General features: G+C 40.5%; 1 long non-coding RNA gene across 1 annotated transcript; it reads left to right on the plus strand.

Annotated features, from left to right (window-relative positions):
• The first annotated feature begins 44,031 nt into the window (after positions 1 to 44,031).
• LOC110472369 (uncharacterized) lies at positions 44,032 to 60,606 on the plus strand. The gene is made up of 4 exons (XR_002465716.2): positions 44,032 to 44,232; positions 47,273 to 47,392; positions 50,958 to 51,026; positions 60,459 to 60,606. It is a non-coding gene; the product is annotated as an uncharacterized LOC110472369 (long non-coding RNA).
• The last annotated feature ends 5,519 nt before the right edge of the window (positions 60,607 to 66,125 follow it).

Raw genomic sequence — 66,125 nt, forward strand, 5'->3', positions numbered from 1 at the left:
GCACCAGCATTTTTCAAGGGAGACCTCACGTGCCTTTCTTTGTTTACTTACAGTGGAATTATGGTTTACTTTCAGGTTTATGTGAGGAAGGAGCGAAACACTAAACTAATTACATTAGTCATATATTGAAATAAACACATTGCTCAATGATGCTGGAGGGATAAGGAAGAAGGAAGGAGGAATTTTGTAGAGCTGAGAAAGTCAGGAACCTGCTTTCAGTAAGGACTTCCTAGCAGCTCTGTACCTCTACTTTCTCCTTGATCACACCAGGAACCTCCTTCCTAAACCTGAGTTTTTATTTGGAAACTTGTGTTTTAAAACTCCAGCTCAACATGTATTTGAAATTATTTTCATCTATGATGAGACTCCAGGGTAGAGGACACTTTTCCTTTCATATAAGAAAGTGTTGACATAACAGCATGGATGTTTGGGAAGCTCTGACTCACTCTGCAGAGGATAATGGGTGGGACTTGGATTGAGACCAGAATCCTTTCATTGGAGAGGGTTTTCACTCAGTTTGCAGTCTTGGACAGCATGGTGAAAAGCTATTGATACCTCACTGTTCCAAAAGCCAATTTGCCTCTGGATGAAAGGCGACCTATCATATTAATGTATTCTCCCCATGTTCTCAAATGAGATCAAATCTAGCTTGGTCATAGGAGATATTTATTTCTAAATAATTTTTTGTATTTTGGATGTTTAGACCACTGTTGTCTTGAAAGTAGTGTGGTGTTTCTAAGCTGTCTTCACAAGGATTTTCTATTCCCTACATGCTGTTTCTAAGCTGTCTTCACAAGGATTTTCCATTCCCTACTCTCCCCCCACAGAAATCACTTCCTGATCTAAGTCCTCCTGTTGATAGTGTCCCTCCTTCATTTGCATTGACCTGGGGCAACAATTCTAGTGGTTTCATTACATGTGAGTAAGTGTGCCTGACAATTTGAATAAGCTCCCTGCACAGCAAACAGCCAGGGACACCAAAACCCTAGTTAAGGTTTTGTTAATTAAAAGTTTGGGCCTAAGGTTGGGTTCTGCTCCGAGCAGAATGATGGAGCAGATCCCATCTCTCTCTGTCTCTTTGGTCCATCACCAGTATCTACATTGCTGGAACCACTCAGAGTCAAGAAGTCTGACAGAAATGAGCTTCACCTGCTGTCAGGGTTGCAGCCAGTTGGCACAGCACTATCAGCTGCCCTTGGGTGAAAAACAACCAGCTCCAACCTGTTCTGGAAGGTTGCTCCCCCACTCCACTTCTGGCAGGTTGTTCTCTTCCTTTCTCTCTAAAAATGTCTTTTTCCTTTCAGTTACCTCTACTGATTTTAGGAGAACCTAGGCTTTTCACCTTTTCACAGCACATGTATTCTACAGAATAAGTGGCCTGACATCTCTAAATTCAGTTTTATCTCCATGCTGCTCTTGCAAGTTGCAGGTAAATTCAGCACAGGGATGCTGACAAGTGTTGCACTGATGAATGCTTATAACAGAAGAAGCAATAAATACTGGAGGAGGTACACAAGGAGTTGTATACCTTGCAGAAATTGTTTTACAAACATGAGCAGCCTCCATCTAACCACACAAAGAGAAGGACAAAACTGCCAGGAAAATTGTTTGTGTGCTAAACTGACTTCCACAAGCAACATATTCTAGGCAGGAGAACCTTGGTGAAACAATACATGAAGGAAGGGAAGTAAGCTGCAATTTATTCCATTAACAAAATGAGGGAGAAGTGGAGGTAGAAGATGCAAAAAGGTAATTTCAAGAGGAGAGTCTGCAAGGGAACTTAGTAAGGAAGGCTGTGAAAAGGGAACTTGGAAATAACTGATGAGATGCAAGTCCAACCTCCAGAGAAAAAAGGAAAGAGGTTTTGCTTATGGTCTTTGGAAATCAGGGCAGGTCAGAAGATTCTTTCAGGTGAAACAATAAATCTTGTGTGAATTAGGAGGATTGAAAACTGAAACTGGAAGGACTAATACATAGTAAAGTGTGATAGGGAAGGGAAAATGTGTTTGTACAATGAAGAAGAATTAAGAACAAATGGAAAGGACACAATATTTATTTAATATTTATACATAATATTTATTTGATTAATGCTCAATATTTATTCATTACTTTCTCACCTGACAAGCTGTAACAACTTCCCACCAGCTGGAAATCAAGAACTTAGATAAAAATGTAAAACAGTCTATGTAGAACTGTTTTTTCACACACAAAAACTCCAAAAACCTGTAATGGCATGGACCTTTAGATTTTTTTCTCTCTTTGGCACAAGTATCTCTTTGTAGCTGTGAACTAGTGAAAGATAAAAATAATATACTGCATAAAAAGCAACAGGTTCACTAAAATCACACCTAAGCTGCTGCAACTACTTTGGCTGGCAAACAGAATTCTCATTCAAATGGAAAAGCTATGATAGTTCCTTCTATTTAAAAATTAATTAGAAGTGTGCTTGGACAATCACAGCCTGTTGAGCTGGCATGTTTAATGAAATTGCAATACTTGATCTGTGTGCTACCACCTCTAAGCAGAAACAGAGTAAAAAGATTATTTATCTCCTGTGTGGATGTTTCACATGAAATAAATTTCTTCATACTGTGAAATCAGTAATATTTCAAACATTAGCTTTTGTTGTTCTGTCTGAAAAAAAAAAATCATTTTGGAGAATATTTCCCTAGAAAAATAGAGACAATTGGGAAGGAAAAACAAACAAATCAAGTCTGACACGTTATGCAATACAGATTCCCTTGGGTGTCAATAAACATGGCAAAGCCAGGGAGCTTTTTATGGATCAGAAGTCTAAAGAACAAAGTACAACACTGCACCTTGACAAAAAATGTCTCATAATGAAGAAACTAAATTAAATGTTTCCTCCAATGAGCCCCAGTAACCAAAGCAAACAAGGGAATAATAATGAGCCTTGGAAACATTACCCATGAAAGAAGATCATGTAGTTTCTTTGATGAAAATTGAAAATCACCCCAAATCAAACAAGCCTCTGCACATCGTCACACTGAGTTCTCACATTTTTGGCTGCAGGCACATTTCATATGTAACCTGGTTTGACAAGTTGTACTGGAAGAATGCCAGGGCTAGAAAATCTACCTCTTTCAAACTACACAACTGCTGTAAAGATTAACTTTTTTCTTTCTTTTTTTTTTTTTTTTAAATACTGAATGTTGAGGTCCTTCCTTTCCTGGACCATGCTTGAACACCCATCTCCAAAACTCTTTGTCCCAGAGGTGAACAGAGAATGATGAATGCCAAACTGTACATAAAACAAAACTTGACCTGGGCATCAAGCTCCAAAACTTACTTTGAAGACTGTGTTTTAGTTAAGGGCTGTCAGAATAAATTCTGCCTCTGCCATACTTTGTGCAGTCAGGTGAGTTCAGCAAAATTGTACAGGATGTATATAAGAGTTTGGTCTATTAGAGTTTTCTATTATCTAATCTCCTTCAGTTTTGGGTGTGATCAGTTTAGAGCAGATTAAATCCTGTGCCAGAAGATCCACAGAATCTCTGAATTCCTCAGGACAGGTTTTTTATTCCAGGTTACAAATATACCCTGTGCAGTAGGGAATAAACACCTGATTTCCTAGGAGAGGTTTTCCAAGAAGTTATAGTTCATGGAACATTTTGATTATTTGAATAATGATAATTATACAAATAAGCAATGCTGATGAGTGAGTGATGGACAGAGCAACACAGACTTTTAAACTACACTTAGTTTACTTTAACTGCCACCTCTGTTTTAATGAGTGTAATTTTGCTAAGGTTTGGCACATAGATAGTATTTCCCCCTTATTTTACTCTCAAGATTTTTATTTTGGGCTGCTTCTGATTACCCTTGAAATCACAGGACAAGGGGAAACGGCCTCAAGTTGTGCTAGAGTAGATGTAGTTTGGATATTAATAAAAATGTCTTCTCTGAAAGGGTGGTCAAGCATTGAAAGAGGCTGCTCAGGGAAGTAGATTATTGACCATACCTGAAGGGAGTTAGAAGATGTGGATGTGGCACCTGGGGCCATGGTTTAGTGCTGGGCTTCGTTAATGGTTGGATTCACTGATCTTAAAGGTCTTTTCCAATTTAACCAATGTTTTTATTCCATTTTCTGATAGCTGCTGAAGTTTGAAAGGAAGCAAGGAGATGTACACTAGAAAAGAGACCGTACTGAACTTGATTTTTCAGTGTTGTGGGGGACTTCAATAGAGACAAGAGGTGGCCAAAATTGAGTAAAAAATTCTGTGTAAAATGTTGATGTCTGGGAATGGTAAAGTCTCAGACAGACCCCTAGTTTCCACAGTTGATGTCAGATTTTGGTTTTGCCCATGATTGTGTCTCCTCCTTTAGAAGCCATTACCCTTCCCAAACAGCTTATAGGAAGACTGGATACCTCACACAGTCCTCTGTACTCCTGTCATGAACCTGACACATTAGAGATCAGGTACTTTGACACCTAAATTTTGGATCATTAAACCTTTTAGCAAGAAATTTTTAAACTTTGTTCTCCAGTTGTGGGACTGGGGAGCAGAGCTGTTTCTCAAGTCTCTGTGTCTGCAAGTCAAAACCATGTGAAAAATGCTGTTTTACAGCACACTGCACTTGAGGAAATGAGCATGAACATTGTATTTTACTTACATGTTCAGAGGAAGCTCTTCAGAGGTCTATGACTCTATCATAGGTAATTTCACCAAAACATCTCAGATTTCTTCAAGTCCAGCAGAATGTCTTCTCAATGAATGTGGAAAATTTAAGTGGATTCTGCATAGATGGTCTAGTACCAGAAATCTTGAAGAAGAGAGATTTTATCTGCTGGAGGAGACTAAGCAAGCAAAATAGCCCAGAAGCGCTCGGGAAAATATAGTGCTTAGAGAAAATTGTTTTGAAAGGGAGCACAGAAAAAATGAGACTAGAAATCATTCTGCAATGTCAGCTCCATGACTTTTCTGTGCCTTCTGCTTAACAATGTTCACTTGTAGAGTAGTAGATGTAGGGTGAGAAAAATGGGTTTCTTTGGAGAAATAGACAATGGTAACTGAATTGCTACCAAAAAAAAAAAAAAAAAAAAAAAATGAAAGGGGAAACAAGGAAGGAAAGAGAAGAGATTCTTTAGTGCCTGAGATTTGTGTAACATACACTTTTGTGAGGTTGGCAAGACTTGTGGGTGCCTGATTATAATTGCTAGGGGCCCTACAGGCACAAGCTCAAGCCAGGACTTACCCCTGTTAATCACAAAAGAGGTAAAAGGACAAACGTGGCACACAATTAAGGCAGGCTATTGGAGAAAATAAAACAGACAATAGGAAAATGCTCCTTTCCTCTTCATACCTCTTGGCAATGCATGGCACCACAGCAGGCAACAGTGAAAGATGTCCTAGAAAGGTTGCACCAGGTCAGCACGCACAAAAATGGGGCTGAGTTAAGAAATTATGGATGCAGGAGTCAAAAAATCCCATGCCAGAATGAGTATTAATCACAGGATTGAAGGTATTCAAACAGTTTTGGGAGATTGAAACAAGAGATTCATCTTCTAGGAATAGAGCTGACAGATGTGTCTGAAGGTTGGAGTACTCATAAAATCTAATAAATTATACGGGAAATGTAGGAAATCTGTCAGAACAAAACCCACAGAATAAGTAGGAATAGTGCAATATAAAAATGACTCAGTGCAAATTCCCAATCACCCAGTGCAAAACAACAACTAAGCAAGTTTAGTGCATCACAACAAAGTGTCTCTCCTGAAATGCCATGGTAAGGTTTACAGAATTAGCTTTTCAGCACATTAACTTGCATTCAAAGAGGGCCTGAATTTAGAGTACCAAGAGCTGTGAATCCAACGAAAACTTCACCACTGACTTTAGGGATGGCAGTGAGAGTTTTTCTCAGAAAGAAGAAATGGATCATGTGTCTTCCTTTAAAGCTGTAATCATCCCATCTCTGAATCGGCTGGCTGGAATCTGCTTCCAGTAAAGTCAGCAATGGAAGCCAAAATATCTAAGGAAAGATGAAGTCACCTACAAGTGAACAAAAACAGTGTCCTTAAAAAATAGTGCAGGATGAAGGATTTTTATTTTTCTGGCCAAGATACTCTTATTGACACAAAGGAAAAAGAATTTTAGCCAGGAAGATATAGGAGCTGTCCTGAAGTTATCAGAACCTAGAGTGCCCCATCTGGAGATGGGTGAGACCTTAGAAAGGTCCCCAGACTTGTAAATGGCATTAAAACTGGAGATCTAAACTCTCACAAGTGCTTGTAGGACTGTAAGCACTGTCAAAAGTGTACCCAAACCTTCAGTCTTCCAAACAAGCTAAATTGGTCTTGCAGATAAACATTACTGGTCAGCCTAAGTCTCAGGAAAGACAACTGGTTTTGTACATAAAATATATAAAAATAAAAGTACAGTGGTAAAATGGATCTGAAGCAGAGGAAAAACTTGAAAGGTTGCATCCAAAATCTAAGGCATTGCTCCTATTCCATCAACTCTGAAGAAAAGCTCAAATTACTAAATAGGATGCAACACTGGGAATTGGCTAGACCCAGATTCTACACACAAGTTTGCATAAACACAAGGAATTATGCTGAAATTTAGACTTCAGCATAAGTTTTTCTGAAAGAACTCTGGATTTGTGTAATAAGCCAGTTGTGTTCACAGAGGACATCTGGTATAATTTCATGTTTGGCATCTCAGTCTGTCTTTTCATATAAAAGTTCAATATTTATCATAGCTCATGCCACAATTTGTTTTTGAAGGAGAGGAAACTTCTCAATTCACTAGTGAGAAATAAAAAACTTGATTTCTAGGTGTAATAATTTAATTAGTGTGCAAGATTGGGAGAAAATCTAACATTTGCATGTTCTGATTTTGCAGTTCTGAAGCACCATGATCAAATTTTTTAAGAGATCAGTTCCAATGGTTTTTTTTCTGGGAAAAAAAACCAGCAATCGGTTCAAGAATTAATGACATTTCTATGGAGGAAACATTCAATGTTAGGGAGGTTTGGTTTAACGGTTCCTGAATAACTTGTGAAGGAAATGTTTATACAGGATTTTAGAAGAAAAGTAAAAGTGCAATGAAGGAAGATGGTTCACGGGAGAGAAGTGTTTGCCTATTAGAAGGCAAATCTGGAATAAATTCAGAGTCAAGAGAATCTGGCAGTGAGAACAGCAAGGAAACAAGGTATCTGCAAAGAGGAACTTTAATCTCTACAGGCTCTGGATCAAAATTAGCTGTAGCAATACATTTAGGAGTGGAAGACTTCACAGTGAGTTAATCCCAAAGTGTATAAAGTGTCTGTAAGACACAAAATAACACTAAAAGGATGAAAATATGAAGTGAGGAGAAGGTGACTCAAAAAGGGCAGGTCCCAATACTAAATAAATCATGGAAAGGTTCATGCAAAATGCAGATAAGCAGCAAGCCAGCAGGAATTTACCCCTTTTGAGAGGTGGATGAGCTATTTTGATAGCATTATCCCCAGAGAGGTTTCAAGTTTTAAAAGATCTGATTGCGGAGTCAGAACATTGTAAATAGAGTTTATTTAGATATCTTGGAGCATGATGTGTTTTCCTATGCCTGTTAGCACAATACAGAGGATTAGCCCAATTACAGCTCCTCTCACCTTTTTGCCCACAGGCAAGGGCAAAGAGAGAACATATGAAAGATAACTTAATATGTAAAAAACCAGAGTGCCTTTTTGTCAGTTCCATCTGGGTCCATTGTACCTGTATCAAATTTATATACACAAGGTGATACCTTGAGCTTTATCTCTGCAAATTATTATAAAATTCACACATAAACCTACTATATTCTGGTGCTGTTCTTGCTTTGTGCTGACCCAAGACTGGTTCAGCTGGAAGACAAGTAGAATAAAAAAAAACACCTTCAGTGAGATTTTGGTGAAATTTATAGCCAGAGAAAATTGTGTTACTAGGTAAAGAGATACAGTTCAAACTAAGAGTTGGGATTATGACACCACTAAAGGCAAAAATACAGAGGAAGAAAAACCATGGCAAACAGAGAAAATAGGAAAGATATATAAATAAACAATGCAGATGGTGCTGTGTCCTCCACAGAGGCAGAGAAGAGCTCATGAAATGGAGTGAGGCATCTGCCTATCTATGCATGGATGGAATAAATGGTCTGGAAAAGAAGTATCCAGACCAGATGTTAAATTCCTGAGAGAATAATTTGTCCATTGCTCCCTTCATGATGGGGAAAGGTTCTGTTTGGACTTGGGATTTTCATCACTGGTGTCTTCCACCTCTGTAGCAGTATCACCAGTGGTTTGCCAAGGACCAGGTTTTGGCAGTTTGTCGGGTTTGCTTTGAGGTATGACTTGGAAAGAAAGTGAAATTGTCACTCATGGCAAGTTCTACTAATGCCACACAAATGGTTTTCCTTTTTTGTCCCCTGGGCTTTTAGAGAAGGGAAAGTGAGGATGAGCACAATAAAATCAATTTGAACTCTGCCTCTAATTAAAGATTACAGATTAATGTTGACAAACCCATCCCTTGAATTATTTCAGAAGAGTTACCAGAGGTCAAAACAGTAATAGTCTCTGTATCACACCATGTCTTATCAGGGATTAATGTGCTCTCAAAGAAAAGTTCATAAAAGTCTCCTTTCATCCTGAGATTTGCTTCCTAATCAGTTTTAATCAGATGAACTTTCATAATTAGTGCCCTTAGCAGTTAGACATTTTCCCAAACAACATTGGGTCATTTGGCCTAATGTAGGATTTCCCTTGGTGCATGAAAAAAAGAAGCTTGCCACAGCAAAAATAGAATTTTACTTAGCAATTCAGAGGGAAGTTTTGTTCTGTAAAAGTAAAAACAGTGTCTGGGTAGTACCGGAAGATAATGTTGCATGTTTAATATAAAAGTCATCTATTCAGTGCTCTCAGGACTCTTTCAGAATAGATTTTGAAAATTTATCTATGTCCTAGGTAGGTCTTAAGGAATGACCTGTAAACGTAGATGTGACTCCACAGGATAAATAAAAAACACCAAGAGTTTTTGCATAGCATTCAGCCCAGGATTCCTGTGACCCACAAATAGGCATGATTAAGGGAGAAACATACATACACTGTGACTCAGAACTCAAGGTGGATTTCAGGAGCCACATGTAGCCACATGGAGCAGGCAGAGCCCTTCCAGACTCTCTGTATGCCACAAAATGCACCTACAAGAGCATTGCTCTGGAAATTATGAAGAGGCACCAATTTTATGTGAATCCAGTGAAGGTAAGCCTTTGAGAACACAATTTAAAGAATGAAGGTGGCTAATCCAGACACAGAATGTGCAGTGTCCAGCCAGATGCCTCTGTACCAAGAGATGCATTGCCAACACCGTGGGGTTAAACTCCCTTTTCATCTGCTGTATAACAGACTGGTGTTAGGGAGAGGGGCAGGCAACTCCATGCCCTGGGGAGAGTAATTTCATCTCTTCCCATCTCTGACATGCTCCTCAGTGTTGCTCACATCTATTTTCACAGGAAGTGGTTGGACAAAGGATGTGTCATTCCAGATGCATTTGCACATGAGTAACTGAACCCTGTGACCTTGACTGGCATCCTTAGAATTACTACTAATAAATAAGCCTGCATGTATTGCAAGACACAGTTTTTTACCCAAGCAAGCACATTTTTTTTGAGAAGCATGGGCTTTTCAGCATCTACTCCACAGTCTATTGCATGAGCAGCAGTCAGATAATTGAAAATATGTATTGCACTGTCATCAAAGTGCAAAATAACTTCCCTTTAATAGGTTTTAAAGTCTTTTGTAAAGTATTATCAACTCAAGGTAAGCCACAGTGACTGCAGCATGTGACTGACTCAAGTCTTTACAGCATGCCCTGTGTCTCATTCCACTTAACTCCTCTGATTCATTGCAATTTAGATCCTATTAGAACCAAAAAAAAAAAAAAAAAAAAAAAAAAAAAAAAAAAAACAAAACAGGCTCTGAGTCAGCCTGCCTGAACAGAACCATTTCCTCACTGCTGCTTCCCAAGAACTAGGAGGGTTTGATTCTAGAACAAAACCATAACCCAGTACCCAGAAAGGGAATGATCTTCACACTCAGCTTCCCCCAAAAAAAGTGGTTTTTAAGTGTGTATGTGCACACAGCACATATCCACATCCAAAAATGTACTCACAGATCAGAAATTAATCTGATATTAAAGCCAAAAGTAGTAGTTGCAATGTAAGAATGAGAGGTCCTTGAATGTTGCAAGTATCCATGGTCATCTGCCATGCTTCATGCTGGGTTAATGGTCCCTTCCTTCCTTCCTTCCTTCCTTCCTTCCTTCCTTCCTTCCTTCCTTCCTTCCTTCCTTCCTTCCTTCCTTCCTTCCTTCCTTCCTTCCTTCCTTCCTTCCTTCCTTCCTTCCTTCCTTCCTTCCTTCCTTCCTTCCTTCCTTCCCTCCCTCTCCTCCCTCCCTCCCTCTCCTCCCAAAAATACTTATCCCCAAACAGAAACAGATCGAATGCTGAGAAAGTGGTTTTGCTGTGCTGCACAGTCCACAGTACACAAGTTTCTGTGATGAGAAATGCTCATTTTAGTACTGCAGTGTGGCACATAGGGTCAGTAAGAAACATCTAGAATTTCCCAAATATATATATTTTTATATTGCTGTAATGATCCATGTTTTTAATAGCCCCCAAATGCTAATAGAAATGTCATTGCCTTACAACCCCTTCCAAAACTGTTATGAGATTGTATCTGATAGATTAATCCCCCCCTTCTAAGAATTTAAATAGAAATAAAACCTTTTCTTTTTATCTTTGTACCACCAAAGGGAACAGGACCACCAACATTTTTTTTGCCTTCTGGTCATCTGGAACCAGTGCAATTTGGTTTTTTTCCTTAATTTATTTCTCTTTCTCTTTTGTTGAAAACTGTTGGAGTATTACCACCAGCTTTTAAAAACTAATTTCACAATACAGGAAAGATAAAAATGCAAGATAAAAAATAATTTTAGAAAATTAACCCTACAAAAACCATAAAGTTCACAGCACAGGAACCCTCTTCATAATTACTTTCAGTGTATTTGAAAAAAATGTGTATTAAATTGTTTTAGTTTCTATCAAAATTTTGAAAACATCTATATAGTAACAGCAGCTCTTTGACCCAATAGTTAGGAATGTGCTGAAAGAGTCTTTAAAGGCAGCCAAATGGGAAAGTTTTCACAAAATGAGTTCCTAGTGAATTAACCAGGGAAGACCACATTTGCTTTAATAATCTGCAACACGGAGCTTGAAACCATCCTGCCAACAGAAAAAGGTCTTTGTGAAAAATATAAGTATGAATATATTATGAGAGAATACCTTAAAATTTTGAATTAATTTTTTTTAAACTATAAATGAATAGGAAATCTGGTGGCATGCTGACTTTAGGAACCCTAAAGATTTAAAACAGCAGAGAGCATCAATCTGGTTTTCTGTAGCTAGTAGTTTAAATATTTGTTGTCACTGCTGATTAACACATTATATTTTTAAAAATAGGTAAAAAATCCTACTGTGACCTGACTTGTACTCTCCACAAAATCAGTGGGTTTCGTGCTTTGAGATGTTATTGGTTGGAAAACACAAGTCTTCTGCAGTGCTTTGTGGTGTAACTATCCATAAAAAAAAAAAAAAAAAAAAAAAAAAAAGAAAAAAAAAAAAAAAAAAGAACAAAGAAAGCTGCATTTTCTTGTTTGTTAGTCCTATCCAAGGCACTTTTCTCACCTCTGTCCTATGCTGGAAATAATGACAGCTCATTCTGCCTTTGATGAGTGGAGAAAAGTGAATTGACACAGAGTGGTTTCACGGCTCTGATGAAACTTGTGTAACATGAGCAAATACCTGCAGCTTTTACAATGGAGTGCTGTGATTAAACCCATTGTTAGCAGTGGGTTTGTCTCCTCTGAGAAGCCAACCCTGCAGACTGTAACCCCTCGCTGGGTCTGGTGGCACACGGGCGTGCAGAGCCTTTGGTTATTGGCGCACTGATCCTGCGTTAACCAGGCCGGGAAATCCGCGTCACCCCAGGGCCATCACCTCCCAAGGGAGCACGGCTCCGGCCTCGCCAGCACCTGGAAATGAGGATCTGATGATTGGGAAGCTCCTCTGACCTAGGAGAGCACCTTCTCAGAGTGTCTGAACAGAGCGCGTTTGGATTTGTGGGGCACAATTTCACATGAAAACTTGAAGTTCTGGAAAGACTTTCTGTCAAATGCCCATTTCCTCTGTGGAGCACAGTGATTTTTGACATTGTTGATTCAGAAGGCTGTTTGCTATCACACTGGAAATCCAGGTTTTGTGTTTCTTCCCCTACCAAGGACATGTTATCTCTTTTCCTGATTCCTAGATTCATGATCCCTTTTTTTTCTTCCAAATGCCTGCTGTTTACAAGAGCTGAAGGGGAACGGAATGGCATCTAATCTTAACCCTGCATGTCCAATTTTCATTTATATTGTGGAAAAGGACTGTGACTTCGGCAAATGCAAACCATTGTCACAGGAACACAAAGCAGACATTGATTTCCAATGCCTGGTGTAAACCTGGAATAAGTTCACTCAAATGGAACGTTGTTAGGACAAGAACACTGGCACCTCAGTAAAAGTTTGCTGCAGGTTATACCCTAAAACACAGCCAGAAAAATGTTCTCATTACCTCTTGAGCTCTTAAGTAATCCAGAGGATACATAGGTAGAAATACTATTTAATTTATTTCCTATGCACACTGACAAATGCTGAGAACACCAAATTGTGTTTTTAAGCTTGGATCAATTTTTTTTTGCAGTTTAAAACACTTTAGTCTATAAAATTAAACTTGAGACACTTTTCTGCAGGAAAATTTTCTTTCCTATAAAGTCTTTGTTTCTATACTCTCAAACTTAAAGAGGAGCAAGTGGATCAAAAGTTTTAAAAATCCAACTATAAGATGAATAATTTTGTTTCAGGTCAAGCAAACTGTATGGGTTAATCAGAAGCATTTTTCTCTTGTTGCCATTAAGAAAAACAATAAAGTTTAGAGATATCCTCTTGCTGAATTCTAATTCAATGAGAAGGAGAGTGCTTTTTCCATGAAGTGCCAGGATGGTTCATAAAATTCAAAGAGGCATCCAAATTTCTCTCAATCCTTCTCCCAGAAACGGTCAAGGGGCATCTAGGCTGAGAAAAACTGAAAAAAAAAAAAAAAAAAGAAGAAGAAAGAAAAAAAATTGGTGAGAGGATCTTCAGAGGGGGAATACAATCTTTACCACGGCAGATTTGTGATTGTTGGGTGCTGTTGAAAGGGGTCACTTTGAAATCAGGCCAATGGGTGACTCAGACCCCCTTGGTGGGCATCACCATGGTAATTTAGTGGGTTTAGACACACTAATTATTCACTTTGAAAGGAATTTATTTGCAGGTTGGGACAGGACAGCTTCCAGTGTCAGTCCTGTTCTTAAAACCCAAAACAAAGCAATAACCAAGGTTTGCAAACAAGCTGTCTCTGGGGCTTTTTTCAACACGTACTTGTAAAAAGCAGCATTCCAAGGGCATCTCATTTTGACGTGGGGACCATGTTATATTTCTGAGTAAGGGGGGATGCCAAGGCTTTCTCAGAAGCTCTGGCAGGAGATAGAAGAAAAGCAGCATTTGTTATCTGTGCAGAAGGATTTCCACCACGTGGGAGGAACAGAGCTGCCATTGTCCTCCAGGCAGGAGGAGCATGCTGGACTGGCAGCAGAGTGTATCCAAAATGCAAGCCAACAGGAATGCCACCTTCCTTTGGCACCTGCCTCTGCAGGATGCTGCTGCTGCTGCCACATGGCCAAACACACACCTGTGTGTGTCCATCCAGCCTCCTCTGCTCTCCAGGCAGAGGGTGGGAAGGGAAACCTTGCGTGCCAGGCGGGTCGGAGCAGCCAGGCAGGCTGGCAGTGCCCCTCAGAGGGCTTCTCTCACCTGCCTGCCAGGCACCATAGCAACTTCCAGCCACAGCCTGCAAACAGCCACCCAGAACAGCCCTGTTTGTGCCCTGTTGCCATGGGCTGGGAGCTCCTGCGTGGTCGGAAGAGAGCGTGCGGCTGCACGCTGCCAGCCTCGGCTGCTGGGCACCACCGAGGGCACACACAGCCAGGGGCTGTCCCCACCCAGGGCATGGAGCCTGCACTGGAAAACCAACCCAGATCCTGAGGAAACCAACCAAATTTTGTTGCATTAGTCACCATAATGCAATTTATTATGCTAGCAAGTGAACAGCGTGCTTTTGGCTGTGTGAAATCTGGGTGTAAGAGGAGCACATTTAGGATTGGATTTTACCTTCAGAGCAGACCCACAGATGGTTTTGGCTGCAAGGTGCTCATGTGGGAGCAGTGATGCCTGCAAGATCCTGCTGCCTTCTCCACTCAGGCAAAACTTAAGAGTCATCTTTGCCTTTGTGTCTCATGAGGTCACTCACCTGTTGCTAACACCTGAGCACAATGCTGCCTTTTTAGGGACTAAGGGAACACACAGAGAGGTGTTACTAGCAGTCAGGTCAAGCATATCTGGTTCATCAGACTGAAGAGGAGAGAAAATATTTTTTAAGAATAAAATAAATCCATAAAAATAGCAGAGAGCATTTTAAAAACAGTGGCTCTAGTCTTTTGAGACAAGGTGTATGGGTCTGGGATTCTGGTTCTTCTCTGTGGTGCTCAGGCAAGTGGCAAAGATGAAAATGTAAAAAGCAACACATTTTGGTTTTAGGAACGAACCCTGGGAATGAATGTTACAGAAAGTTTTACTCCTCTTTACACTTCATAAGAAATCCCTGACCTAAGATTTCTGCATGTACTGACAATTACATCTTCAGTGAAAAGAACAGTTCATGAGGCTGTGATTAAATCCAGAACATCTTCCTGTCCATGCTGACATTTTAGGCCAGTACCAACTTGGAAGAAGGAGAACTTTCTGTTGAACCGCAATGGGTAAATGTAACCCATGTTTCTTTTTTTTTTTCTTTCTTTTTTAAATAAACCTGTGGTAAATGGGCAATGCTTTCCCTCAGGGAAATGTTCTCATCAGTTTGATTCATGGAAAGTTACTCATCTCTCTACCTCAAGGAAAGAATGTGTATTTAATTCCTGAGAATAGACTATTACATCACATGAGCAAAGATGGCTTAACAGGAGGCAAAGCTGTGAGAACTTCCAAAGGCACCAAAGTTTGCTATGCAATGAGATGCTCTTCAGATGAGTTTGTGTAACACCTATAGGAAACACTTCTCAATTACTGTATTACAAACATTCTTGTCCCATGAGATGACCTAATACCACTGGCCTTTTCCACTTCATATCTTGCTTGAAGTGCAAGTTACAGCAGATATTCTTGTGTTACTTAATTGTCATCACTTGCTTGAGTCATTCTATTATATTATTTGTGGTGTCCCATGAAAGTCCTGTAAAATGTGCTTGCACATCATTATTATGGGGACTGATCCTAAACTGGGAAAATGCCATGAGGCAAATGCTTACTAAATCATTGACCTCTGAGAAAAGCATGTTACAAATAGGCTAAGTGTACTTGGAAATATAACACAGATGAAGAAGAGCCACCTGAGCTTGTGTGCTCTGGTTATTGACAGAAAAAAATAGTATGACAGTAACTTTTCTGAGGTACAGGACAAATTATTTTGGTGAACAAAATTCACTGTGACTGAAGCCTTTTGATGTGGCTGAACTTTGTATTCACCTGACACTGCCTGCCCTTGCCTGATCTCAAATATGGATCAGAAAATCTTGCTGAAGAGTTGCCTGTAGTAGCAAGATAATTTCAAAATAATATAGTTTAAACATAAAGTGCGGTTTAGTTGTCTTCAAAGTGCATGGTTCCCTTTCTGAAAAAGAAAAAAAAGCTTAAACTGGATTTGCAGAAACCATATTTTCCCCTGACTCTCTGCAGCTTAGGAAAACTAAAACTACAGCTGTAAAGGCTAAAAGAATAATTAAAGTGTGGGATTAAGACTAGGAAATTGTTTGCCTTCCATTTTGCCTTATGCAGGGCAGTTTCTTAGTCTGAAGAATGAGAATAAATCTCTGCTGTGGCAGCAGCTCTCCTCTGTGGCTTCTAGGAAGTCATTTAGACACAAGCAGATCCAATAATTTAGTCTACTGCTCTTGGAGAAGGCAGGATGTTACTGGGAAGGTGGAGCCCTGTGGTAACAGGGTGCTGTGCTTGGCCTACGCAGCCTCGTGCTCACAGGCTGGGTTTGTGAGACTGAAAATAAAGTCATGGCAACACAGCCACTGGCACCTCTCCAACTCGCGGCTCACAGGAGCTCGAGTCTGTCCACACACGTCTGTGTTTTTTAGCAAGACCTTGCTTTTTCTGGACTGAGTGCTCATGGTGAACATCTGTGTTCCAGGTCCATAACTGACACATTTTAGTGCCATAAATCCAAATGTGATTTTCTTAAACTCCTTCTCCAGCTGTGGTCTCACCCTGGAGATGAGAGCCATAAAATCTCCTGGCTCCTAAAGATCTTCTTGGTGTGCTTCACACTTGAAAATACTGAGTTAAAAATTTCCTTTTCCATCCAAGTTGTAGAGCTGGACAAGTGGGTGCTCTCAGCACATTCCTACCCAAACAGCCCCTGCTCAGAGCAGTGCTTGTAACATCTTTTTCCTCCAGAGCTTCAATGGTTCATGGACTGGTTAGACAAACAGACTGCACACTTGATTAAAGACACAATGGTAACCAGAAAAGCAGCTTTCCTGTCCCTGTTTCATCTCATGGTTTGTCTTTTATAGCATTTATTGCAGTGGGGATGGATATGGAAAGGGGTTGATCAGGCAATGCAGAGGCAGCAGGAAGAGCATGGTATTGAACACGAGGTTTTCTTATCTTAGCTCAAAGTAAATAAAAAAAAAAAAGTGTCATAATATGATTTTTTAAAAAATAAAAATAATAAAAACAATTAAAAATATTTGACCTGAAGGGGAAAAAAAATATATGCTTAACTCAAAAAGCCCTTTAGATTCTCCACAGGAGGAGGGAAGACTTCCTCTGTAAAGCAGACTAATGGGGATTTAGTTGTGGCTGATGTGGATTCGGGAAACATCTCTTCTCTTCTCTTCTCTTCTCTTCTCTTCTCTTCTCTTCTCTTCTCTTCTCTTCTCTTCTCTTCTCTTCTCTTCTCTTCTCTTCTCTTCTCTTCTCTTCCCTTCCCTTCCCTTCCCTTCCCTTCCCTTCCCTTCCCTTCCCTTCCCTTCCCTTCCCTTCCCTTCCCTTCCCTTCCCTTCCCTTCCCTTCCCTTCCCTTCCCTTCCCTTCCCTTCCCTTCCCTTCCCTTCCCTTCCCTTCCCTTCCCTTCCCTGTATACTTTTCACTCATCTTAAGAAATTTCCAGCACAGTTAATCACCTCCTACCAATCTGCACTGCAGTGGAAGAGTGGCCCTTATCTTGGAAGGCAAGACATTAAGTAGAGAAATATGTTCTGCCCTCTCATGTCAGAATTGTCCCTGGGGTTTTTCCCTCCCTGTCAGATGGCAATGACAGCACCACCTTATCACACAAGGGTATGGTAAGGAAAGATGCTTGTTCTGTTATCTCTGTTATTACTGAATTCATAAAGAAGGAAGGAAAACTGACACCACAGGAAAGGCAATTCTGGTTGCAGATTCTTACGACAGTTTGCAATTTCCTCAAGAAGAACCTATCAGGAAAGGTGGCCTAATATGTGCTACAGTCTGAATAAAGAAAATATTATTTGGAGTTTCTTTCCTTCCCTGTACTGTCCATCTAAACATTATATAGTTTAATACAGCAGTAGAATCTGAAAAATATACAGAATCTGTTTGAAGAATATAAATTTGTTATGTTTCTTGTATCATTATTCTGATACTACTATTGTTATTGCAAAAAAAAGAGATAGATTTTCTTTTCCTTTTGTAACTTGGCAGAATAGTGGATAAATATTTATTGCATAACAAAGAAACCAAAGTTTCCAAAGATCTTTAAAATGAATTATTGCTGATGGAGTGTATGCTGCTCTACTGATTTGCATGTCCAAAAAAAAAATTCATTAAATGGATTTCATTCGTTTTTATGTTAACTTTATGTTACAGCTAAATAAAAAATATTTTCAACAGAGCTTCAGACTTCTCATTTCTCTTCTTTTATTCTGATCACATCACATTCTGCACACGCCATTGCTCATCTAAGCACAAACACTCCTGGGATGGTCAGATTCAAGCTGATTCAATTCTTGGTGAAGGAAAAAGAAAATCCAAGCTGGAAAGCACTCAGTAATATAAAATTAAACAAATAATACCTTGACATAGGAAAAATGAAATTCCTTCTTGACAAGATGTCATTGGGCTCTTGTTTTCCAACTAATATTAATGCTCTTAAATTACAATTTCTTGGTCCAAATATCAGACGAAGAATGCATTAGCTCCACATATGTGTGGATTCTGCTCTGAATACTAGGGACAGCTGGACTGACTTTGAGCTGGACTAATTGGATCTTGTGTGTGGTTTTATCTTTTCTCTTTCCAAATAATCATCTAAACCAAACCAGATCTGACTTTGGTAGGTGCATCCCCTGAACCATCTGCTGGTGGTAAAGATTTCTGAAAGGAGCCATGGGAATGAAACAAAGCCTGCCACCAGGAAGGAGCACTTAAAACTTGCAGAAAATCTTCATGTGTTGTCATTTATTATTAAGTCATAGCTATGGTAGTAGTTTTCCACCTCATTCCTTAAACTGCTAATAAATCACTGTAACTGTCTATCCCAGCAGTAAACTGCTTTCAGCAGTGGCCTAAGAAAGGATCTGTGACTCTTCTGGCACAAAAACAACAAACAAGTTATCCTGTTAGGAAAAAAAAAAGCAAAAAAAAAAAAAAGCCCTTTGTCTGGCGACAGGGGAAGCCCTACCCAAAAAGGAACAATATAATTAGATCTCTTATTATGGAGTGCTTGCATAACTCCACCGGTGAGTAAAGTTTTGAACAGGAAGGAAGGTGGCCTTTGGCTGCAGAAATGCAGGTAATAGCAACTGGCAGCCACTAGATCTGAATATTTGATGTTTGCTCCCAAAGAGAGCAGCAATGGCCCAGGTGCAATAAATGAGAACAGCTGGGCAGCGCTCCACATGCTGTTCTGCTCTACTTGTGAAAACCTACTGGAATTCAGTAATTTTGCATCTGTACAGGGCTTGAAGTTAAGGACAGTCTTAATGGAGACACCTTCTAAGAGATTTTTATTTTCTACAAGATTGTTTTGTGCACAGCAGATTTTTTTTTTTTTTAATATACAGCAAAGCCCTGTATTAACCTGCACTTAAATGAGGGGGATTACTCAAAAAAGGGGTAAATTTATGCCAATGTGTCTTCCAGTTGGTGTAACTGTGAATCCTCAAAATAAAAGAATAATGATATAGGCTGTCTAATTCTTGGCTTGTTTGAATTAGTGCTGTTGGTTTGGGGTTCTAGGCTGACTTTTTTCATGTCCAAAAATTGAGCTTTGTGTGCTTGAGCCTGTGGATGAAAGAGAAACCATGCCTGTTACTTTCCAGAAATACTTCTAGATTTACAATGTCTGAAGAAGGAAATTGAAATAAACAAAAAAAGTGCCATATCAAGGTATTATTCCCTTTGAAAGTGTTCTTCAGGCTCTCAGTGGAGCAGGTCTGTGTTCCCTATTAGTGCTTTTGTCCCTAATTTTTTATGCCAGCTGTTTGTCCAGATGAATGCACTTAGCAAATCCCAATGGAGACAAAATTAGCCATCTGCTGCAAATTCTTGATTTTCCTTGTGTTTTCATTGTGTGTGACAATTTAAAGGTCCTTCTAGAATCAAGGATTTTGATGTACATTTCCAGGATTGTCTCCTGTGATAAGATTCCAGGTAACTTATACATTAAAAAAAAACTCCAGGAAATGTAATGTTTCAGTGCTTTTTCATGCGGTAGCTATAATCCTAGAATAATTAAATGCTCCTTGAAGTTGGAAGCTTGCAAAAATGTTGCTATGCACCAGATGTAATTTCAGTTGTCTTCCTAGTCTCCATAGTTTGTCTTCTAAGGTGTAGTTTATTATGTTGTCTGCAATTTTTTTTTTTTCCACAACTAGATCCAGCTTAATGTGCCTGTAATTAGAGTGTTTGCCATTTAAAGGCTGGAATTAATATCCTGTGAAGAACAGCTGTGGACTTCAGGTTTGTTTAGTTTGAAGAAAAGGAGGTTGAGGGACAACTTCATGCATTTTTCTGTCTATGCTTATGAAAAGCAAGCCCAAAGATAAATATAGGACAGAAAATGGCCAGAACATCTCTTCAGAATCCCACAAGTGCAAGGAGCTGAGGTTTGCTGTTAATTGACCTGACACACACAACCAGGGACACCCTGGTTGTATTTGCCTTTGAACCAAAGGTCACAGCACAGAAACACCTGAGCAGGTTGTGCATAATCCAGTCCAGGCCAAGAAGCAGAATTGATGGGTTATTGCTGGTTTATCCCTGATTAATAAAACCTTACAAAACTGTGTGCAAGATGGTAAGCATGGCTAAAATCACTTCACGTGGGCATTGAGGAGCTGTAGTGAAAGATCTTCAGATAACTCAGATAAATAAATCCTGCTACTTCCTCAGAAGGCATAATTGTCCTAATAGTGTGACCATTCAAAAGATAAAACATCAGGGACTGAAACACTGAGGAGAGATATGAAGGATGCCATGAGCTAAATCCCCCAATTAAAAAGAAACAAGGCATTGATGGTCAGAACATTTGTCTCTTGAGAACAACCTATATAGTTAAATCAGTAATTGACTCTATAAAGTTCTGCTGTATTTGCATATAGAGAGAAGAATTTCCTAATTTTCTCTTTCACTAATTTAACATCCTTAAATTCACTTCTAAAATAAATACATTTTAAAATTATATGCATAATCCAAAGATCCAAAGCATGGATTTTTTTCCCCAAAATATTTGGAATTCCTGACTGTCTGTATGAAAGCCAATGGGAACTGTCTGATGTTTATCACCTGACACACTAAGTTACGTGTCATTGACCTGTGGAAGAAAACAGAATATATGGTGCAGAGGCTTTTTAAATTTGAGAACTACATTGTCTAAGCTAAGATCTCCAGCTTAAAATAACAAAATGGGCACAATATGGGGTTCAAAATGTTAATAAACACAAATTTAGAGGAAAAGTAAAGGTCACTGGCAAGCGGGGATGGCTCTCACATTAAAGACATGTTGAGAAGTGTGGACCATTTCTCAGAAAACACATCATCCCAAATCTGCTTCTGCCTCAAACTGGTGAACTTCAGCAGTACTGGACTATGTCTGCCACTCCCAGAATCCAGGCTGGTCACTTCCTCAATGGAAAAGTGGGGGATATGGTCAAAACCCAAAAACCAAACAATAACACTTAAATTCTGACACATCCCATCTGGAAGACCAAGAGGAGAGGCAGGGAAATAAAGACCAGCTCAAATTTGGCTCAAAAAGGAGGAGTTAATGTTTTGTTCCCGTTTGACTGGGATAAGAATTCCCTGGGCCTGAGTCACCTGGTTTAGGACATGGAATACATTTCGTTTGGAAATAGCTGCATTCGCAGGAAATATCTTTTGAGAAGTTTCCAGCAGCCTTCCTACCCTGTAGAAAACACAGCTGTAAATCTTCTAAGCCCCATTTTAATTTCCTTCCACCAGTTTTGGGTGCCCATGCATGGCTGCGGCTTCTCTTTGGTGCTCACAAGGCCCTAAAAGTCAACCTTTCATTTCTTTGAGAAAATTAAACAGCAGCACGGCAATGAAATTTTACATTTGTATGCAAAATGGGTTTTTTTAAGAAAAAAAGACAGCCACAACTTCATTTTACAGATGCTTGCACTACATTACAGATTATTTTAGGAATGTTGGAATCTGGCTTGTTAGTAATCTTCATATAAGCTGTTTGGCCCTATCAATACCTGCCACGAATGATCAGTCTCCTCATTTCAACAAGGTGTCATGAGAAGGCCATTTTCTGCCAACATCATGAAAAATCTATTCTTTTAAGCATGAAAGGAAAAGATCAGCAAAATGCAACAGCCTAGTTGCCTCTTATTCTTCATTGTCATGAGATCTAAGCCAACAGATGTCCTCTTTTCACAGTATATTTTAAAGGACAGATGCTGGGGCCAGGTGAGTTTTTTGGTTTTTGTTTTCAACTACAGGAAAACCAGGTATATAGAAAGTTCAATGTTCAGGTGGAACAACAAACTGACAAAATGCGTTTATTTGCTTTAAAAAAGAGGGGTTTGAAATTCCAGATACATTTTTAAAAACCAACAATAACAAAAACAAACAAAAAAATTAAAATTAAAAAAGAAAACAAAAAAACAACAGCAAAAGAAGCATCCAAAGCTGAATATTGTTCATGTCAGTGAAATATGGGGAAAGTTGTGTGTAAATGTGCAATACAGGCATGCACTGTGTGGATTCCCTAGGGGCTAAATCTGCACCCTACAGGCAATGAAAATCAGCAGCACCATAAACTTTTCCCTGCACTTCAGGTGCATTTGGATCACATCAATTGTGGTGTGGCTTTGGTTCAAAATAGTAGCAATAATGTCCTTAATTAATATTTAGCCCTGGAGGGGAAGCAAAAAAGCTGTCCCCCATTACCAACATTGAAAGAATAACAATAATGACTCTACAAAGGTATTTGTGATTTTAGTGACTTTTTCTATAGCAAAAGATGAGTTAACAGAGTAAGAATTCAAGTTATACCTTAAAAATAAACACCTGGCAAATGACTGCCACATCTGGAGCACACCACAGTAATTAAATTACATTTGGCTCGTCACCCTGTGCTTCGCAGCTGTTATGGCACAGAGGAGGATAATTAAAAGCAGCAGATTACCATGGTATTTAATGGACTGCTGCTGAACTATTTGTGTGTTTGCGATCCAAATGAGAACTGTTGGGCAAGTTATGGCTTTGGAGCAGGAAGATGTTTATGAGTGACAGTGGGTTTATTGAGAGTGTTTATTTACCTTGTGAACTGGGGCAAGAAGCAGAGATTTCAGGACAATGAGAAGCTGTAGGGATCATAATGCAGTTATGTTAGGAATGTTCTTTAAGCAGAATAAATTGTGTCTTAGCTAAAAGGAAATCCAGAATACCTACTTTAACACGCCACAGTATGAGCTATACCAGCTAAGGCTCTGAATCACCAAATAAAGAGGTAAAAGAAAGCTGATTTCTGACCAAAAAAAAAAAAAAAAAAAAAAAAAATCATAGGAAGGAAAGAATGAAGGCAATGAGTTGTGGTAATTTGACTGCTTTTCTGGTGCGCTGAGCTCATCCCACAGCTCAGGTACAGGCAGGTTCATTTCAGGACTGCAAGTGACACATAGCAGAGATTCCCCTTCAGCCTCCTGTGATGTGCTTGCCACTTTCTATGTCTACACACAAAAGGTGAACAATCTCTTTTTTTTTTTTTTTTATGTTGACAACCATCCCTCCCTCTTGCCTAGCAACTGTTTATGACCAAATTCCTGGAGAGAAGATTTGATAAAGACCTATTGTGAGTTCCCAAGTGAATGCCAGGAGCTGCATAGAAATTCAAAGACTTTTATCACTTTCTAATGTAGTCCAAATAGATAGTGGTAAGTAATGTTTGGTTAATGTGTATAAACTGAAAAATAAGAACTCTTTGGAGTTTCCATTTTGCCTTCCCTTATTTTGCTCTTTATCTAAAAAACATTTTGTTTCAAGCTCATAAACAACTCGTATTTCTTCTGTCCTAAAATCTGGGGTTAATTGGGAAAAATTTCAACCCCCCAGCGATTTCAACCCACTTGGCTGAAATCAGATATTGTGTATTAGGTTGGCTTTTTCCTGAAATACCTTGAAACAAGTATGATTTTGAAGTGTGGCTTGAAGTCTTTGTGTTTCCTTAACTTCTGAAGGCATAGAATGCAGTTGTGTTAAGTGTTCTTGCAGGGTTTTTTTTTATTGTTTTCCATAAAAATGTAAGTAAAAAACTTATTTTTGATACTTAAGATAAAACATCCCTTACTTAAAACATAAAACAATGGCTCTCACTTATTCACTTGTCTCCAGAGGCTGAAATTCAAAGAACAGTGGGTTAGAAGAAGTTTCAACCCTGTGACCTGAAAGCTCCAGAGCAGTAGAAAACCATGACAATATGAAAAGTGCCAACATTTGGCTGAAAAACTCTTGCAATAATGGCTAGTGAAGCAATTCCTTTGGAGTTAGTCAGGAAGCACTAAACGAGTATGAGCTCTCTGCATTGTGAGTGGCAAAGATTTCTTCTTCACCATGAGCAAAACATGGTCACAATAGGGGAGGAAATTAAAAAAAGGAGATGGGCAAGAGAGATTTATTCCTCAACTTTGCTTTTCCTGGCAAAACTCAGGTAAACAGCTGCAGAGAAAGAAATGACCACAGAGATAGTTTCTTTTTCTCAAAGCAGCACAATTACATGTTGTTCCTCTCTCCAGGTACATCACAATCAACAGTCATCTACAGGATCATCCAGTCACCACAGCTGATCTTAAGAGAAAAAATAAGCAGTCAGGAAACCATGATAATATTTTTATTTGATTTTTCATGGTCTCACATTGCATATGTTTCATTTCAGTGGGGGGGGGGGAGCAAGACACAGAGGTGGCTGGATCAGGAGATGGTAATTAATTATTTTTACATTAATCATAAAAAAGTTTTGTTTGGGATTGCACTAGACTGGTTTTGTGTTTCTTCTCTAGTCTGTTGTTAACTAATTGTATGCTAACTCTGCAAAGAAATTTTAAGTCCTGAATTTTAACATAATGTAACCCTAAAGCATATTTTCACCTATGAATTTGCTCCTAAAGAAGTTTTTGGGGATGTTTGGCATAAAGATCCATTCAGAAACAGTATCTGCTTCCCCACCAACATAAAAATTCATATCACATGAAATATCAGTTATCTTCACTCAGAGTGTTTGCCAACTGAATTCATTCAAACTGTGAGAAAACTTGGGCCAAATTCCAAGATCCCACATTTAAAACCTTGGTGATGCAAACCATTGATCAGAAAAATCCTCTAACCATATGAATCTATTCTTTTGTTAGCAGATTTATTTTCACACACTTTTATTAGATGTTACTCATGGGAACTCCTAATGTCAAGAATAAATATTGAGAAAAGAATTACATTTAGCCTATAGAAATTAGTAATTATTGGAAGAGACAAAAACAACTGAGCTTGAATTCAGCACCTGCAAAATTCACATCTATAAGCTTTATTTTATGAGAGTTTCTTAATATTAAATAGGACACAACATAAAGAACTCTAGAAGTCAAATGGTATCAAACTGACCAAACAGAACAATAACCTAGCAAAAATATTTCTGTTCTGTGGGACTCCATGCTTGAATAAAGGGAAATGTGCAAAAAACACCAATTCACAGATGTGGGAACAAAGGGGAAAAGAGAGGTTATGGGTAGCAGAGGTTATGGATAGCAGATATTTAAATGGAAAACCACCTCTCCTTTCAATAAAAGAAGCAATCTAATATTTCTTTCCATGGCAATCGACCTTTGGCAATTAAATCTACCATCAAGTTTACATGGGGGAAATCCCTAATTATATCACAATAAGGCTTCACAATGCCATATTCAATGTGATTTATTTGATGGTGTTCATTGGCTGATCATTACATTTCAAGGTTGCGTGTTCATTTTTCAGTCAGGCCCTGGGGGAACAATAGTTTCTAACTTTAGATTATAACCAAATGCTCAGAAGTTTTGATCCCTCATGTCTTCATCTTGAGACCAGACCTCAGCAGCCAAGACAAGGATTAATAACCAAGGTGGCTCATAGGATTGGTGACCATTGATCTGAACAAAGGTGCTTTGGCTTCTCATTCCTGTCACAGACACACCATATGATCAGAGACCTGACATTTTCCTTCTGAATTTCTCTTCTTTCCTCCTGGTCATGTCTGTGTAGCCTGTTCAGTGTGTTCAGCTTTGAAGTGAAGCAGTGAATCATATGTGTGAGTGTTTATTGCCAGAACGAGCCAAGGGACCTGATGCTGTGCAAGATTTAAACTCCAAGATAAATACTTCTAAAATGCATGTATGCAGTTAATTAGCATTCACACAATACACCACTCTGAAGTGGGAGTTTATTTCTAAGAATTGGGGCATAAAATTTAAAGAGTCCTAAATTTTAACTTAATGTGACCCTAAAACATATTTTTACTTATGAATTTTCTCCTAAAGAAGTATTTCAGGTCATTTGGCATAAAGATCCATTCAGAAACAGTATCTACTTCCCCACCCACAGCAATACCAAAAATCTGTATCACATGAAATATCAGTTATCTTCACTCACAGTGTTTGCCAACTGATTTCACTCAAACTGTGAAAAACTTTGGGCCAGTTTCCAAGATCCCACATTTAAAACGGTGGTGGGGTTCTCTTAGGGGTTTCTTGTTTCAGTTTTGGGAGTCTATTTGTTTGTTTTTATAGGTGTCTTTCTTCAGATCTCCCACCTAGGGAGGGGGGCTCAGGGTGGGAAGTTGTGTGAACATCTTTTATACAGCTGATACTGAAAAGCTTTAAAACATTTACTCTAAGTAATACATCAACTGATTCTGCTTTTCTACAGAGCCCAGGCTGAAGAGAAAAAATGCCAAACTCCTTTTTAAGCACAGCATAATTATCTGGGAATGACAGCCAGGAAAAGATTGGAACACATCTCTAGGTAGTGCCCAGAAAATCCCTAATAGGCAGCAAATGAACCAAGGTGAGTACTCGGAAATCTAAGGAAATCTAAACTTTTCTCTGACTGTGATTAACAAAAGCTTGAGTAGTCTCTTCACAAAAAGTCCTCAACACTAATATTGCCAAACTTAACCGTGTTTTTCTCTGCTTAGAGTCTTTTCCCTTTTGCACAAATTCCTGTTATCAAATACATACATTCTGCTTGGGAAATGGAAGAAATGTAAAACCATTTAGTACTATGTGCCTGCTGGGAATCTCCCATAATCTGATTTAGATAATAGTTCTGGGGGAAGCCAAAATTTTAAGTCTATCTGCAAGTTTTCAAAGGATGATACTGAAGATCCTTAGAGCTAGCCCCTTATCACAAAGCTGAATACTCTCCTGCCTGACATGGTGAACAAATTTAAAAAAATGTTGTGTGAAAATAGCTTGATTTGTTTTCCACTGATAAACCTTTATTTGCAAATATTCTAGTGCTGCCAAGGGATTCAGTAGCATCATTCCCCTGTTATTGATCAGGGAAATTAAAGCACAATGACCCTTTCAGAGTTAACCCAGCAGGAGTATTTCTACTTAGCCTTTTGCACTTCTTTTTTCTTTAAGAAGCTGTGATATTTACACTTGTATTTTTCCAATTTTAACTCAATCTCCAAATTCCCTTTGAAGTCAACAGGCTGAGTTACTAATTAAAATTAATTGCTCTTCCTTGGCCTGCATTATTTTATGGGGATTATGGCAAAGCAGGCCATTGAAACCCTTTGAAAATGGAGGCCAAATGAAGATTCTGCTGCTCACACACCAGAGCTCAGTTTGCTCTGCTGGGAAAAGTATTCCCACGGCCCACATGAATTGCAGGCAGCCTCCCCTCCACAGATGTGTGGATTTAATGGCTCTTGGGAGAAAACTGGCCTGTGACAAGCAGGGGTGAGGGTCCTGCGCTTCTGTGGGAAGCACAGGCAGCACCTGTGAAATCACTGACAATTAGCTCCAGCACTGCTCGTCATCAGCATGAAACAGCCAAGTTAATCTCTGCCAGCTCTTTAGTTGGTTTTGACAGCTTTTTGTTCCATTGTTTTTGTTTGTCTCTACCTTCAGAGACTGCTATTCTAATCAAATATCTTCTCTTTCTTCCAAGCTCTGGTCTCAAATCTATGCCTGCAGCCACTGATACTTTTTTTCCCTTTCAATTCCCATGTGTTGTGGAGCAGTACACACAGTCTGAAGAAAAAACCTAAAGCTCATTCATTTTATTGCCATTGTGTATTTGCAGAAAAGGTATTCCACCTCTCTTTTTTTTTTTTTTTTTTTTTTTCCTCTCTAAAACACTCATATTTAGTAGTTTGCAATTGAGCAAAAAATAGTGATGTATTTTGAATACAGTGGAATTTCATGGACAGTCATAACATTCTTTGGATCTGACTGGTCATGAAATCAGAAGTTTGCAGATCAACTCTGTAAAATTTATTAGCACAACATCTTGTGCAATGGATTTCAAGGAATATGCAAAGAGACTGAAACCTGTATCTGATCTTTTTGAGTACATCTGTGATGACTTTAAGATCATAAACTAGTAGGGCTGTATATGGCAGTGCATGTTTTCTGAGTGCCTCACCACACTTCCTCAAGAGCATTTCCTCACAAAGTGATAGAAAAGAAAGGAGAAGGATCCATGATTTTCCCCATCTCCATGAGGTCTGTGAAGATGTACCCTTTTCTCACAGAGGACATGGTCTCTACCAGAGATTCAGTGCAAGCCCCATTCACCCTACACCCCAGAGGTTCACTTTGCCTTTCAGATATCAGGTTTGCATGCAAATATTAATTTCCACTTGAGTCCAAGCACATTTAGAGATTGATTTTCACCCAAGAACTTCCTCCTCAACTCAGGGAACATTACATATGTTCCTTTCTTTGGCTGTGGCACTCATTTCCTGATGTTGACTGGTAGTTTACCTGATTTACATGGTTATGTGAAAGCATCTTATCATCAGAGGCCATCTCTCCTGGCAGTGCCTCTTAAAATACATTTTGACAGCCAGACTGTACTCCAGACTGAAGAAGAACAGAGTTAGTTTCGCACCACAAAACAGAGTAATCTAGATTGAAAAAAATGTGAGGGAATTTACACTTACCCATGTTACTTTGTTCTGAGATTGATAAAATCAGTTCCATTTAACTAAGACTCCCATGATTCCTATTAAGAAGAAAAGAAAAATCCTAAAAAAGGTTAACAGCCACAAAACCTGTTTTCATTCTTCTCCAAACCCACAGCACATATCACCTCCATCAAGTGAGAGACTCAGCAACTCCTGTTTTTCCCTGTGGGTAGAAAAAGCTTCTGCAAGCTCTCCCCACCACAGGGCTGACCCACACACTGGGAGAAGGGTTTCCCAAGCACTTGGGGTAGGAATTTTGAGATACAAGGATTTCCTAAGAGGCTTAGGATCTTAGGTCGGTTGATCAGTAGAGCATGCCTGATAGCTGCTTTTGAAAACTTCCTCCTGAGATAATTCCTGTGACGTCTGTTCTGAGCCTGCCATGGTGAAGCTGGGATTGCAGTGCAATCCACAGCCTGGACATTAAAGCAGACATTGTTTGGTGTGTCAGAGCAGATAGCCTTATCTCTGCACAGAACTAACTCAGATAAAACTGAGATGGGTGATGGATACAGACATCTTCACTTCTAAAGCATTAAAAAGCCTTTTTTTCCCCAGAGGCAGATCTCAGCAATCTCCTTTTCTTACCAGGGATATGTGTTCACTCTCCCTCTGTGTGTGCAATCCCTTTTCCAAGGCTTAATCAGGAACCACAGGGACACAGTTCAAATCCTAAGTGGGTCATTGACAAAGTGACTGCCTTGAGAATGCATTTCCCCTTTCTTGGGAAATCCTGAACTACCTTGATGTTCAGGGAGGTATTTTCTCCACTTGGGGAAAGAAAACAAAAAAGACAAAGAAAAAGGGAGACAAAATGAGAAAGAAAAAGGTGAAAAGAGGAAAGGGAAGAAGTGGGAAAGGTGAAAATAGGAAGATGAAAAGGGAAAAGGGGAAAGGAAGGAAATTTTGAAAAGGAGAAAAGATGAAAAGGGGAAAGGAAGGAAATTTTGAAAAGGAGAAAAGATGAAGAGGGGGAAAGGGAAAGGGAAAGGGAAAGGGAAAGGGAAAGGGAAAGGGAAAGGGAAAGGGAAAGGGAAAGGGAAAGGGAAAGGGAAAGGGAAAGGGAAAGGGAAAGGGAAAGGGAAAGGGAAAGGGAAAGGGAAAGGGAAAGGGAAAGGGAAAGGGAAAGGGAAAGGAAGGACCCAAGGGAAATTGTCAAAATTTTGTTAAAATGCTTTCTTAAAGGGAAAGCAAGCCTAACAACAAGTTGGAGTAATATCTGGTACCCAATAGCTGAAACACCAGTAACAATTTTACAGTGGTCTTTTTTCCCCCTGATCCCGAGATACCTGCATGGTCAGATGGATTTTTCTTCCCTCCCAGAACAGGACTTACTAACAGGGGAATATAATCTGCCTCTGGGGCAATGTCAGCAGTCCTGCAGGGCAATAAACATCAAGGCAGTGTTGCCCCCATGGTGTGAGCTACATCCCCTCTGTGCCCTTCCCAGGGTACTGCCCAGAACAGCTCTTACAGGTCTTGGTGTTATGGGAACTCCCCTCTCAGATCACATGAGACATTAAAAAAAATATAATATTTTCAGACATGTGGAAGTCACTCTAAAGTAGACTTCCATGTCTCCATCCACTGGTAAAGCTGAATTTTAAAACAGACTTTTCCTTCCACTAATAGGAGACCTGCAAGGAAAGGCTTTCTCCCTCTTGGCTGCACTTTTTTGAACACAAGGTGGAAGCTGTTCCCTGAGATATGATGGGAACAGGCCCACTTATAGTCTTGGATCTGTGAGCTAGACTTCTGTGTTCCATTACTACTGCAAGTCATTACCACTTTTCAACTTTGAGGAATGCCCCTACCTTTTATTTTTAACAGAAGCACCTCCCAAACACAATAAAACAACATATGCAAACTCTTCAGTCCTGCCTGTTGCCCCTTCCTATTTACTTCTTCTTTTTACTGGATACCTACAGAATGCTTTGCTTCTATCTGTAAATGTTTGGGAATTTGTTTTCTCTGTTTGCATTTTCTTTTGAGGAGATGTTTTGTATTTTAGATGCTGGGCACCATATTTTTATGTGAAAAGAAGCTATTTCTTTTGAAATACATAGATGAGGCCTTAACAAAGATGTTTCCCATCCTCCTACCCCCCTTCTGCACTTGAAGCTCAGAGCTCAAGACCAGAAAAGCAGTGTGATAAAGAAAAGGAGCAAAGGAAATTTAGAGCAGCACCTCTAAATCTGAGCAAGAATTCTTCTGGATAATTTTGCTAAGGTGGGCTGTCACCTTTATCTGATGTCAAAATACCTGTCCTTGGAAGGAAAAATATATTATAAAAAACATTTGGTAAACAAGATGAAGGACCTACAGCCGTTTATCAGGCACTGGTAATAATTGATGGCAGATGGTTTAAATGAGGCTTTACTATCCAGAATTATGATAGGGTTTACTATGAGGCTTTACTGTCTAGGATTATGATAGTGCCTCTAGGTTTGATGTTAGGAAGCCACAATGAAGTGTTAAAAAAGACATTGGAAGGCTCCATATTTTCCACATCAAGAAATCAGGAGGAGTATGTTGTATTCCAAATACGCAATATTCCACTTTGACAAAAGAATAATTTCTCTAGATTCACCACACTGGCTCTTTTCCTTTCCTCTTCACTGAAAGAAACATTTAATTAGCCATTTGATTCATAATTGCAAGGATTTCTCAGGTTTCTCTAGCTTGTTTCAGTGAGGAGGTTGCTGACTCTAGGCCTTGCAGCTGAGCAGGGGAAGAAGGAGAGATAAGAATCCATGTGGGAAGGGGGAAGACCTGCTTGTCCTGCAATGGATTTGTGTGCTGGATTTTTCTTTGTAATTTGGTCACAGCAGCCTCTGGAGGTTTTGAGGATCCTTGCAACTGTTTAGGGAATAGCAGTTTGCTGTGGAAGCACTTGTGTTAGAGCTATCAACATCAACTCCCAGCTGGAAAGTGTACTTCAATGCAAAACTACTTTCCAGGCTTGGAAAATGACCCCTTTCTCTCCCCTCATGCCTAACTTTAATACAAAATACAAATATCTTCCCCAAACTATAATTTTTATTTCCTTTTTGTGCTTTTGTGCTGGGGATATGCTTCAGGTAATGTCTTGTTCAGGACACAGTAAAAACAAGGGGCTGCAATTGAAACTGAGGGCACATCTGGCCCCTGCTTTGAAGGCTGTGCCAACCAAAAAGGCACGTGCAAAAAAAGTGTCATTACCCCAATTTTATAGATAAGAAACCAAGATGCAGAAATATTGTTTTCCAATATTAGCAAGGAACATTGGGAGTGGGGATGCACTTCATGATCTATGGGGGGAAAAAGAAAAAAATATATATACCAGACCCAGTCTTCTATTTCAGTTTTTTTTTTTTAATCCAATCTTACACCTCGAAAAGGAAGTGAAAAAACCTGATTATGAGCAGAAAGGTGTGGGGAAAACCCCACCAACTATTTCCTGCTGCATTCTGCATTTTTAAAAAATATTATATGCATGTTTCAGGCTCTGTAATTCCGAGGGGTGGTGAAGGGGAGACAGGACCGTGCTGCAAGAGTTGCGTGCTCTGAGAAAAAAAACCACGGTGCATGAGCTCTCCCTAGTGGGATCACAAATCCCTGCACCAAAAAAACTCGCTGCTCCCTTACTTTCCTCCACCCTGTACTCACAGGAGTCCTTTCCTGACAAGTAATTACATGCTAGGAGAATTAGTGATTCAAGGAAGGAAATTAATTTTGACAGTTTTTCTGTGACCCTCTTGGACAAAATCGTAGGGTTTTTCTGGGGGAGCTGGGTTTGGTTTTGGTGGTTTTGTGGGGTTTTGTTGTTTTGATTTGGTTTGTTCTGTTTTGGGTGGTTTTGCCTTTTTTTTTTTTTTTTTTTTTTGGTTGGTTTTTGTTGTTGGTTGGTTTGCTTGGTTTTTTGTTTATTTGTTGATTTGGTTTTTTTTTTTTGTTGGTTTGTTTGAGAGGTTTTGGGTTTTTATTTTATTTTCATATTTTTTTCCCTTCTGTTCAGTAGGAAATTCAAATTCTTGTGTTCTTGCACTCTATCAGCATTACTTGTTTTTAATCACAAAATTTTTGTTCACATGAAACAAACGCCTTGTGAAGCGGAGACCTCCTCGCTCCAGTACACAATATAAATAATATAGCAATAATAGAATATAGCAATAATAATAACTTAGCAATATTAGGGGAATTAAATAATAATAAATAATATAGCAATAATAGGGGAATAAAAGCTCTTTTCCAGCATGCTGAATCCTAGAGTTGAGAAAGACAATGTCTGGACCTGACCATGATTTTAGCTGCAGGATCAGCCACATAAAGTAATGCAGAGACAAATGAACAAATCCCTTGCCACTCCTTAAAAACCTTCCTGGGTTTTGGAACTGTGATTTATTGGTGGTTCTACAGAGAGCATGGCCACATGCATTTTGGGGTTCCTTCCAGAGGATGAAAACCGAGAGCTGCCAATTTAAGGCGCGCACACACATTAAAATTAAAAATAAGAGACATGTTTTAAGCACAGCAGAGGATTAATCAGAGGATGAACTGATGATGAAATGGGCATGTTCTCCATCTCCTGGAGGCATCCAGGAAAATCAGGATGCTGTCCCAGAGGAAGGCTTAAGGACACAGCATGTGCTGTTGGACTCTGTGTAATAGGAGCTGCACAGAATTCCCTAGGCTTTATTCTGGATGAGTTAATGCTCTCTCTGGCTTTAAATCCCTGAATGTGTGGATTACAAAACTGTAAAAAAAATTGGGCAAGGTTTATTCTTAGAAGTTATTTATGGCACCAGTGTGCTGAAACAGCACAACATTTGCTTTCCCAAAATTAAAAAGAAATTAGTTTTAGTAACCACATCACAGGGTGGAGGGGGGGGTAGGGTTTGGTTTATTTTCTCTGTAGTTGGATTAAATTGTATTTTTTGAGATCAAGCCTGGACTCTTTGTGGACAAACTTTCAAAAGAATGAAGACATGTGTTTTCTACAAAGTACTGAAATCAGATGGTTAAGATAACAAAAAAGACCTATGACCATCTGTTTCTTAATTAACCATCACTTTACATGGTAGCATTGTATTTACCATAAACCTTCAATTTTAATAATTTATCTGCTACTGCATTAACTTAGTTGAAGAAAAGTTTGAATTTTATTGAATGAGTATCTGCAAATTTCTCCTTTTTATCCCCAATGAAATTTATTCAGTAATTTAAAAATAGTATATGCACACAAAGTAATTTTTTTAAGAAGTTTATCTATCTCCAAATCTATCCCCTTATAATGTCAAATTTTATCTCCTTATAATGTCAAATTCTACAGCAGCTTGGTGAAAATCAAGATCCAGTGAAGCACTTTATCCTGTGGTCAGGGGAAACTGTCCAACTGACTTGAAAGAATTTTGAAGGAAGCACTGGGTTTAAATTAAATTATTATCTTCTTTAATATCACTGTGGCCTAGAGAAGAATCTCTAGGAATTTTCTTTGAGAGTGAGTTAATATTTTCCAAGGCCTGAAAAACTGCATGTGACATAATGTTCAACTCAATACCTTATCACATATTTCACTGTCCTCCTAGGTGGGGTGCTGATTTAGAAATAAATCCTCACTTAACCTTCAACATCTTCTCTACATTTCTTCTTTCTTTTACATGCAAGAACAGTGGTAAAAGCCTGAGAGGGGACAGCACTCCTTTCCAGGACACTCCAGAGGTCTTAAAACTGAAAGGCAGAAAAGAAACAAGAAAGCATGTTTAAACAGCACCAAAATTTGCTATATCTACTGTATATAACAACTCAGACTGTGAACTGGGTTTTGTGACAGGTCATAAAAAGTACTGACACCGAAAATTCAAAAGGACTTTTGTGCATAGTTACAGAGACAGAAGATTCTCTTTGGGGAAGAAACAACTCCTGTTTTTTGAGGGGAAGAGGGTTTTTTCCTTCTTTAGTTAATATATAGCATATAATCCGTTTGGCAGAGGGTACAGAATTTATTATTAGGTATTTTAACTTCTGTGGGCATGGAAGAGGGAGGGAAAGATGGAGAAAGCCTTTGGACATTCTGACTTTGCTGTGTGTTTCTTTTCAATGCCTTCCTATCAGCTAAAAAGTCACAACTGATAAAAAACCTTACACCTTCAAGTATCCTAACCAGCTGTTGTGTAAAGAGCACAGAAATTTGGCAGAAAATAATTCTCCTTGCTTTCCAGCTGGTCCTCAGAGATCAGAGGGGCTGGGTATTGCTAGGCTTAATTTCTGATTATAAACAACTTGACACAGAGAGTCTGGTCATATCCACTGAGAGCTTTCCAAGCAGAAATTCACAAATATAGTGGTTTACCAATTAAATCTTGTAGATCTGGCTGAGTTCAACCAGTATTTTCATGATTCAGATCCACGAACAGCGAAGGCTATTGAAGTGACAGCGAAACAGCTACAGGATAAATGCACTTACTACAGAGTGTTGCTATGCATCATGACAAAAAATACAGTAATAGGGATCTGTTTGTGACATGTGGACAGACAGAAATATCATATAATAACATAAATGGATATTCCTGAGAGTTCCCCAAGGGAGCTGGAGGTGCCAAAATCACCTAAATGTGAGCTTTTGTGGCCTGGTATAAAAAGACAAAAACATTTGCAACAGTATTCAAATGTGAAGATTTCTACATTTCTACATCTCACTATTTCATTAAAATGGTTAAGATTTCTACAGTTTTTGTAGGTGTAACAAATTATTAGAAGAGAAGTTGGTTAGGTAACTTTTCCCAAAAAAACTGCCCCATTGGAATTTGTCCAAAGCTTCTTTGCCCCAGTTCTTATTATGTATCCTTGTAGGTGGTCTACTTGAAAATAAGGTTAAGCAGTATTTCAGGAACATGTTAGAAAGTCACCTTATGACTCTAAAATCTAAGGGAAAGGATAGGAAAAAATACCAGGAGCCACATAACCACGTATTGAAGATCTACAAAGCTACAAATATATCAAAAAAACCCCATAAAAACCCAAAAATCTTTAGGCATCACCTTCAAGAGAAGAGAGACACAGTCCATTGACTGATTCCAAGCAGGCAGCGGTTCCTACTGTCACCTCTTTGCAAAACCCTATTTAAAAATATCAAGTTTCAAAGGAAATGGAGTCAACTTTTTTTCTCTTGTATTGCCATAAGTGAAGTACAACCACACAGAGGGGTTGAAATGTGAGTTCCACTCTCTGAAGGCCTGCACTGAAACAAAATAAAAACAAAACAGCAGAAAAACGATCTAGAATCTGCACAGCAGAACAAATTGCCTGCACATTTGAAATGGAAGTAACATATGTAAAAGCGATTTTTCAGCTGGAAGAGTCTGGCAGGTGACAGGGGATCATTTCTGATGCACAACATAATGGAAAAGAACAGCTCAGATGCTGGACCAGGACAATCCAGTCCAGGGAAAGCTGGTGGGACAGGCATCCCTGCCTCTGTGTGTGTGCACACACTCCAAATGTGCACACCTGCACATACATAGGCTGATTTTCATTACATAAGACAGAAAATAAGCTTGCCTTTCCTGATATTTTTTGACTATGTGTTGTCTTTCATAGGACTGAAACAGCAAAAGAAATGTTGATGTATAACCATGAATAAAAAGAATGCCTGAAAAAGAAAAACTGGCTATCATGATTCATGGGGGAAAGTGTTATTAAAGAATGCTATGCTAGGAGAAATAAAATTGGATATTAAATGTAGAGAGGAAACATGTTTTTGGTAGAAATCTGTTTTCCTTCTCTTCAGTCCCCCCTTTCTTTCCTTTTTTCAGCACCTCAGTTTTAATTTTCACGCTTTGTGTAGCCCCCGAATCAGCTGAAATGGAATAATACATTTTGTTTTCTGTCCTCCTTCCCATTCATTAAGAAATGTCATCCATCACCTTTTTTTTATGGAGTACTGCTTTGATACTTTCCAATTAATTATATGTAAGACTCTAGTAAAGGTCAAAATTTGATTGAGGGCTAAAAATTTATAATTAGCAATTTTATTGGACTATCCTTCCAGTGTCTGGCTCCTTTGCCCTATCAGGAAGTAGAAACAGCATCCAGGTACCCTCAGGAAACATGGGACAGCAATGATGGGAAGTCCCAGCCCTAATGAAATCCATGGAACCAGAACTGGGTTCTCCCTGTTTCTTTTGCACCAAGCATTTCTACCCTTCTCTTACCTATGATTAAAAAAAAAATAAATAAATAAAAATTATTAGGTGTCTCACACTGAAAGAGACTCATACCTAACTGTCCCAGATCACTGTTTTGGGTGAAATACTAGATTTCTAAGTGGTGGTGGTGGCTTCTTCTCCCGTTGTTTGCATCCATTAACTCAGAAAGGATGACACAGAGTGCTCAGCACCCCTGCAAATGCCTTTTTCTGCACACCTCTCTCTTGAGAAAGATGAGACAGGGAGGGATGGAGGCTTGGCCCTCCACAGCACTCATTCCTTTCTGTACCTGCCTGACTGCAAGAAGGGGCATTCTTTTCTCTCCTTTATAACCCTGACATCCCCTAGACACAGAGGATTCCTCCAAATTCTTCCATTTTCAGACCTTGTGTGCACACCCAAACCTGTCCCAAGGTCTGATCCCAAGCCCAGGTTTTGGTGCGTTGGTGTCCCAGTGTGTTTCTTCCTCGGTTTAATTCCCACCTGCCAGGAGGGGCTGGGAGAGGCTGCCCCTCCTGTCTGTGCTTGCTCTCCTCGTTCCCCCAGAGCCTGGCAGATGTTCCCCAGGTGTTCTCCTGATCCCCCTCTGGGGTGGCTGTACCTGCAACCCCAGGCTGAGCACACCAGCACAGAGCCACCTCCAGGCTGTTTTCCAAAGAAACAACCATCCCTGTAATCCACTGGCGTCTCCTGTTGTGATATTTTGGGCTGTTTCCCCCTTTTCACCACCCCCTGACAGGGTAATATCTTGCAAGGAAGTGAATAGTTGGACATTGTGCAGAAAAATCACTTCTCCACCAGGGTTTATGTGAACTTCACTCGTACCATCCAGAGGCTGAGACCAAAACAATTAAAATCATTGTTTAGAGTAGCTTTTTGAAGGGGCCTACACTAAAAGTTAGGCTTGTGGGGGAAAAATTACGTTTTTCTGCAGTAGCTTGGGGCCTGTCCTGAGCTGCCTGAGGCCCAGCATGTCATGTGCTCCTCATGCCATGGTGGACACATGTGATCACATCCTGTCCTTGTCACCATGCCAGAGAGGTTAAGCCAGGCAGGAATGTCTTTCAGACCATCTGAATTTTAAAAATATAAATAATAAAAGTAGTATTCTGCAGAGGCTTCACATTCTGCCCATCCTCTCTGACTTGGTTATTTTGGTTTTGTTTTTTTTTTTAACCTCTTAAACTCTGCAGTAATTGGGCATGTCAGACAGAGCAGAAAATTTAGCATAACAAATTACAGGCTTAAAAATGACAGAGTGGCAAGGAGACATGGGGATAGCTTCTCTTCAAGTCATTTTTTCTCAATTAGGCCAGTTTTGAGACAGGGGGTTGCCTGGGTGGTAGAGGGGAGACAGCTTGAATAGACAGGATCCCTCTCAGCTCTAATGATGCAACGTAACTTAAATTTTGCTCTGTTGGCTTTGTGATGTTTGTTTGTACCTTTAGGAGAAGAAATGCCTGCTTAGATTATATCCTTGTCAAACATCTGCCTGTCAGTGCTAACTTTCTCCACTGAAAATATCCTATAATTAGGACAAACTGTAAGTGGCTCACTCTCCACTTTGTTTTAGTTTTAGGTTACATTCTGCAGGCCTGAAAACTGACATTATCTTTTTTAAATATACTTCTTAATAAGGAAACAAGTTCAAGACCCTGCCAAGAAGATATTAAAGCAATTTTGGTATTTCCCCTGTCCTGTCCATACCCCAGCTGATAGTTAGACAGATATCCATCTCTCTGAGATTAATTAGAAGTTAAATAGCTGAACAGCCTCAGGATGATGTCCTCTGTTGTGCAACAAAGCAATCAGGAATTATTGTCCTTGTTTGCACCCTGTTGAAGCCTGTTTGTCTTGAGGTGGCAAATCCAGTATTTTGCACCCTGGTAAATTGCCGTTTTTCTTCTTTTCCTACATGGGTTGTACAGATTGAAAAGGTTTTTTCTAATGAAGATATTTTAACCTTTATTATCACTTGTTCGTGCTGTTCAAACCTGATAAAGTGGCTATGAAAACCAGGATGATCAGAAGAGCAGAATAAATATTTCCTCTACATATTTTTTCCTAAGAAGCCTGTGAAGCTAATACTGAGTTTTTGAAACACAAGTTCAGATGTGTTATAACTCCAGGAGGGAGGAAAAAACCAATATTTTTTTTATGACTGAGTCTAGAATAATTCATTATCAAAGGAAAATAGAGGGTCTGAAGCTGGAGTTCAGAGAACTATTTATTTTCACTTTTATAAATGTGCTTCACTTGAAACCCTGAACTGAAGAGGAGCATAGTTTTGGGGTTTTTGTTTGTTTGTTTGTTTGTTTTTGCTTGTTTGTTTGTTTGTTTGGGTTTTTTTTTGTTTTGTTTTTTTTGTTTGATTATTGTCACATTTGAAAATACTCACTGTGTGGGAGTGAGTCACAGCTGAAAGGCAGGCATGTATTTAAATATATACTGAAATATGTGAGAGGAACCTTAAATATATTGAATTTGCACATAGAAGTCCTTTTTGAGGCCCCCTGTCACATGCTGGTTGTCATGCAGCTTTAGCAGGCTTGCTGGTAAGGGTGGAGTCCTGCCAAAATCTGAATTATCATTGCAGATTAACTGGTTGAGTGTCGGGATTTCGCTCTTAACAGAGACTTTATATTTTTTGGTAACAAGTTATTTATAAATTGCATCTTCTCACAATGTAAAGACAGCTGATTGCTTTCAAGACAATCTAATTCTACATGGAAAGGGTTGTGCCAGCACCAATATGCCATCAGCAGGAGCTGTGGTCAGGCTGGCTTCTTTCACTAACTATGGATGTTCTCCATAAATGTGAAAGACTTTATTCTCACGAGCTCTCTTGTTCTTTCCATGCTGATCTCTCTTGGTCTTTTAAAATTATCTGTGGATTTTGGACAAGGGTGCCCAAAAAGCCAGAGAAAGGAGGTGTGAGGGGGAAAGGCATGCCAGGACCTCTTTGAAATGGTGACAGCAGGTCGATCTTGCAACCTAAGGGTGGCCTCCCACTGTCTGCAAAACCTTCTGCTGTGACACAACCCAAGGAGGGCAGAAGGGCAACCCAAAACGTCCCAGCTACTCCCAGTGTCATCCCAGGGCCACCCACCAGCCAGTGAAAGGCCCACAGGACATCCCTCAGGAACCCAGGGGCAGAATGGCAGGCAGGAACTCAAACCAGTCAGGTGGGACTGACCCACCTTGTGGCCCTGCCAGGACCTTCCCAGGACAGCCCCAGCCCAGCATGAAATCCACCAGCAGCAGCCAAGGGTGGAGATGACCCAGGGAGTACAAAGAGTGAGCAAAAGGAGGGGTAAGGGGGCAAAAAGAGCTGGAAGCTGTTGGCTGGTGGGCACACCTGTGAGCCATGTCCTGCATCCAGCCAGCTGAGTCCTGCTCACCTGAGTCCTTCCCCTGTCACCGGCAGCTCTGAGTGTGTCCCCATCCACGGGCTCTGGCTGCATCTGGCGTGGAGCTGCAGCCTCCAGGGCTGTGTGGCTCTGTGCCAGCACAGCAGGGCTCCTCACCCTTGAAATGTGGACAAACAACTCAAACAACACCCTGTTTTGCAAGCAGTCAGTGGTGGGCATTGTGTGCTGCTTTTGGTGTTGAGTTGTGACAAAAACCACTCGGGCTCACCAGCCCTGAATGAACACCTGGATAGTGAGGCAAAGATTTGGTAGATGAGGGTCCAAGCTGGCTGTGAGACATGTGACTTGCAGTTATATCACTTTACACTGTAAAATCCAAGCTCACTTTCATTCATCAGACATTTTCCTCCATGGAGTGTGTGTGAGGAGTTCCTTCCCTTGGGAAGGGGACACTAGTCCAAGGATCCTCCTTGGGGTCAAGAGAAAGAGACTTCCCCACAAGTGTTCATCTGATAAGTTACATCAATCTCTACTTAACATCTGCTTATTTTTGACACCTTTAATATGATGGCTTTAATATAATTGCTTTGACCTGGTGCACTATACAACACAACACACTGCTAGCAATTTTAGCTTATATACTGCATAGTTAACAATTCCAATTAAAATTTTTAGTCCAATCACTTTGTCATGATAAATCATTCATTTTATGTAAATACATCTTATTTGCCATCTCTAAATCCTGCAGGACAAAATTCCTCAACCTGCTGGCAAAGTCTGGGGCTGAGTTTGGATCCAGCCACCCCCAGGCTCCTCTCTGGAAAGGATTACAAGGGGGTCCTTGTGGCAGGGCTTCTCTAATATCCCTCTTGGATCTATCTGGATATATTTTCTCCTTAATGTTTCCAGCTGAATCATATTTTGTTTTCCTCTCTGGAACTGGAATGTCACACACACAGGCAGAAGGGAAGTAACAACATCCTTGGAGAAACATTATTTGCACCAAAATATGGATTCAAATAGAAGGATGCGACACAGCATTAATTTTCACATCACTTTTGCAAGATGTGTTTTCTCTAGTAAAAGGAAAAAACCTATGCCTTTCTTAACTACACCATAAATGATTCCAGATATGTGCATTTTGGAGTAAATTATGGTTTTAAATTCTATTTTTTAATATTGTAAGTATAGAAAATTATTTATACACTTTTATTTTTCTGGAAGATTGTTACCGATGTCTTGCCATCATCATCATTTTGTAAAAGGTAGATACTCATGTTTCTTCCTCAGCCGAGACATTATCGCCCTCTTCTGTTAAGCAGAAGGTTTGGTCCTTTGCTTCACATTACAAAGGCCAGTCTAACAAGTATTTTAGCAATAGATATTCTTTACTGAATGGGGTTTGAGCAGCAGTTTTATTAGCAAAGGTGTACTCTGTCTCCTTTTACTGTGTCTTCCAGGCTTGCTGCTCAGTCTAAAACATAAATCCATGACAACAAATACCTTACACTTTCACTTCTGTCACATTACCAAACTGGCTGTACAGCAGATTTTTGATGTTTGATGGAAATTTCTCCAGGCAAAGCTCACCTTTTCCTATCTTTGCACAAAATTCTTCTCAGCATGTGCCTAAGGTGTCCCAGACAAGGTGTTAATTTAGGTGTACATCAAAATTTAGGTATTCATCAGAATTTAGGCTTTCATCAAAAGTGTTAATGAGAATCTGCTTTTGTGGGTAACTCCTTCCATGCAATAACTGTACAGATTAATTTGATGCAGAAACAGCCCAAGTTGTCTGATTAAAAAAAAAAAAAACCTCATTAAAGCTGTAAGGCTGATACAAATAGTCCTTTCTTCCACTGAATTAGGTGCCTTTACTGAACCTCTGCTTGCTTCTGAGGGTTGTTAAGGCTCACTGAAATCTTATACCTTCACATGGATGCAAAGCTGCTGCACCTAAACCTGCCTGGGTATCTGGAACTTACAAAAGGGCTGCTCTGAACTCTGCATTCACCAATGGATTCACCACTAAACCACCCAGACAACTTGGTAGCTGGCCCTGGCATGGCAGTCACCACTCTCTCATCCTGGACTTTTTTGTGGTGCTCCTTAATTTAGTGAATGACTTGACATGACACCACCTTAGGGCAGTGATTTTTGCAAGCTGTGCACATCATTTCTGTTTTTTTGCACCCATTTCAGAGAAGGGTCGTGGTCTCCTCCACACATCAATCCGTCAGGTTTGTCCACTACCTCTGAAAAGACTGGACTATAATCATAAGGGCTTCCCATGTCCAAATCTTCTGCCAGATTTTGGTTTTTCTTTCAACTGTTCAGTGCTCCCATCCCGCTGCCACTCACTGCTGCTTGCAGCAGCCTGATATCACCCTCTGGCAAACATTGGGAAGTTTCTGGTGTTTTATTTGATCTTAAAAGTGTTGCTTCTGAGTTGTGTTGTCATGGAATTTCTGACAATATAGGCAAAAAGTTGTTTCAGAAGTAACCAGGGATTTCCACACTGGGCTCACAAAATACAGCACCTGCCCTTTGTCAAGAGGAGCTGTTTATTTCTCAAGGTGTTGGAGGTCTGTGTAGCTCAGGTAGTGGTCATTAATAAAATTCAAAGGTTCTGTTTTGGGTTTATGTCCTCCCTATGACATGAATGCTCCATGGTAATGTGTTAAATTACTCTGAAGTTAATGCTTGAAACTGTGAAATAGAGATTTTAGTTACCTAGATAGGGGCTTCAGTATAAAATTTAATATCTGCACTGTCCTCTATGATTATAAGTCTTCTTTCTAGAATTTTAAAGCAAAATGTCTTAATTCAATGATAATATCTGGGATACTGAACACCACACTTTATCTCATAGGAAAAATAACCCATAATTTTACAATTTTATTTTGGTTCATTTGATCTTTCCCAAGCAAAATATCAAAACCAGACTTAATGAATAATCAAAGCAAGCTTTAAAAAAGTTCCTTAAGTGAGGAATAAAAATGTCATTATTTAACCAACTAATCAGTGACTTTTTTCCTACATGTCTACAAACATGGATAGAAATGTAAACAGAGTGTGTATCCTCAGGAGAGACTGCTAATGGATTTTTCTTAATATCTGGAGGTTTTAATGCTGTATTTAACCAAAACTCCTCAAAGAACAGTGGAACTTCAATCTACTCTGGAATATTCTCTGCACTGGAAAATTATTAATTTCCAAACCAGACAATTAATTACTTCTTGAATGGCAAGTTTTCTGTGGGACTTGGTGAGGCAATGTGCCCATGCGTATTTTTATGTTTACATACACACAAGTATCTATGCATGTATTTTCAACTTTTGGTAAGAATTCCTTTCATGTCTTTTATACATAGGCAACAGATGTTCCAGATTAACTCAAGCTCCTGGAATTCAGATGCACTTTACAGGAATTGGACTCCTCACCAACCACAATTCTGTGTCTGGAAATAATTTCACATCTGCTACTTATATGTGCAACAGCATGACTCAAACAGAGCTTCTGAAATTGGTCTCACAGCCTAAATTAGTTCAGATCTCTTTTTTCCCCATTTGCAAGTCAGCCTTATTCCATTTAATAAGAAATGGTTACACTCACATTCAGTCATGCAGCAAAAGCAGTGACAAGACCCGACACAGACACTTTTTTCTCCACTTTAGCTAAGGAAGTGCAGCTATATAGCTAGCCTGAAAAAAAAATATTTTGCATTTCTACTTGTGGATTGGGACACATCTGCTTTCTGATGGGATCTTCAGGAGCATAGGTAAGCAGAATTGCTTTTTCCTTCCCCCCAAAATGAAAGCAGTGACATTTTTCTCTTTGGAAGTTTCTATGCAGCCCTTCAAAACCAGCTACAAAACCTGGACCTTTATAAATAAATGATTTGCCATTTGAAGAAACACACAACTCTGAATCTCTGTATTGTTAATTTGCTACTCTCTACCAAAAAAAAAAAAAATCATTTTATTGAGTTTCTTATCTTATCTTAAAGATTGTTGAATGTTGATCTGAATGTTGTTCATGTGCATTCATGCAATCCATGAAAAGTCTTCTTCCCCTGACAAGTGAGATATTTTCCTACTTCCACATTTTCAGCTTTACAATCTCAATGGTTTAAAAGTGCATTATTTTGAAGGCTCTCCTTTTCTTTCTCACTCCCTCTCTTCTAACTGCATCACCTGTCATGGACAGGCACTAAAGCCAAAGAAATAAAACAGAAAAGGGAAAAAAATTAAAAAGGAAGATAAATCCTCCCACTGCTTTGACTTCCATCAATAATTCAGGGTGCTAAAATGATTCTTTCTAGACCTTGTGTATTTGTTAGGTAAGCCTTGTAAGCCTGATCTCAAGCCTTTGTCTTGCTGCCTGACAGCTTATTACCCTCAACAAGAAATATGGGATTGCTCCCCAGGCAAGGGAAGGGAAGATTAATAATTACTTACATTGAAAGTATTATTTTTCTGCCATTCCTCTTTTCCCCTACTCAATTTTCATATTAAAAGTGAAAAACAAAGACAAGGGCAGAGGACTTTTAAATATTTTTTTCTCTGCAGTCTCTGTGGATGGCTAGACATTTCTTAGAGGAAAATTCCTCTGGCATCGAAAACATTTGATCCTCCATTTTTACCCTGAATAACCTTCCACATCAACAGAAAAAATAAAAGGCTTCATACCATTATCTGCATGTAAATTACAAAATCCTACCAGGACACAATTTAATAAATCAGAGACTTTGGTGCGGAAATCCTGTGCCAATGGGCTCACAGTTTACATGCTCCTAACATGGTAATAAAACCAAGACAATTCATTCATAATTCTCTGCTTTTTTAAATGGATTAATATACCAGTATATTTACAATCAGTAAGTAATACATTGGTTTTATTAGGTTTACAGCTAGGCTTTTAAAGTATGTGTTTAACTTCTCTCACCACTAAATTAATCAGTCTTAATTGCTTTTCTGCATTAGCATGTGAGAAATGTCATTGTGTATTTTAATTGTACTTTTAAGAGTAAAAATTTGCGGCTCAGTTCTTCTTATAAATCCATTTTAAGTCCCGTAAGAAAGATTTTTTTTAAATTAAGCCATACATTTACTACAATGCAAACTAAAAAATAGATTATGCCATAAATATAAGTAAACAGCTTTGGAGGTACTAATATTTGGAAAAACAGTAGTATCAAACATTTAAATGGTGTTTATCTAATAACAGTACCAAGCAAATAGTTTTTAATACCATTATTTTTTAGTAAAGATTTAATATTGGTAGCACTTCTAAATGAGATAAAAAATGTTATCTCTGTGAAGTGGTGGCTGAAATAAAATAAGGAAGAAGCATTAAGCATTACCCAGGTAGAAAACTCTTTTATATTATAATATTAATAAAAATTGGTCATTTGGAGACATGGGGGGACAGTTCAGTGAAGAAAAGCTCTTGAAATGAATGTAACGAAGATCTGAATGCAAATTACAAAGAAATTTTGTTATTCTCTCTCTCAAGAGGATGCATACTCCAAGATTGTTTGATGAATAAATAGAAGGAGAAGCTTCTCAAACTGTTACTTTAAAGAGAAATTTACTCTGATTGAATTGTGTCACCTCTGTCAGACACACAAGACAAGCAGAAACAATGGGACCTACTGTGCAGAAGAAAGTGTTAAACTTTTTTTCTCCTTTCACTAGAATTGATTTAATCTCATGAGTGGTGGCGGGGGGAGAATTTTATTATTGGTTTCTGTAGAAAAAGTAATATATTGATATGTAAAATAGATTCTAAAACTTCAACTGCAATGGACCACGAGATGTGAAAAGTGCCAGAAATTTAGCTTTGAAACTGCAGCTTGGAGGGTGGTGTTTCACCACTTGATGTCACTGTAGCATTTGGATGTTTGTAATTCCTTGCCCATTTCTAGTAGCTGCTGCTGACTCTGGTTTTTTATTATTATTATTATTTTTAATCGTGGTCATCGCTGCTGTTTTTAATAAAAAATGAAAGTTAGCCCCTAGTAGCCCTCAAATCTAACAATTAATCTTGTTGACTATTAAACAAACAGCATAAAGCCTTGGGCACCAAACTGTAATGAGATGGTTCAGGGGTGGATAGACCTTGTACAGCTCAAGGTTTGGAAGAGGGAGGGAGGGAGGAAGGAAGGAAGGGAGGAAGGAAGGGAGGAAGGAAGGAAGGGAGGAAGGGAGGAAGGGAGGAAGGGAGGAAGGGAGGAAGGAAGGAAGGAAGGAAGGAAGGAAGGAAGGAAGGAAGGAAGGAAGGAAGGAAGGAAGGAAGGAAGGAAGGAAGGAAGGAAGGAAGGAAGGAAGGAAGGAAGGAAGGAAGGAAGGAAGGAAGGAAGGAAGGAAGGAAGGAAGGAAGGAAGGAAGGAAGGAAGGAAGGAAGGAAGGAAGGAAGGAAGGAAGGAAGGAAGGAAGGGAGGAAGGGAGGAAGGGAGGGAGGGAGGAAGGGAGGGAGGGAGGGAGGCAGGGAGCGAGGGAGGGAGGGAGGGAGGGAGGGAGGGAGGGAGGGAGGGAGGAAGGGAGGGAGGGAGGAAGGGAGGAAGGGAGGAAGGAGGAAGGAAGGAAGGAAGGAAGGAAGGAAGGAAGGAAGGAAGGAAGGAAGGAAGGAAGGAAGGAAGGAAGGAAGGAAGGAAGGAAGGAAGGAAGGAAGGAAGGAAGGAAGGAAGGAAGGAAGGAAGGAAGGAAGGAAGGAAGGAAGGAAGGAAGGAAGGAAGGAAGGAAGGAAGGAAGGAAGGAATGTCTCAGAATGATTCTTTAAAAGATCTGTCTCTACTCCTTTCCTGGCTTCTTTTCCAGGGCTGCTGTGGTGGAGTGACCTTGGCCAGCTGCCAGGGGCTCAGCAAACCACCCTCTCACTCCCCCTCCTCCTTCTGCAAGTCAGCTGGGGGAAATAAGATTAGAAACTCACAGGTCAAGGTAAGGACAAGGAGATTACTCACGAGTTATTATCATGGGCAACATATGCAGAAGAGTAATTTAAATTTTTTTGCCAGTTAATAGCAGAGGAGGATAAAACACCTTTACTAATACCACCAAGAACTGCTCCAGTTCAGCACCTCATCCTTTCCATTAGGTGCCATTCCTTCAGGAGCTCCACTGTGGCTTTCCATGGACCAGAACCCCTCCAAGGACAGTAATTTTTTTCAGGACACATTTCCCTGCTCCCCCGGGAGCTGCAGGGGCATCTCTGTTCCCGTTCCCTTCGTGGGCTGCAGGGGCTCAGGGGGCTGAGCTGAGCTGCCCCAGGGGACTCAGCTCCAGCACCCGCAGCAGCTCCTGCCCCTCCTGTGCTGCCCTGGCTGTCTGGTTTTCCCACATTTGTCCCACTCCAGTCTCTCACAGCTGCTGTGCAGTGTTTTTTGTTGTCACAGAGCTCAGCTTTTCCCCACAGCTGCTCCATTCTGGAGCTGTCTGGCACAGGGGAATCTCCCTCATCTCAAAGGAGCCACCCCTGCAGCCCACTCACTACCAAAACTCTGTCTTCTTGGCCTCCAGTGCTTGCTGAACACACACAGCTTTGTACTTGGTCCCCAGTGATCTCCAAGTAAAACAGGAGGCGCAAGCTAAAATTTTTGTTACCCAGATTGTGTGAGCAAAGTTTGCTTACATATGGTTTTCCTCTTTTCAGTTTTCCTTAACAGTGCTCTGTTAAATTCTGACATTTACCCCTGTGCAAGGGAGGCTGAAGGGAGGCAGGCCTGAAGGCCAGCAAGATGGCTAGTGTTCAATTCTAGTGCTCAGTTTAGTCCAGCTTCTAAATAAGTGAGTCAATGCAGCACTGGCCAAGATAAAGTCTCTATGAAACTGGTCAAATAGGTCACAAACTGAAACAATTAATGCTCGTAATTACCTTACAATGCTGTATTGAGACAATTAACATATATCCATGTTATATATAATTAATTAATATATATAATTATAATATATATATATATTAATATAAAGCCATGTTAAGGGATTTTACCTTTACTGAGGAATTTTATCTCTTTCAATTAATCTGTCAAACTACTTCAGGGTTTTAAATTAAATACAAAATCCAGCCCCTTACCTCTATTTTAACGTGTTCAGGATAATTTTTTTTTACTTTTACTCTTAAACTTGTGTATTAGCTGAGGCCACAATATCTTTGGTGAAAGTGAGTGGGGGAATGAAAATGCTGATGGGGAAATGCATCCTTATTTTAACAGTATCAGATAAAGGAAATGGATCAAGACTCTAAACCACGTCAGGCATTCTTGACTCACAGACCAGAGTTTATGAGAATAATGTGTGCAGCTGTGACTTCTGAAAGCACCTCCTGAATCCTGCAGGGAGCTACAGTGCTGATGAAGTATTTCTCTGAGAAAATGCAAGTTTGGCTAAGCTTCTTCTGGGTTTCTAACTCTCTGTTGTAAATTACTTTCATGCAGAACCCAAAATGCAGTGTTGAACCCAGGAACTTCTTTTTTTTTTTTGCCAAGACCTCTTCAAGACAGACTTTTCTGTTTATTATGCACAAATTATTATTTTATTATGTGGAGCTTTTCCTTGCGAGAGGCCTCCCTGCTCTGTGACAAATGTGTGCTAGTTCAGCTGCAGGTAATACCTCACCACCCTCAGCAGCGTGCAGGCTATGTATTTCACCCTCATTTCACCAGACCAAGTTTTTTTCTGACCACTTCTGGCAGGCTGCCAGTTTTCAATGCAGTTCTGAGGTTAAAAACCTGGCCATTATGCTCTCTGGTACAATTAGACTTCAAGTTATCTGTCATAAAAACTGACTTTTTTTTTTTTTTTTTTAATCCTGTCTTTTGTGAAACATTTGGGTAGATTAGGTCTTCTGGGAGCTGCGACTGATACTAACTGGAGAACAAGAAGGAAGATTTTGTGAGATCTCTTATTTCAGGATATGTTGTTTTTTCCTTTTTGAGTCTCTATAGGCCAGGAGTGGGTGATAATTCAGGCTCATACAGGTGCTCATTCTGGAAGCAGCTGACCTAAAAAACTGTCAGGAGAGTTTTGCAAAAATCTATTTGTGCGTGCAATCAGTGCTTCTGACAATGGTGTGGAAGTCTGCAACAATAAATAAATAAATAAATAACTTTAGTCAGATTTTTTTTCTCCTCACAGAATATTTATATTCTGATAATCAAGCTCTGGCTGGCTCTGCAGTTCATGTGAGGACATTACCCTGCTTGACACTGAAATGTTCTTATTTCTCACTCATACCTTTGAGGAAATCATACTGCTGTACCTGTAGAAATGGCTGCTCATTTATCAGAGCTCTTGATGTTCTCATTTCAAGGCCAACTCCAAGCAACATCTGCTCCTGTGCTCACAGGAGCTCTCATTAATGCTTGAGAGATCCAAGACCCTGACATGAACAACATGAACAAAGCTGCTTTTTTTTTTTTTTTTTTTCCTTTTTACACCTCTGGAACATGGCATTCTGTACAGCAGGCCTTACACAGGAACAGCCCTTCACACCCAGGTGCCAGGGAGATCAGAGGAGCAGAACAGCAACTGCAGATATGATTTCCTCAAAATGTTTTTCCCTTGTAACTCATGCCAGGCTAGGATGAAAACAGGTGGAGGAGGAAAAAAAAGTATAATGGACATTAACTTATTTACTTATTTGTTTGTATGCATTGTAAAATCACTTTTTGCTGTTGTTTCCATTTACATCAGAGCATCAGTGAGAGAACAATTAGCCCCTGCTGGTTTACAAAAAAAGTCTGCATGGAGATCCCAATAATGGGAATAATGGTTTAATAAAAAGAATAAAACTTTCACTTCTGAATAGCTCTGACCAACCAGGCTGGTTTTGTTAGTGAATATACAATAAATTTATTTGATTGTCTATGGCTAGCATGGAGAAAAAACTTCTGTTTGGGTCAGTATATTGTAGTTAGAACTAATCTCAATTTAATAGAATAAAAATTTGTAGTCATATACTATTATTATCATCATAATTTTCATTTTCATTCTTATTTAAATAATAATAATAATAATTACTATTATTTTCATTGTTATTCCTTATCATTATTATCAGAAGAAGTATTCCAGTATAAAGTAAGATGTATAACTGGAAAACCAATAAAAACTTCCTTTCCCCCCTGCCCCTTTCACTTAGAATGCCTTCTTTGGGGTGAAGAAAGAATAAAGCAGAAGAAGAAAAAAAAAGTTGTCAAAAGACAAGTCTACAAACTCTTCATTATCCCTAAAATCCTTATTTCAAAATCTTACAATTTACAGCATTGAGATGCTGCTCTGTCTTCCCAGTTAGGTTTTTTGTAAATGCACAGTAATATGAGATGTGGAAATATTATTTCTCAGTGACAAAATCTCAGCAGACCATTTATTTTCATAAAAATACATTTCACTGATAAAATTTGAACACACATTCACTCTTTAATCACATTGGAATAGAAAATAATGGAGATTACCATTTTCTTTCAAGGGATTTAATATTTTACCTTCGTGATTCATTTTTCTGTTCCAGAGGGAGACCAAAGTCAACTACAAGTTCTTCTCAGAGACTCACCTCACCACAGAATAACTGGATGTGGCTGTATGTATGAAAATGCATTTTCACAACTGCAAATCCCTGAAGCAGCTCTGCTACCTCTCTGAATGTTACAGCCCAGTGTCAGCTTCTAACTGAGATCAAATTTTGTGGCTTGGACAGTCTGAAATACTCCTAAATATGAAGCACCAGAAATCCAAGTCAGTATTTATTTTGGGAGCGATCGACACAAAACATAACAAAAATCTCCAAAATTTTCAGGTTCCTTTAATTGTCTTACAGTTACTGGAATGCACTGGGAAAAAAATGTAAATATTTTGGCACGTTACAATCTGTTTCCTGTTGGACCTCTTTTATCTAAATGTGGTACTTTGTGCTATTGATAAATAACTCAGCCTTAGTGAGCATTGTTACAAGTTCTGTTTAATGAGTTAATAATTGTCCATTTCCAAGTGCAAAGGTTTAATCCATTTTTAAACTTGCTACAATGATTGTATTAATGCCTGTGTGTGGAAAAATGACGGGAGACAAGTCCATTCTATAATGTCAACAAGTCTCAGTTTCTTCCAAGCACGCATGTACAGTTATACCCGTTATAATGAAGCTCATGCATATTGCAAAATTTAGGCTCATCATTGGTGTATCAAAAACAGGTCAACCCCACCTCTGGGGCTTTCTATGCTTGCTTTGTTTTCCCTTACACTTATCCTTTTGCTGACCATTCTACTGTTGGGAACCAGCTTACCCAAGGACGTATGATATTGTTGCTACATCTGCTATTGCTGCACTGTGCAATTTTCAGCTACTGTTTCACTAACTGCACGTAGTCATGTCCTTTCTCACGAAGCCATTCATCCACAAAACTCTCCATACTTCCCCTGTTTAGTTGTCCACATCTTTTGAATCATGCATTCTACCAACATCTGAAGACAGCTAAACAGGCAGGGCAAGATCAGCAAGAGTAGTAAAACAACAATCAATATTCCCACTGCATACATAATAAAAGTTCTTAGCCAAGGACTGATCCCTAAGCTTTTAAGCCATTCTTCTATCCCCAGACCATCTTCCTCTTTTAATTGATAAAGGCCCTGTTGTAGTTCTTTAATCTTAGCATGTATTGATACAGAATGATCAGAGAGATTCATGCAACACATTTCTTCAAATTCCTCACATCCATGTCCCTGGACTAACAACAAAAAATCAATGGCTGCTCTGTTCTGTAGTACTGCATGATTTACACTTTGTACATCCATAGCAAGCATAGATAAAACCTCTGATGTTTTGTTAAGTTCATCTTTAGTCCAGCATCCCAATTGTTCAGCTAACACCATAGCCTTTCTGGCAGCTCCTCCCGGTAACAGGGTTGCCACTATTACCTGTTTCAAAGTACTCCAAAATTGAGGTTGTCCAACCTGATCACATTTTAAGTCATGTACATCACGCCTCTTCCTTGTCTTCCCTAGCCTGTCCCATTGCATTAGCAAGGATATATTAGGATGGAACAGTGCTAGTTTTCCTAGGTAACAGGGTCCCCCTTGTGGTTTTACCGGTATTCCATTCCAAGCTCTATCTCCACAGATCAAAAACACACCCTTTGGCAACCTTAAGGGTTTGGTTATCTTGGAAGCATCACAGTTAGAATATAACTGTGATGCTACCCTGCCTGAGTCCAGTGAAGAGTCTAGAGAAGCCCATTTGTCTCTTGGGTTATTTAAATTCTGCAAATTCAATGGAACAAAGCTAAACCTTCCTCCCTAAACTAGCATTAGCACTTCCAAAGAGATCTAATTCTTCTGGTGGAGATTGTAATGTTTATTTAAGTGACAGTACCAACAAACATTGCTTATAGCCATCTTGTTGAGCTTCTGTGTAACCAATATTCTTGTCTGGCCCTTTCACCTTTGCAAAATTCTTGCAAAGCATTTGATCCTTTATCAACCCGCAAAATTCCTCTGGTCTCCAGACAGGAACACCTGTTAGGCAGGTACAAAATGGATTTGTCACTCCTCCCAAGCTAAGACATAACAAACTTTGATTAGTCATGTTAGCCAAGGTTACCGAAATATTTTCTCTGGGCTGATTAAATTGCATTAGTCCACAACAAGGATTAGTCAAAAGAACAAGATAGATTATCCACCTTATCACCCTCATGATTTCTTCCGCTTGGATTTTAATTTCAATGCCTGCACATTTTTAATAAGCTTATCTAATCTTCTGTCTGGATTTCCTACTACTGGTTTTCCTAAATAAGATCTTATAGATACCTTCACTTGCTTTTGGCACCTTGTTGATAAGATTTTTGAATTTGCCTGCCTAATTAACCTATCACAAGTGTGTTCTGCTTCCCACCTATAAAAAGCTAATAACTTTTGTTCTGGTGCTTCAAATAACCACAAAGCTATAGCAACTCCTAAGCCTGTGTCTCATATTAAATCTCTCTGCCAAGAATCTCCTCATTTTTGAAAGTCACAATGTTTACACCAAAAATGTCGTTTTAAAAATACTTGATCTTCCCAGTACGTTTTTCCACAACTCCCACAAACAAAAGCAATCCAACTGTTACAATTAAAACTCCCACAACTAAGACACTCAGGATTCTTTGGTCCTGGAATATGAACAGTCTGTAAAGCTTCAATAGCTGTAACAATTGCTGTAAAAGTTGACTCTGAAGGCAGAAGTTGATCAATCACTAGGGAAAGTCCTCTTATCTCTTGAAGAAGAGGTCCCACTGTGCGAATCAGCTTCTCTTAAATTCTCCTCTGGTCCTGATCCGTCAGGCGAGCTAAGAGACGACTCATCCAGAGCTGGTTTGGTCCACTTTGCTGGTACCCAGAGTGAACCTGTAGGGGTGGAAACACAAAGATATCCCCTTCCCCAATATAGGACCTTTGCTGGGTTCTGCCAAATACCTGTTTTAGGGTCCCTATACCTGACCCATACTTCTTTGCCCTTTTTGCTCATTTCTTTTTGTCCATAATGTACCATCACAGGTAGTGCCTCTGAATCCCCAAATATACACAAATGATTAAGAACAAAGAGCACCTTCATTAGCCTTTCCTGAACATGTCCAATCTCCCTATGTTTTTCCAAGTATCTCTTCAAAGTTCCGTTTGCTCTTTTTACAATTGCTTGTCCAGTGGCAGAATGTGCTATTCCTGTAATGTGCTTAATCCCCCATGATTTTAAAAATCTATTTACCCTGCCAGGACCATTGTCTGTCTTGATCTGCTTTGGCACTCCATTACTGCAAAACAACTACACAAATGCCTTATAACATGTAATGCTTTTTCCCCCGCTTGAGCCATTGTCCAGAGATATTTACTATATGTATCTATAGTAACATGAACATATTTCAGGTGACCAAAACTATTTACATGAGTAACATCCATTTGCCAAAGTTCATTAGATGAAAGACCTCGTGGGTTAACTCCCCATCCCATGCCATGACCCCCATTATGATGACTACAGATGGGACAAGCTCTAACTATAGCAGTGGCATTTGCATGGGATATTCCAAACTCCCATTGTAACCCTTTTGCATTCTGGTGAAACATAGAATGTGTCTCCCTAGCAAGCATTTGCCCTGATAAAGGAGAAGTTTGAGTCACTGCGATGAGCTTATCTGCCCCAGCATTGCCCTCTCCTAAGCCAGTCTCCCATTTGTGGCTTCTTATATGGATGATAGCATAAGGATGTTCTCGGATTTTTACTGCTTTTTGAAGTTGTATGAACAGTTCAAATAGTCTCTGATTCCGTACTTCTTTGATAGCAGCATCCTCTATTCTTTCCACAACACCAACTACATACAAGGAGTCTGTAACAATATTCAAAGGCCCCTTCAGGACTGTCAGAGCCCATGCCACAGCTGCTAACTCCAAGGTCTGAAGGGTATCTGAGTCATTTGCAGTAAGAATTTCATGATTCCAGACTTCCTGCTCCTGCCATGTAATTGCTGCTGTTCTTGACCTCTTCCCTGCATCTGTGTATGCCGTTATTGCACCAGGAACCTGCTCCTTTTCTCGCTGTGGCCGTACCATCCAGCTCAATTTTCCAATCCACTGTAATGGAGGATTTTTAATACTTTCAGTTATGACAGCACCTCCTACTCCTAGCAGAGCTTCCTGCAGTTCTTCACTATTGACCAAATACCATTGTAAAGAGTCCTTTTTCATAGGAAGCTGTATTAGTTCAGGCTCTCACCCATCAACCTGCAAAATTCTCTCACGACCCCGCTTTAACAAAGCTGCTAATAGTTCAATTTTTTGAATTAAAGTCTTTGTTTGCTGAAGTGGAGGGGATAGCCATTCTAACACCCTTATCTCCCTCGTTTTTGTTTCTAGCTGGGTTAAAGCCCCTAGCAAATGTTTTTCACCACACCATATAGTGAGATTAAGAGGAATTCCCAGTATTCGTCGATGTACACGACCCTGAACTACACAATCTGTAATTTGCTGAAGAGTTCTTTTCTGCTGAGGACTAAGGGTCACCGGTGTCATTGGGTCTGTGCCCTTCAACAAGGGTCTAAGAGAATCCAACAGTTCATTTGGAAGTCCCACTATAGGTTTAAGCCATTGTAAATCACCTAGTAATTTCTGAGCATCATTTAAAGTAACAATCTGTGTTTTCAGTTCTAATTTTTGAGGTGTTACCAAGCTTTGAGACAATGTCCATCCCAGGTATTTCCAAGGAGGAGTTAACTGTATTTTCTCTGGGGCTACAACAAGCCTAAAACATCCCAGCAAATTTTGTACATGTTTAACCTGTTGACTCGTAAATGACTTAGGTTGAGCAATTAAAATATGATCCATATAGTGGTAAATAATAGCCTGTGGCCACTGTTGCCTCAATGGTTCTAATGCAGAATCTACGTAAAGTTGACACAAAGTAGGGCTGTTAGGCATGCCCTGAGGCAAAACCGTCCATTCAAATCGTTGATCTGGACCTTCTCTGTTCAGAGCTGGCAAGGTAAATGCAAAGCGCTTTGTATCCCTGTCATGCAAAGCTATTGTGAAAAAGCAATCTTTGAGATCTATTATCAATAGAGGCCATCCTTCAGGTAACATTGCTGGGTTAGGCAGTCCTGGCTGTAGTGCACCCATTGGCTCCATCTGTTTATTAACCTCCCACAAGTCATGTAGCAAACAGTATTTCCCTGACTTTATCACAAAGATAGGGGTATTCCAAGGACTCATAGACAATTTCAGATGCCCTTGTTGATATTGTTCAGTGACCAGGGCATGAGCATGTTGCAGACTTTCCCTTTTCAAAGGCCATTGCTTTACCCATATAGGCTCATCACTTTTCCAAATTATGGGAATCGGGAAAGTCCAAGCAATGGCTATTATCCCAAAGGATAACCCCTAGTTGTGCCAAAATGTCTTGCCCAATTAGGCATTGCACCGTGGGTGGTAACTGAACAATAGAAAATATTGCCTTTATGACTTTACCATCTATCGATGCGATAAGAGCTGGTGAGCGGCTTGCAAGAGTTAAGCCTCCAACCCCTGTTACTGCTGTAGCAGCTGGCTGTAAGGGCCAATGTGCAGGCCAACACTGTGGTGCAATAATACTTGAATCCGCCCCCGTAATCAACAAACCTGTAAGCATGCACTTTTGTCCCTTATACTCCAACAAACCTCTTTTCTTAGCCTGTCATTCAGATCCAAAGTTAATAGAGTCAGACCTCCTGTAGATCCAAATCCATCTCCCCCACGCCTCACAGCCTTCCATGAGGATACAGCCTTAGTAACTTGCTCCAGAGGAACCAATTGAGCAATCCTTTGTCCTTTATTAATCCGAATAGGAGGAAATGGAGTATGAACCATAATCATGATTTCACCAATATAGTCTGCATCAATGACACCAGGAAGCACAAACAATCCAAGCATAGAGGCTGATGATCTTCCCAATAACAAAGCTCCCATTGTCCTGCCCTCTATTATAATAGGTCCATTAACTCCAGTGGGGACCTTCTGCGGCTGTGGTGTCATTAAAGTCACTTCTACTGCGGCTGCCAAGTCCATCCCGAGGTTCTCTCTTGTGGCTGGACGCAAGGTGTCCTGTTGGAAAGGCTGGAGCAGCTATTTGTGTCGGAGCACGGCTGCTCTTGTTCGTGCTGTTTCGGGCGTTTCCCGGTCTCCTCTTACAGGCAGCAATGTTATGAGTATCCGATTTGCACTTAGGACACCATACTCCAGCAGCAGAGCATTCTCACCGAACATGTCCTGTCCCTCCACATCGGAAACATCTCATACAGCCGCCGTGAGGACTTCCCTGGGTTGCTACCGATGCTTGGAGGGTTGCAAGGGCAGCTAACACCCGTGTCTGTGAAGCTTTTGCCTGCTCTTTTAACCCCTCCCCCAGATCTTTAATAGCCTCAAATAAAAATGCCTGCTGCCCTGTTGGTATAGTAGCCATCCTCTCTAATGCATCTTCTATAGTCCAATTAGCTCCGAATGTATTTAGCACACTTCTTGTAGAAGCATTACAATTTTGCAAAGCACACTGCTTCAACAATGATCCACGCATAAACTCAGGCACTCCAGCTCTTTCAATTGCTGCCGCTGCCTTATCAATAAATGCTCCAAAAGTCTCATCCCTTCCTTGTTTAATTCCCATATATGCTGGCAAACCTCCCGGGTCTTTCACCTTATCTATAGCTCTTCAAGCTAGTCGCATTGCTTCTCGACACTTCTCAGGTCCTAGCATAGCTTGTGCCTCAGTGCAAAAATATGGTCCTAAGCCCATCAATTCATCTACAGTTACTCCGTGAAGAGGATCTCCAGGCTGCCTTTGCATAGCTACATCTTCATTGACCTCTGCCTGCCAGTGTGCACCAAACAAAAGCCTCTGATGCGGTGAGAAAATAAGCTTAGCAAGACTTCTACAATCTCCTGGCAGCAATATATTAGTACTCCAAACATAATCCAATATGTGCCTAGCTGGTTCACTAGTAACTCCAAATTGAATCACTGTAGCTCGCAACTGTGACAACAATTTCCAATCTAACAGTGTAATCTGAGCTGTTAACCCTCCACCTGCCTACTGCTGAAAAATTACAGGACAAGCCAGTTCTGCTGCTAGTTCCAAAGCCTGCCCATCTCCTTTGTCCAGCTCCTCTCTTGCCAGAGTCGCCCAAACTTCCCTTCACTCCCTGGCCAGAGCCTCTGTTAGGTCAGACTCTGCCCTAGGGGTCGGCTTACTGACAGACAAACTTTGACAAACTGTCGATTTCTGTTCTGAGGGGGCTGGAGGAGCCGTGGGCTCACAACGCGACTCTGTTTCCGTATCCTCAGACACAGGTCGCAAGGGAGGTAACTCCACTGTAGACACAGCAGGTGGCATGGAAACACAAGGCAACCAATCCTCCCTGCTATAACCTCTATTCTTCTCTAGTGCAGAAGTTCCCTGTGCAGCAGCTTTCTTTTCTGCCTGATGCTGTAATAACTCATTGTGAACTACCTTCCACAACTTTCCCAGCTCTTTGGCTGTCTTATCATCATCTAAAATATCCTCCCACAGTTTATCCACAAACTTATGCCACTCAGACAACTCATGTACTGTATGAGGATTTACAAAGAACCCCTTAGCATACCCATATGCTAACAACCCTGGCAGGTCCTTCTGCAAATCAATGCCTTTAATCTGCCTTCTCTGCAAGAATGCAGTAAATAAATCATATGCTGCTTGCCTCTCCATACCTCCATATTGTCAGCGCTGTTGCAGCCTTCCGAGGTCGTTGGCAGCACGTATCGGCCAGGCTTGCCTCTGCAGTCACCTGGGGCACGGTGCACTCTGTTTCAATTCAGCACTTTTGCCGTCCTGGCTGCATCAGGACCCGAACCCTTTTTCATCACTCCACCGTGGCGCCTATCACATCGATCGGGTCACCATTTTTGTGGAAAAATGACAGGAGACAAGTCCATTCTATAATGTCAACAATCTCAGTTTATTCCAAGCACGCATGTAGTTATACCCGTTATAATGAAGCTCATGCATATTGCAAAATTTAGGCTCATCATTGGTGTATCAAAAACAGGTCAACCCCACCTCTGGGGCTTTCTATGCTTGCTTTGTTTTCCCTTACACTTATCCTTTTGCTGACCATTCTACTGTTGGGAACCAGCTTACCCAAGGACATAAGATGTTGTTGCTACATCTGCTATTGCTGCACTGTGCAATTTTCAGCTACTGCTTCACTAACTGCATGTAGTCATGTCCTTTCTCATGAAGCCATTCATCCACAAAACTCTCCACACCTGTGAAACTCTTTGACAGAGTGACGAGGTTCATTTTGCCTTCCTGCTCACATATTTCTATCAGTTAGCAATTAACCTTTACTAACTCTTTACTGAAACCAAACACTTATTTGTGAGAGTACATTTGAAGTGAAAACGTTTTTCCAGAACGTCTTTCTATTTCGCAAAACTTTTCAATTAAACTATTTTTTTTATGCAGCCTTTGGGTCACAAAGGACAGCAATGCTGTGAACAATAATAAAATATGTCCTTTTATTATAATTAGGAAAAGAATATTGAATGCAAATAGAAAAACTGCCAATTGCTGATTAAGTAAGAGTTCTACGTGAAATTACGACTGAGACTAATTTCTGTGGTGGGCTGACTTTTGCTGACCCCCAGGTGCTCTATCACTTCCACAGGAAGGACCACTGAGGAAAAAAGAAAAAAATTAAGATGAAGACAGAGAGATTACTTATCTAATTTACAGGCAAAATAGGCTTGACCTGGTAGAATTAATTAAATTTGCTGCAAATTAATTGTAACAGAGTAGGATAGTCAGAAACAAAAAAAATAATAATTAAAAAAAAACCTAACCAAACAAAAACCTATAAACATCAACAGCAACAAGAGCAACAACAAAACACCCCCTCTCCCCCCAAAAAATTTAAGAGTTCCCCACACACACCAAAAAGCCACTCTACATTAAAACACCTCTACCCCTGTGTACCTAAGAACCTGAAAACTCTCCTTATGAAGACACAGAAGATGGCTTCACATTAACTTCTTGTGCCTGTGTGCATATTTATCTCCTTCAGTTTATGACCATTTTAAAGGATTTAATTTTCACTCCAATTTCACAACTGCATATAACAAATGCATTAGAAGGGTTTAATTTTTACTAAGTAGCATTGTAGAAGTCTTCTCTTAATACAGGTATTTGTTACTCACATTTGTAGGTTTGTGTATTTCTTTTTTTTTTTTAAGTGCTTTGATTAGCTTCATAAACCAAGAAGTATTTAATTTAAAAAATCTTATTGCAAAAGAAAGCACTGAGAACAGTTTTGCTGCTTTGTTTCAAAGCCACACTGAGTATGTTAACACCCTGGCACACCGCCTACATCTCAGGAATTCATGGCTTTTACAAACAGATATTTGCAGTGCTGGAGTCAGAGTGGGAGGATGAACACTTATGACACAGAACTGTGATTATCTGAAAATGTTCTGCATTTTTTTTCAGGTAAACTAACCCTATCTTTCATCCAGTGGAAAGCAGATGAAAAGCATCAGGTTGCTGCACCCATCCTCGAGGTTTAGCTCCATCCTAAGGAGCAGAAGTGTTCCTGGAACAATGCCCTTTCCAAGTGAACACTCTGTTAGGCTTGGGATATACTGTGCTGCTGAATAGATTGTTTAGTTTTATCACTATGAACTGGATCCTTTAAAAAAAACCAAAAAACACAAAACGAAAAAACAAACCAAAAAAAATCCTGGAGGAGTTCAGAGTCTGTTGAGCACTCAGATGGCACCAAAGCAAAGGAAGCTGATAGTAAAAGGGTTTTAAAATCATGGGGATTTAGGGTTAAAAGGAAAATTAAGCTTAGTAGGCCCTGAGAAAAAAATAAATACCCTAGGTATATGAAGGCCTTGTACCTTGCTAGAACTGCACCTGTGTAGCTAGTACATGATAAATTATATAATTGTTAGATGTGATGATTGTTTAGTAATTAAATATAGTTACTGTTTAATTGTAAGAATAATCATGAGAAACTGTGGTCAGGGGCCTAAGAAAGATCACAAGAAACTCATGGTTGAATAAAGTCAATGTATACAATAGAATAATATAAGTTTAATAATTAATATGTAAGTTATGTAACGATAGAACATAAAATATGTTCAGCTCGAAAGCCATGTCGGAATCAGATTTGGGTCTGTACCCCTGATTCCCAGAGCTCTCGATAAAAGCACCTGCATATAATCATATCCCGTGATTATGTGTGCTCCTGAATGCTAATAAAGCCATACCAAGAAAATGGCCCAAAGCATTGCACAGGACAGAAAGAGAAGGCACTGTTGGCATAATAGCTAAAACAATTCCTAACGAATCTCCCACATATTTGCACGTTTATTGGATATTCCCAGGGCTCCTGAGGATGTACATCTCTGACTTTATTCCCCTTTGGAAGCAGTCAAACAGGCAGCGTCTGACTGCCAGCAGGAGCTGCTCTGAGCTGGGAACACGCCTGGTGGTGCTGATTTCCAGAGGCTTCTGTGTCCAGGAGAAGATAAGGAAGGAGCAGATTGAAAGGTGCTGGCGCTGCTGCTGCTCTGTGCCAGAGAGCCCCGGCTGGGCAGGGCACGGCGCTGCAGGCTCTTTCTCCTGCCAGAGCTGGGCACACCTGGGAACAAGGCATGGCAACTTGTGGGGACACCAAGGGCTTCGTGGGGGCTGCATTGCTCAGCACACACCCAGGCCTCAGCAGTGCCATGCCCGAAGGACGCTGCCCTGTGCTCCAGCCTGCCGAGCAGCCCGGCTCCCTGCCCCGGTGCCCAGGGTGCTGCACACACTGCTGACCTTTGCCAGGAGTCGCAGGGCAGCGGCACAAGAGTGGGAATGCTGAGCCAGGCCAGCGGGCCTCGGCTGCCCTTGGCCTTTCTCTCCTGGGGCAGACTCCAGAGGGCCAATGCCTCCGGGCTGGGCTGTGCCCAGCAGGGCTCCGCTTGCCCTCGGGAGCAGCCGGCTGTGTTGGGCTCTGAGAGCGGAGGATGCACCCGCTGCCAGCAAGAGGCACGCAGGGCCGGGCTGTGCCTCCTGCAGCTACCAGGGCCTCCTTGCAGCCTGGCCCTGCCGAGGCTCAGGCTGCTCCGGGCTCTGCCAGGGCTCTGCTGCGGCTCCACGCCGGGCAGGGCCGGGCCCGCTCTCAGCTCACACTCGCTGACAGCTCTGCACCGCAGGAGACCTTTCAGAGCACCTCTCTGATCTTTCTGCTTCCTCCGCTGAGCGAGGCTCTCCTCCAGTGTCCAAGACTGAAGCACCAAGATGTTTCCTATTACCACCTGAGTGGGAGTGGCCTCTGGGCAGTTTTCCTTATCTCCTGTTAATAGGCCCATCAATGTCTTGCCACATGACTAAGAGATAACTGTCATAGTTTGACATGGAAAAAGAATTTTCTCGGCAGGAAGAGGTCAATTTGGATATTGACCAATTGAAGGTGGACACACCTCTGAGAACACAGAGGGGTTAAAAGCAGAATTCCCAGGAGAACTGGCTCTCTTTGGTTCCGGTCAGAGTGCAGTGCAGAACTCTGCCCTGCCCGGCCGTGGCTGGGTGGGGAGGGGAAGGTCCATGGCCTGACTGAGGTGGTCACAAGGGTGGAGGGACTGGAGCTGGGCTGGCCCCTGCAGATGGAAGGGTGGAAGAAATCTGGGATGTCTCCATTCCACCCGCAAAGTTTCTCTCTCAAGAGGGAGAGAAAAAGAGACAGCAACAGTTTTTGTCAGCAGTTCGCCACGGGGAAGGAGGAATGGGGGGTCACAAGGTGCCCAGTCGCGTGGGAGCCGCCGGAGTCTGGGCATCGAGCCATCCTGGGAGTCCAGACTTTTAACCCTTCCTTGAGAAATAAAAGCTTTGTGAATTTTTCTTTCCCCTCCTCAGTTTGAAAGAGAGGAAGAGGGACACCTTAGACCCTGGGATGTTAAAAGCAGGAATTCTAGATGGGAGGGGGACAAAGAGTGGCTTTTAGCTAGACTTTTCCATGTTAGCCACAAACTGAACCAATCTTCTCCTTCAAGAGAGACTGTATTTTAGGAAGATGCCAGAGCAAAGTCAAGAGACCTGCTTCAGCTAGGAAAAGACAGAAGTGGAGTGAACAGAGAAAAAGTTAAGGAGTTTGTAGTGGTGCCCCCTGTTCTCAAAAGAAAGAGAAGAAAAGAAGATCTCTGTTCTTAGACCCTTGGCCCCAGGGGAAAATGGGAAAATGGGGGGGGACTGTGGTCCCCCAAAAAAAAAGAAAAAACTAAACTGTTGTTTTCTCCCCTCTTGGCAGGGCATCCTTAAAAGAAAAAATCCTAAAAGCAGTCTGTCCATCCATATATTAGTAGTGAGAACACTGTGCATAGAAAAGAAAGAGTCACTTATAGCAAACTTTTTTCTCCAGGCAGTGCCATGTGTGACATAGAAACACAGGATGTAGCAGCTGTGTTTTCTGAGGCGGTCTGTGGCACAAGAGAAACTCCTGTCTCCCTCAATAAACTAAATATCGATTGTTTAGAGGGTGGAAACCTGATTGGCGTCCAGATTGTGTCTCACTGTAGTTTGTTAGAGTTAGGTGGTGGGAAGAGGAATGTTTTGCAAGGTTTTCATCTTAATCTTTATATGCTTTTCTTTTCTTTTTCCTTTCTTTCTTTCTTTCGTAATAGTAGCTTAATAAAGTTTTTTTCTGTTATTAAGCTTAGGCCTGCTTTGCTCTGTTCTCAATTCCATTTCACAGCATTCAATCAAGAGATTATATTTTCATAGGGTCACTGGCATTGTGACAGTGTCAAACCATGACAATAACACTCTCCAGGAGCCAGTTCTATTTAACAGGTGATAAAGGACACGCCTCGTGATTCAGAATAACATCAGCCCCTTGTGAGATGTTCCGCCCAGGAGGAGGAGCTAGGCATTCCCACCTGGATAAATCCAGGGATTTCTAGACAGAGAGGCAGCCTTTGCACAGGTTTCCAAGAAGACACAGAAACCACATCTGCCATTCCAAGAGGACTGCAGCCACTCCAATTTGACTGCTACCAGCACATAGGCCAAAAGGATGTCAGGTTGTATTCTGACTTTGTCAGTGGTCTTCTTTTCTATCATTGCATGTATTTTTGTCTTTTTTCCCTTTTCCCAATAAATTGTATTTCTGACTTGGAGTCTCTCACTGGTTTTGCTTTCAAACCAGAACATCCAGCCAAAGACATTGCCCTTTGTGATACAAATCCAAGTGGCAGGCACCCAAATGCTCTCGAGTCACAGCTGAAGGCCTGCATCTGCACAGGATATTTTGGCTGCCCCACTCCCCCTTTGCTATTTCCTGCAAATGCCATTGCCCATTCTGCCTCAACTGGAAGTGCCACAGATGTGCCAAACAGGGCCCGTGGGCCGTATGCCAAAGGCAGTGTGGTCTGGAGAGGATGAATGAAGAAGAGCCTTCTCCACTTACAAACCATACCAAAGGACCCATAAGCATGTCTTAGCACTAATAAAAGACAACTGGCAATTCAGAAGGAAATGTTTTGTGAAGGGGCCAGAAGGAGGGGAATCTTCCAAATGACTTGATGTTTTGAAAATTTATTTAATTATAATCCTATCTATAAACCTATACTACAAAACTACTTAACAATCCTACTCCAGAGTCCTACTCTACAATCCTACTCTAACTTGGTGGTAATATCTTAGTTGTTAGATTCTTGTCTTCTTTGTCTTCTTCTTCTTCACTGAGCTGATGAGTGGTGCCAGGGTGGATGCTGGCTTGGCTGCTGTTACAAATGGATGCTAATCCACAGGAAAAAAAAACAACAAAGAACAGTGAACCATGAGTTTCCAAACTCAGTGCATCACAGACTCAATCAGGATTCCTCTAACTCCTAGAAAGACCCAGAAAGTAAACCAACGGGACCATCTGCTCCCTAGTCGTCATGTGCAGGACCTTGCCATCACAGGCAAACTGGCCCAGAATCCCACTCATCCATTTACTCTGGTTTCTCCATCTTGCCGGGATTTTTGCCCTGCCAGTGCTCTAGAAATGGTGCTTTCTGTCCCTGGGGTTTCATCCTTTCAAGAAGCTCCAATGACTCCTGTAGGTCCCTTGGAAAGACAGGCACTGCTCCAGCAGCGAGCTGCTCTTTCAGGTGCACAGCATCATTTTGGTAGCACACTCAATGCTGCTCCTTAGTGCCCAAGCATCAGAAACATTCATTTTTCCTCCAGCATTTTATTTGTTCTTATTTGCTGTCCTCAAAGTGACAGACCTGGGGAAACATTTATATCTTACACTGCTCCCGCAATTATTCACCAAGAGTTTGGGAGACTCGCTGCTGGACACACAAACACACACACACAATCACTTCATGAGCATGTTATTGGATTTCCTGGATGTGGAGCTATTTTAAAATGCTGCTGTGTTTGCCACTTTGGGATCAAACTCATATAATTTAATGGGTTTCACTGAGACACCAACAGGCCCTCAAGGCAGATACCGATTTCCCACAACAAATAGCTGATCTTGAAATAATTTAATGGGATCAAGAAGAAGTGACTTTGAGCTGCAGGTGCTGGGATGCTTATGGATATGAGCTTGCTGGGATGTCATGAAAAATGATGCCCAAAAGCAAGGCAGCCCCTGATCCAGCATTCCCAGGGGAGCATGAAGATGGGCAGTGAAGCGAGTGCCTTTCTTCCATAACTTCCCTTCCGTCCCATAAAGCAAGAGCTGTAAAAAGGCACCTTCATCCACTGGTTGTCACCCTCGTGGAAGTGTCCCACCAGCAGCCTGTGCAGCACTAGAGGCTGCACATCCACAGCATTGCTAATTTCCACAGGCACACAGAGCAGTGTCTGCCTTTCCATGCCCTGCCCCTCCTGTGCTGCATGGCACCTTCCTTCCCAGCAGGGCCAGCCGAGCGGTGCTGGGTCCTGCAGTTCCCTCTCTGCCACACAACCTGGCAGTCAGCCTGGGCCAGTTCCCCTCTGCCTGAGCGTGCCAGGCAGCAGATGGGGCTGGGACAAGTCCCTCTCAGCTGTCCCTGTTTGTGTGCCAGAAACCTCTAAGGGTGGGGTGGGGGCCCCTCAGAGGCTCACAGTGAGTCCCTCACAGCCCCTCCTGCCCACAGCCAAATCTCTCCAGAGTGCTCTGCCAGGACTGGC

This window comes from Lonchura striata, chromosome Z (genome assembly GCF_046129695.1).
Source record: "Lonchura striata isolate bLonStr1 chromosome Z, bLonStr1.mat, whole genome shotgun sequence".
NCBI classification, from domain to species: Eukaryota; Metazoa; Chordata; class Aves; order Passeriformes; family Estrildidae; genus Lonchura; species Lonchura striata.